Source organism: Odocoileus virginianus, unplaced genomic scaffold, assembly GCF_023699985.2.
Source record: "Odocoileus virginianus isolate 20LAN1187 ecotype Illinois unplaced genomic scaffold, Ovbor_1.2 Unplaced_Scaffold_9, whole genome shotgun sequence".
Classification (NCBI taxonomy): domain Eukaryota; kingdom Metazoa; phylum Chordata; class Mammalia; order Artiodactyla; family Cervidae; genus Odocoileus; species Odocoileus virginianus.
The window spans coordinates 1,040,250-1,112,338 of NW_027224271.1; positions in this window are offsets into that span (position 1 = coordinate 1,040,250).

Sequence of the window (72,089 nt, forward strand, 5' to 3'; positions counted from 1 at the left end):
ACCATTCCAAGAGTGCATTCATAAGTCCAATTTGTTCTTAAGTCCAACAAAGTTAGCCTAGGTACCAAGCTAACATTTTGTCCTATACTTTAATAGGTTTATAATACTTTTCACAAATACATAAAAAACAAACACAAAAAATAAACATTTTTAATCTTACAGTACAGTACCTTGAAAAGTAAAATAGTACAGTAGTATAATAAAACATCTGGCATCAAGTGAACAGAGAGGAAGAGTTACTGACTAGAGGCGGGGGGGGGGGGGGGCGGGGAAGAGGCAGGAGATGGCAGAACCAAAATTGTTATTCAGTCGCTAAGTCATTTCCGACTGGTTTCAATCCCAGGGACTGCAGCACACCAGGCTTCCCTGTCCTTCACCATCTCCCTGAGTTTGCTCAAGCTCATGTCCATTAAGTTGGTGATGCCATCCAACCATCTCATCCTCTGTCCACCCTTTCTCCTCCTGCCCTCAATCTTTCTCAGCATCAGGGTCTTTTCAAATGACTCTACTCTTCATATCAGGTGGCCAAAGTATTGGAGCTTCAGCATCAGTCCTTGCAATGAATATTCAGGGTTGATTTCCTTTAGGATTGACTGGTTTGATCTCCTTGCTATCCAAGAGACTCTCAAGAGTCTTCTCCAACACCACAGTTCAAAAGCATCAATTCTTCAGCGCTCAGCCTTTTTTATGGTCCAATTCTCACATCCATACATGACTACTGGGAAAACCATTAGCTTTGACTAGACGGACTTTGTTGGCAAATTGATGTCTCTGCCTTTTAATATGCTGTCTAATATTGTCACAGCTTTTCCTTCAAGGAGCAGGCATCTTTTAATTTCATGGTTCATTGAAACTCAACGTTAAAAAAACTAAGATCATGGCATCCAGTCCCATCATTTCATGGCAAATAGATGGGGCAAAAGAACTGAAGGATTATCAACAATAGGAGCTAGAGGGCAAGCTGCAATTTCACTCATGCCTGAGTTAATGACACAGATTCCCGTTTCTTGCTGTGTTCAGTTCTATCTTCCAGTAATCATGCATGGATGTGAGAGTTGGACTATAAAGAAAGCTGAGCACAGAAGAATCGATGCTTTTGTACTGTGGTGTTGGAGAAGACTCTTGAGAGTCCCTTGGACAGCAAAGTGATCCAACCAGTCCTAAAGGAAATCCTAAAGGAAATCAGTCCTGAATATTCATTGGAAGGACAGATGCTAAAGCTAAAACTCTAATATGTTGACCATCTGATACAAAGAATGGACTCATTGGAAAAGACTCTGATGCTGGGAAAGACTGAGGGTGGGAAGAGAAGGGGATGACAGAGGATGTAGATGGTTGGATGGCATCACCTACTTGATGGACAGGAGTTTGAGCAAGCTCCGGGAGTTGGTGATGGACAGGGAAGCCTGGGGTGCTGCAGTCTATGGGATCACAAAGAGTCGGACATGACTGAGGGACTGAACTGAATTGATCCCCTTTAAAAAAAATGATCCAGTGATGTCTGGGTAGTAGCTTCCCCCCCCCCCCCCATCATAGATAAGACGGTAACATTGTATTGCATTCTGAACAGTTGCTGCAAGCTTTATATCCTGTTCTATGTTCAGGTCCTGTGCATCAAAAACTAACAGTGCCTTTCCAAATAGACCTAAGCTATATTACTGTACAAGTGAATTCACGTTCACCTCTTTAAAAGTTCATCACTTGAAGACTCGTGTGTAGGGGACTTGCTGTACAATGGATATTATCCAGCCATCAAAAGTATTGACATATGCTCTAATGTAGATGAACCTTGAAAACATGCTAAGTGAAAGAAGCCAAATGCAAAAGATCACGTGTTTTGTGATTTCACTTACATGAAATATTCAAAATAGATAAATCCATAGAAAGAGAATCCAGACTGGTGGTTGCCAGGGACTAGGAGAAATTGAGAGAAACTGCTGAATATTAAGGGGCTTTACTTTGGAGTAACAGAATTGTTTTTGAACTAGACAGAGATGGTGGTTATCCACTGTGAATACACTAAATGTCACTGCATTGTTTATTTCCAGTGGTTAATTTTACATTATGTGAAATACACCTCAGTAAAATATTTAAGTTTCAAAAGAAATATTTAAGGTCTAACCGCTGGTGCCTGGTAATGTGATTTACTTGGAAATAGGGTCCGTAGAGACCTAACTAAGTAAAAAGAGGTCATGGCAGCTTGTGTGAGCTATAACCCATGGCTAGTGTCCTTATAAAAGGAGAGAAATTTGGATACAGACCCAAGAATAAGGCCATGTTACAACTGGGGCAGAAATCAGAGTAGCTGAAGCAGCAAGCCAAGAATGCCAAGAATTTCTGGGTAACCACCAGAAGCTGGGAAGAGGATAAAAAAGAATTCTTCCCTAGAGCCTTCAGAGGACGGGCAGTGACGCAAACACCTGTATTTCAGGTTTCTAGCCTCTGGAACTGTGAAAAGATAAATTTCCATTGTGTAAGCCACCTAGTAGTCCTAAGAGATGAATATACATATGGAGCAGTGATCATGACCCACAAGGTATAAGCCTCATGATGAGAACTGCAGAATAATAAGCTGTAGGGAGCCTGGGCATAAGCATTTTCTATGCAAATAAAGCAAATCTGTGGCCAAAATATATAACTTAAGATGTCTTCAGAAAACAAACCATTGTAACACATAAGACTGGTGTACAGAAAAGATGCGTGATGGAAGACTTAGTAAACTGGAAAAAGGGACTGCAACTTTTTTTTTTAAAATGCAACTGAAATAAGTAACACCACTGTGAAAGGCTGTTAAGTGAAAAAATAAAATCACAGGCATCAAAATATACAGATGGCAAGTTTACAAAGGAGTGCCTATCAAGCATAGCAGAAATTATGTGTCTTCAACAAAAATAAGCTGTTGCAAATTTCAGTTTCACCAGTAACACTGCTGCTCAGTGTGTTAAATAAAATGACTGAGAGCTTATAGGAAAGGTATATGAAATATTAAATGATGTGTGAAGTTTTCCAGTTTAATACATAAATGTGGATGTGAAGACAAATGCTTTTAATTCTTTAATTTCAAACTCCATGAAACTAAATTTATATTACTCAGTTTTATATTTTCAGTTCATATTAATAATATGAATCATGTACACATAGGTTGTTGAAATACATTATAATACTATCCTATAAATTAAAAAGATTCCCTGGTGGCTCAGATGGTAAAGAGTCTTCCTGCAATGCAGGAGACCCAGGTTCCATCCCTGGGTCAGGAAGATCCCCTGGAGGAAGTCATGGCAACCCACTCCAGTATTCTTGCCTGGAGAATCCCATGGACAGAGGAGTCTGATGGGCTATAGTCCATGGGGTCACAAAGAGTTGAACATGACTGAGTGACTAACATTTCACAAGTTAAAAAGATAATTAGAATACAAAGTCTACAAATATCTCACCTAGTAACCCTAAGTATAAAAAATACTATTCTATTTTATAGAATCAAATGCAGATTCTATCCACATTTGGAAGAACTTATACATTTGTAAATGGATGAGCTCAACATCATCAAGCAGAGTCTGTGACTTCCTCTGAGGTAAAACACCACAGTCTCTAGGCCACTGTCAGTGGGCTCCAAAATTTGCCTTCTTTCCAGTTCTTCTTTTATATCACCTCAATGCAAGGACTTCTGCTAGAGCAGAATTTCTTTACCTGCTACTTATGACTTTAGATAGGAACCATTTCATAATTCCTTTCATTAAACTATAACTGAAATTCCACCTTCTCTTACATTATGAATGGAGACCAACAGTATTAGGAGGAGCTGTGACTCTGTCACTAATAGGAACCACAGATATTTAAGATCACATTACTGTTGTTGAAAATTGCTTCAAATGTTTCCCAGATTTAGACAAGCTGCTAGACCTTGTTATATACTTCACAGGGGAGAAAATACATTTATAGTACTCTATCAAGCATTTGTTTTCTCTTAGATAGTTCAGGGCTGAGGACTCCACAGATTTCCTCAGTAGCTATTTCACTCACCATGAGAGTGGAGAAAAAAAAGTCTCTTTATATCCAAATAGCATCTTTACGTATGTCTCATAAAATTTGACGTTACCCTGAATATAGTAGAACAATATCAATAATATGGTCGTCATTGAGAGATAATACAGAATAAAAAAAAAGTCTACAGTGAAAAATGACACTGCTTGAACAAATTTTCCTTCAGAGCTACACAGTCAGTAACACTGGGATGTCTTACAGGCTAGCTGCGATAATTAAATGGGATAACATACACCCAGGATGTTATTTGGCATACAGGACAATTCAGCACCTATTATTAAGAGGATTGTTACATCATAAATGTGGTGCAAATTAACAGTAGTTCCTATTTTTTTCTCTTTAAATATACCTATTTTTTTATCAGTCCAAAATGAATTTCTAAAACATGAAAGGCCACATCTCTTCTATTTCAATTATTTCATAATTAAACTACCAATATTTTGAAAGCCAAAGTACAAAAAGATTTGATAAGGACAATATTCAACACTCAGATAACTATGATGATGTGATCACTCACCTAAGCCAGACATCCTGGAAGTGGGCCTTCAGCAGCATCACTGTGAACAGAGCTAGTGGATGTGACGGAATTCCAGCTGAGCTATTTCAAATCCTGAAAGATGATGCTCTGAAAGTGCTGCACTCAATATGCCAGCAAATTTGGAAAATTCAGCAGTGGTCACAGGACTGGAAAAGGTGTTTTCATTCCAATATCAAAGAAAGGCAATGCCAAAGAATGCTCAAACTACCACACAATTGCACTCATCTCACACACTAGTAAAGTAATGCTCAAAATTCTCCAAGTACAGGCTTCAACAGTATGTGAACTGTGAACTTCCAGATGTTCAAGCTGGATTTAGAAAAGGCAGAGAAACAAGAGATCAAATTGCCAACATCCTTTGGATCATCAAAAAAGCAAAGAATTCCAGAAAAATATCTACTTCTGCTTTATTGACCACGCCAAAGCCTTTGGCTGTGTGGATCACAACAGACTGTGGAAAATTCCTAAAGAGATGGCAGTACCAGGCCACCTTACCTGCCTCCTCAGAAAGCTAAATGCAAGTCAGGAAGGTTAGAACTGGACATGGAACAACAGACTGGTTCCAAATCAGGAAAGGAGTACGTCAAGGCTGTATATTGTCACCCTGCTTATTTAACTTATATGCAGAGTACATCATGAGAAATGCTGGGCTGGAGGAAGCACAAGCTGGAATCAAGATTGCCAGGAGAAATATCAATAACCTCAGATATGCAGATGACACCACCCTTATAGCAGAAAGTGAAGAGGAACTAAAGAGCCTCTTGATGAAAGTGAAAGAGGAAAGTGAAAAAGATGGCTTAAAACTCAACATTCAGAAAACTAAGATCATGGCATCTGGTCCCATCACTTCATGGCAAATAGATGGGGAAACAATGGAAACAGTGAGAGACTTTATTTTGGGGGGCTCCAAAATCACTTCAGATGGTGACTGCAGCCATGAAATTAAAAGACACTTGCTCCTTGGAAGAAAAGCTATGACCAACCTAGACAGCATATTAAAAAGCAGAAACATTACTTTGCCAAAAAATATCCTTCTAGTCAAAGCTATGGTTTTTTCAGTAGTCATGTACGGATGTGAGAGTTGGACCATAAAGAAGGCTGAGTGCTGAAGAATTAATGCTTTCGAACTGTGGTGCTGGAGACTCTTGAGAGTCCCCTGGACTACAAAGAGATCAAACCTGTCAATGCTAAAGGAAATCAGTCCTAAGTATTCACTGGAAGGACTGATCCTAAAGCTGAAACTCCAATACTTTGGTCACCTGATGTAAATAGTACTGACTCCTTGGAAAAGACCCTGATGCTGGAAAAGATTGAAGGCAGGAGGGGGAGGGGATGACAAAGGATGAGATTATTGGATGGCATCACTGACTTGATGGACATGAGTTTGAGCAAACTTTGGGTGTTGGTGATGGACGGAAGCCTGGCGTTCTGCAGTCCATGGGGCTGCAGAAAGTTGGACACGACTGAGTGACTGAACTGAACTGATACTGGGATAGAGACACATTTTGGTTTATAATAAATTCTGGGCCTCTAAACTTGTATTACTCTCCAGTTGAAAACACGCCTACAATCTTTTTGAGAAAGAAAAATTGTTCTGAAACTTTCAAGTACATTTTCAGGATTTTCATGGCTGTATACGATTTTGTTGAGTAAGAACTTTTAAGTGAATCTGGAAAAGTAAGGTTTTGGTGATGTCAATTGTGAAAAATAAATTCTGGCTTCCACAGACAATATTGGAAAGGAATTTTTTTTTAACTTTCACAAGACCCTGTCCCCATTGGCAGGGCTCCAATTTATTCATCTTTTTATTCTCAGCACCTACAGTGATATATGGCCCAGGATGCTTAATACATGCGCAGTGAACAAACACTGCTGATTGCTAGAGAACAGGGAAGATTATTGTGAATTCCTTCACAAAAATAATATTTAAAATACACAGATACAACTAAATGGGTAATTTGAGAAAAGTCTGGACATGGAAAGAGTTTACCAAAGGAAAATGTATTTCAGTTCAGATATATTATACCCTCATTGCATTCTCTTACCACATCAGCCTGGAAATGAAGAGGTAGGGAACAAGAAGGGGCACCGAGGCACTGCTAGATGGCCAGTGAAGGGAGGGAGAGTGGTGAAAAGAAAGAAAATCAGTCATTTCTAGTTCTTTCTTTGCAAAAGTCACTACACTTTGGATACTTTTATAATTTGCAAAGCACTTTAATATTACATATCCCAATTTTATCATTCTCATTATCTTTTTTTTTTTTTTTTTTAAGAGAGACCACATAGATTCTGTCTTATGGACTCTTCAAGTAACTTAGTTGACACAGAAAAAGAAAAAAGGTGGTGCGGGGAGGGAGAGGAGAAGCAACATCTGGACCTGACGGAGTAGCACATTATGTGTATCCTTTGTTGTGGAATTTGCCAGCCCCACCTGGGCAGCTCTTAAGTCTCTGCAAAACCAAGGAGAGCCTTCTCCTTCCTGATACATTAAACTATGAAACAGCTATTCTTATGACAAGCGCAGAAGGGTGAACTACAGACTATATTTTGAGTTCCCAAGTTATGAGAAGAAGCACCAATAAAGGCTTTGATCAAGAGCTGTGACTGCTATTATCTATACAACTCAATCTCTGTGGTTTAATTATTTGGATTCTGCTGAACCTTCTGAGTTCTTAGGTAACCTGATAGCTACATTTCTGTTTCTTTTCAGGTTTCACCTCACATATACTGCAATTTCTTGGGAACCACAAGGGGCCCCTTTAGCAGTTATTGCTATCCTACTTTTACCTATTGTGTTGAAGTGAAGTGAAGTTGCTCAGTCGTGTCCGACTCTTTGCGACCCCGTGGACTATAGCCCACCAGGCTCCTCCGTCCATGGGATTCTCCAGGCAAGAATACTGGAGTGGATTGCCATTTCCTTCTCCAGGGGATCTTCCCGACCCAGGAATCGAACCCAGGTCTCCCGCATTGCAGGCAGACGCTTTAACCTCTGAGCCACCAGGGAAGCCCTAACTATTGTGTTAATTTCATGCATTAACTTCAATGGGCCATAGAATACTCAGATTTTTGGTTAAATATTATTTCTGCTTGTGTCTATGAGGGTGTTTTTCGGACAAAATTAGCATTTAAGTTGATAAACTGAGTAAAGGAGATTGGCTTCCCTAATGTGAGTGGGCATGAATATAGAACAAAAAGGCTGATTTTCCCCCAAGTAAGTGAGAATTCTTCCTATGTGACTTCCATTGAACTGGGACATCTACTTTTTCCTGCTTCAGATTCAAAATTAAATACTGGTGCATTTTGGTTCTCAAGCCTGCCAACCTTCTGATTGGAACTACACCCCTGTCTTTTCTGGTCCTCAGGCATTTAGACTCGGAATGGATCTATATCATTGGTTTCTAGGGTCTCCAGGTTGCTAACTCACTGCAGATATCAGGACTTCTAAGCCTCCATAATCGTGTGAGCCATGATAAATATATATTCATAATACACACACACACACACACACAATATATATCTCATTTCGCTTCTTTTTCTCTGGAAAACTGGCTAATATACCTGTCTTCACACTTTGTCAGTATGTTGGTCTACAAATAACTTGGCCTTCTCCTTAGGTTTCCTCAGACTATACTCTCCTCCATCCCTGGGGGCTTTCAATGTCAGCAATATGACATAAATTATCTGAATAAAATAGTAGCATTTCAATGTAAAGAAATCTTGCATGTCCTTCCTTCCTTCAACAAAGTTGGGTTTTTCAGCTTCAGCTTCTGTGTCGCTATCTTTTTCCTACACATGCCCTGAAACAGTAGGGGTCACATTATTGTGAAAAAGAAAATTAGAATTCAATGTTAAAGCAGTGAATGAGCAAATCTGTTAATCAAAAGATAAAAATCATGAATCTTTACACAGTTGAATTTGATTGCACTGAAATATATAAAATTATGTCAAAAACATGAAAAATTGGCAAAAACTTAACTATGGTATAAGACTTTAACATATTTATCTCATTTTATGACCAATTAGGCAAAAAATAAAATTACAGAAGATGCAAGCCATAAAGTTAATAAAGTTAATTTAATAGCTGCATAGAATACTACATGCCAAGTAAATGGAAAATACAGCTTCTTTCCCAAACCCTCATGGATCATTCACAAAAATAGATCAGTATTAAGCTAGAAAAATATCTCACTTCAATAAACACATAAATTCAGAAACTGTATACAACATATAATTTCACAATATAATACAAATAGAAATTAATATAAAGATTTAAGCAAATAAACAACACAATAAAACTTCCTGAGTTTTAAAGCTACTATTGAAAATATATTATGTCAGAGTCAATGGAAGCTACAATTATTGAGAAATACATGAAAATATATTAAAATTGGTGAAATGTAATGCTTTACTTAATAACAGAGACTGAATGAAATTAAATAAGCATGCAACTAAGGTGAGAAAAAAGGAGTCTACATCTAAGATGAGAGTGAATAAATAAGAGAAAAAAGCCAAAATTATAAGCTATGAAAATAGAAAATTGAATAATAAGTGAAAGAGCTATTGAAAACCACAACAATAGAACAGAAAAAGTTCAGCTTAGTCTTAAATGTTATCTTCATGAACTATTTATGTTGCTCTGCTTCAGTTTTAATATGTTATGTTTTTCTATACACACCCACATATAAATATAGATAATACATACAATGCCTTATAAAAAGGTTACATCCTTGAGAAAGAAATGTAATCTAAAAACATGTATGTCAAAGCTATTTTCCCTTATGAAATAACTGCCAAAGGTATTATCACATCCTTCCCAGAAAGCTAGCAGTTGTGGGCTATTATGAATTGCTTGCTCTGGCATTCCCATAGGGAGCTGCTGAGCTCTGTCTTGTTCTGCCACACTGATGAAGAGTAAGAGTAACTGCTATTTAAATCGTGGGGAAGAAACCAAATGTCGTTATTTGTCACCTTTCTCTGGCTTATGCAAAAGTCAATAAAAAAAATCATTCACATTATAATCCAAAAATAGAGTGGCCAAAGGAGGTTTAAGAATAGTAATGCTTAAACACGCCTTGTTAGGTTGTTTGCTTTGTTATAATATAAACATTTTGTGACATTCCCCAGATATTCAGGAAAATCTACTAAACACACAAATGGTTTGGGTGGCAATTATAGGACTAAATTCCACATCTGGGATGTCCCAATGCAGATCAAAGATATAACAAGGGGTGTGGTAAGATGGCCTTGAAGCAGAACCAAGTCGGTAAGGAGGGATACAAAGTCCAGGGGGAACCGTGTAAAAGGAAGCCACAGACATCGTCAGGAAACCATGGGTCCTTTCGCTAGGTATAGATTGTGGTTCAAGCCTAGCCTGAGATGCCTGTAAGTGTCAGTGATAACCAACTAATCCTTGGGCTATTGATAAAAGTAACTGAGATTATTTTTCATTCTATATCCCACACTGTTTATCATGGATGGAAGTACTTCATGGAAATTAATCTCTTTAGTATTCTATTTACTCACCAGATTTATATTCTATAGACAATATCCCAGCTATCTATCCTGAAAGTTATTGATATTGGATACAGTTCTACTACAAATTAAGTCAAGGGTGCCCAAACTGTTCATATCTATGTATTAAAACCTAATAGCTCAGATGATAAAGAATCTGCCTGCAATGCTTGAGACCTGGGATTGATCCCTGGGTTGGGAAGTTCCCCTGGAGAAGGGAACGGCTACCCACTTCAGTATTCTTGCCTGGAGAATTCCCATGGACAGAGGAGTCTGGCGGGCTATGGTCCATGGGGTTGCAAAGAGTGGGATACGACTGAGCAACTTTCACTCATTCATGTATTAAAACCTAAGCCTACAGCTTCATTTAACTAAAACTGAGAATATATATTTCCCCTCTCTGCCACGTGGCTCATCACACAGAGGATATTTTACAACTATTTTGAACAATGTTGGGGGTTTCTTAAAAAACCGAAAATATAGCTACAATTTGATACATCAAACCCACTCCTGGACATATATCTGGAGAAAACCAAGATTTGAAAGGATACATGTGCCCCAATGTTCAATGCAGTGCTGTTTAAATACAACAGCCAAGATATGGAAGCAACCTAAATGTCCATCAATAGATGAATGGATAAAGAAGATGTGGTACATATATATTAATACAAGGAACATTACTCATCAATAAAAAGAATGCCATTTGCAGCAACATGGATGGACCTAGAGATTATCATACTATGTAAGTCAAAGACAAATATCATATCCTATCACTTATAGGTAGGGCCTTAAAAAATGATACAAATGAACTTATTTACAAAATGGAAACAGACTCACAGACTTAGAGAAAAACCTTATGGTTACCAAAGGGGAAAGGGGAGAGGCAGGGATATACTAGGAGGTTGGGATTAACAGATAAACACTACTATAATAAAATAATCAACTGTATAGCACAAGGAACTGTATTTAAAATTCTGTAATAACATATATAGGAAAATAATCTGAAAAAATAGGCATATGCATAACTGAATTAGTTGGCTGTATACCTGAAACTAACATTATAAATCAACTCTGTGCATGTACTTCGTCACTCCAGTTGTGTCCAACTCTTTATGACCCCATCAACTACAGCCCGCCAGGTTCCTACTACAATATAAAATTAAAATTATAAAAAAAAGATTGATCATACATCTGCCATTTGCCACAAGTTTCTCCATCCGTTTTCTTTCTGTTAAGGAGTTTCCATAACATTCAAAGTGCCAGAAATTACTTATTTATGTTAGAATTTTATTTAAAAATTCCAATCATAACTACCTTAACGTTTTTCAGAAAATGAAATGACCTACCTTCTTATGCAGCACTTTCAAGGTAACATTGATTTTTCCCATTAAATTTATCCACTCAAAAATGGACAATGCAAGACTCCTGTAAGCATAATCTTTCCTAAATTGTCCCCATTATCTTAGAGCCTAGGATATGGACATCACTATAGTGAGAGTGGTTGTTTGCTAGTGGCTGAAATTCTAAATGATACTTAATTGCTTGACATAACTTTGATTATCTAGGCACTATGGGCCTAAATAGTCTCTAAATTATTTTGCTTCTTAAAATGAAGAAAATTAGGCAGTCTTCTACACTCTGTCTCACATGGTTTTCTTTGACAGTAATGCATCACATGGAGACAAGTTGCAAAAGATGAAAACACAATTGTTCTTTGGTTAGAGCTAATTCAAAATTCATATCAGCATTAGCATACTTGATATATTTCAGTGAATTATTCATGCTTAAACATATTCAGCATCCAATATTTCCATGACATAGGTTAGAATGATTTATCAAAATCTGTCGGATGATCAGTTTGTAACAACTGAAGATGCTATCTTTGTTTGCCTACTGCAGTGGTACTAAATCACTTCACACATGAAGTAGGAAGGCCATGTGAGATAAAGCTCAAAGAACCTTTTCCTTCCACACAAATGTGAATTACTTCTTTTTTTTTTTCATTTATTTTTATTAGTTGGAGGCTAATTACTTTACATCATTACAGTAGTTTTTGTCATACATTGAAATGAATTAGCCATGGATTTACATGTATTCCCGGGGTCATAAGTAAAGAAAGTGGATTCCTCTTTGGATTTGCTTCTCAAAGTCCCTTTCCTTGTTGCTGACTTTAGACAACCAAAGCTGTGGACTTGATTCTAGCAGCACCACTTATCCTTGTTTCTTACAGGTATTTACACTCATCAGTATCTACTGTAGCACAAAGTAGCTTGCTCCAAGGGAAATGCATCACATTTGCCATTTTCTAGGGGAAATTATAAATATATTGAATGGGAAAATAAAATATATTTTCCAGGATAATAAGGATAAAGGTAAAATTTCACTTAAAAAAAAAAAAAAACAAAACTAGTGAACACTTAGTATGCACTTTTATTGTCATTTGGGAGATAGTCATTTAAAGTCACAATAGTTGATTGAATGCCAATTCTGGCTGCGTCAAAGGTCTGGTTTTCAAACATACAGATGTGTCTGGCTTGACTGTTGTCCTCTATTAGGTCCCAAATGCTATCAAAGTACATAGCCCTCACAGATTTGACTGAGAACCTTGGGATAAATGCTCCAAGAGGTATTTATACAAATTAAAATAGAAAGGAAATTAATTTTGATAGGGAGAGCTGCGAGGATTATTAGAGCAAGTATGATCAAAGTTCATGTGGAAAGGATGGATAGATTTCAATAAGTGGAATTGAGGAGGGTGGTAGTAACCAAGGATCACAGAGTAAAGGACACATTCTGGAAAGTAAGGAAAACTAAGAATGGAGGTGACAGAGTATCATGCATATGTGTATTTTGGAAGGAAGTATATTGTACAGATATAGGAAAGAAAAATGCAAATGGCCAGGTTTTTGAGAATGATAAGGGCAAACCAGAGCAAACCAAGAACTATTTCTACCTGAGTCACATCATCCTAGGCCTATGGATAGATGCTCTCTCTAACCAAGTTTTAGCTCTCTCCTCCATAGTCATTACTGGATGGAAAAGAATCAAATATCCATGATCTCTAAAGCACATACCTCTCCAGTGCCCCACATGGTTGATAGAGACTACTAAAACTTGGTATACCATAGTCAGATGATAATCCTCTGGGGATTACAGCAAACAAGGATCAGTGATTGGCTATCTGTGAGCCGTGAGGAAAAGGCAGAGATCAAAGAAAACTAACAGAGAGAACAGGAAGTGATAATACAAATATGTTGTAGCCAATTCCTACTACTGTGATTCTCACCTTATTAAATTCACTAACATCAATCTAGTTCCCAAGCCAGAATCTAATAGCTATATTTGATTTCCCACTTTCCTTCTCCTTTACTTCTAAGTCACCAACAAATCTCATCCATTTTGCCTTTAAAGTATTTCTCATTCCATCCATTTTGCTCAATCTCAATTGCCACTACTCTAGTCCCAACCACCACTGACTCTTGCTTTGGGCTACTTCAACAGGTTCCCCTGTTCACCACTACCCCATTCCAAGCTACCCTCTGCACTACAGAGGTCAGATGGTAATGATAACCCTGTATGCGAGACAGCAAGAGAGACACAGATGTATTGAACAGTCTTTTGGACTCTGGGAGAGGGTGAGGGCGGGATGATATGGGAGAATGGCATTGAAACATGTAAATTATCATATGTGAAATGAATCGCCAGTCCAGGTTCAATGCATGATACAGGATGCTCAGGGCTGGTGCACTGGGATGACCCAGAGGGATGGGATGGGGAGGGAGTTGGGAGGGGGGTTCAGGATGGGGAACACAGGTACACGCATGGTGGATTCATGTCAGTGTATGGCAAAACCAATACAATGTTGTAAAGTAAAATAAATAAATTAATTAAAAAGAGGTATTTTTCTAAAATGAAAATCTTTATCAAGTTACTTCCCTGCTTAAAAACTAAATTTCATTTTCCATTTCCCCTAAAGATGAAAGCAAAACTCCTCAACATGGTTTTTAAAGCCCTCTTGAACTAGTACCTACCTTTCAAACTTTGCACCTTTCCTTCAATGTGCATTCTGCAGTTTAACTACAACCCGCCATTTGCTGTTTTATGGACAGGCCTTGAGCTTTGTTGCTGCAGCCTTTTTGCCCCTGTGTCTGGATTCCCTTCCTACCATATGTTGCCATGAGGATCTTATAAGATGAAACTGATGCCTCTGCCTCTGTTTCTGTTACTGTGTCTTCCATCTGTGGAGGACACTATTATCCAAATTTTGAAAACTCAGAAGTCAATAATGATTCATCTTAACATGTTCCTTATTCCTCACCTCACATTTTCCAAAGATTTCCACATCCTGTGGGTTTTTAACACTGTAGAATCTAACATATCCCCCCCCCCCTTATTTTCATGCTCATTTCCCTACCCTAGTTCAACCTCTCATCAAACGTCACACCTGGATTCTAGAAACAGCCACTTAACTGGTCCCGTGAAATCCCCATATCCTATCAACACAGAATTGTAGATTTCTTTACATCAAAGCAGCCTGGCAGGATCAACTACAGAGCAGCTGGGATCAAAGCAGTTGGACTTCAAAGGTCTTAAGCCTCATCAGCTGCAACTGCAACCAAGGAACCAAACAAGACTTTTCAGACCTTCATTATGATGAGTTCTGCACTCCTCGCTGCAGGTAGGTTGCAAGGCTACACATCTTGCAATTGCTCTGATTCCATTCCTTAGCAATTCGGATTGACATGAAAGAATGAGAGATCAGCAAAGTATAATCCATTATTAGGACACTAGAGAAAGGCTTCCTGATGTATGGGAGACTAAAGGGAAGTGGATGACAAGAGGAGATAGTAAAAGACAGTGGATCAGCAAAAATTCAATCTGTTAAGTGTACGAGGCTCAGAATGGAGCTGCTACTTTTGCTTTGTTTTTTCCTGCTGTCTCTGTCACTGAAGAGCTGTATGTCCTTAGGAAAGTAATACAACCTCTCTGAGCCTATTTCCTTACTCATGAAGTTGGGATAATTCTAAAACCTACCTTACAGGGTTTCTCTGAGTCTAAAATGAGGTAACATGAGTGATACACTTAATTTGACACATAGTCAGCATTCAGTAACCATTTCCTTGGCATTCATAAGCCCCTTGCCACCACTCTTCCCAGGTTTATTTCTTGTTTTGTTCCTTCTTCTTGGGCAACGAGAATCAATAGTGAGAGATGACCAGGCCTTCAGACACAATATGCTTCTAATTTGTGTTTTGCTTAAACAGTGGCAATGCATCAATCCATCAGCTGAAAAACTAGTTTAATTAATTGGCTTCCCTGAGCTGTCCTGCTGAAGTAGATGAAGATTTCTTAGGACACCAATATCCATGGGTAAGCAATCAAGCACTTTGTCCAGAACAGGCAAACAGCAGCTTTTGCAGTAACGAAGGGACTGGCATGTTTTAGTCAGGCCCAAGGGATTCCAGGAGCCCTCCACAGAATCCTTTAAAGCTCCACACATGCCTGCAAATTCTTAACAAAACCCTTGTTCCCGAAAAATTGTTCAGATGATAGAAGATCTGTGGTGGAAATAATATGTGGTGCAAAGAGCTTGGTGTAAAGCTCTTATTCTGGCTTTCCTTGAGCTGTACCTCATGGCCGTGAGGTTCCTCCCAGCCTGATTTGCAAAATGATTTCCATGATTAATGAGTGGTCATGACAAGATAGCCACAAGGAGACATGGGAAAGAAAAGAGAGCGTTAGTGGAGTGGAAACTCCCAGGAGGTGTGTGGAAATGAGTGGTAAATTTGAAGTGAAAGGCTGTAGGGAATACTCAATTGACTGGAAAAGGAGAATGAAGGGCTAGCTTCCAAAAAGAAAACAAAAACACAAGCAAGTCAGCCAGTTGTCCTCAAGAGCTGCTCATCTCCATTTAGTCAGAAGAAATGTCAAAAGTCAAGAGGAGATTCTCAACAGAATTTCTAAAATAACCAAAGGAGATCTAATTTTTTCTAGGATCCCATTTTGTATTAAAAAAACAAGGTCTATCAGTAAGGATACTCTAGAGAAAGAGAATCAAACTGAGACACTACACAGTTGACCCCAGAACAGCAGAGGGATTAGAGGCATCAATCTTACACCCAGTCAAGCATCAGAAATCCCCACATAACTAACAGTTGGCCCTCCACATCCACAGATTAAGCCAACCACAGATTTTGTAGAATTTACTATTGAAAAAAATGTGCACATAAATGGACCCGTGTAGCTGAAACTGGTGGTGTTCAAGGGTCAAATCTGTTGATGTTATTTAGTCGCTCAATCATGTCCAACTCTTTGCAACCCCATGGACTATAGCCCGCCAGGCTCCTCTGTCCATGGGATTTCCCAGGCAAGAATACTGGAGTGGGTTGCCATTTCCTTCTCCAGAGAATCTTCCTGACCCAGGGATCAAACCCACATCTCCTGCATTGGCAGGTGGATTCTTTTACCACTGAGCCACCACCCGAGCCCAAAAAGGTCACCTTATATTATATTATATTATATATATTTACAGATTTTTATTAAGGAATTGACTCATGCATTTGTGGGGTGGGGGCTGGACAGTCCAAAATCTCTAGAGCAGGCTGGTAGATTGTAAACTCATGCAAGACTTGACATTGCAGTCTTAAGTTTGAATCCCATAGGGTAGGCAAGCAGGCTGCAAACTTAGGCAGAATTTGTATGTTACAGTCTTAAGGAAGAATTCCCTCTATCTTCAAGAAGCCTCAGTTTTTGCTCTTAAGGCCTTCAGCCAATTGGGCAAGGTCTACCTACAATGTTGATGAACTCTCCTTTAAGTGATTAACATTTGCAATCAATCATACATTAACAAAACAGTCCGAAATGCAGTACTTGTGTTCAATCTCAAAAATGTTTTAATGATCTTGGTTTGTTTCTAAGGCAAACCATTCAACATCACAGTAATCCAAGTCTACGCCTCAACCACTAATGCTGAAGAAGTTGAAGTTGAATGGTTCTATGAAGACCCACGCGACCTCCTAGAACTAATACACAAAAAGATGGCCTTTTCATCATGGGGGATTGGAAAGTAAAAGTAGGAAGTCAAGAGATACTGGGAGTAACAGGCAAGTTTGGTCTTAAGAGTACAAAATGAAGCAGGGCAAAGGCTAACAGAGTTTTGTCAAGAGAACACACTGGTCATAGCAAACACCCTCTTCCCAACAACACAAGAGACAACTTTACACATGGACATCACCAATGGTCAATACTGAAATCAGATTGATTACATTCTTTGCAGCTGAAGATGGAGAAACTATACAGTCAGCAAAAACAAGACCTGGAGCTGACTGTAGCTCAGAAGATGAGCTCCTTATTGCAAAATTCAGGCTTAAATGAAAGAAAGTAGGGGAAACCATTAGACCATTCAGGTATGACTTAAAATTCCTCATAATTATACAGTGGAGGTGATGAATAGATTCAAAGAATTAGATCTGGTAGACAGAGTGTCTGAAGAACTATGGACAGAGATTCATAACACTGTACAGGAGGCAGTGACCAAAACCATCCCCAAGAAAAAGAAATGCAAGAAGATAAAGTGGTTATCTGAGGAGGCCTTACAAGTAGCAAGAAAGGTCTAAGGCAAAGGAGAAATGGAAGATATACCCAACTGAATGCAGAGTCCCAGGCTCCTCTGTCCATAGAATTCTCCAGGCAAGAATATTGGAGTGGATTGCCATTTCCTTCTCTGATCTTCCTGACCCAGGGATCAAACCCAGGTCTCCTGAGCTTTGCAGGCAGATTCTTTACCACCTGAGCTACAGGGAATCCTATATATATATATATATATGTATATATATATATATATATATAAAAACATTAAATATAGCAATATAATATTATATATGTATAACATTGACCTGTTAGATCCTATTAATAGTTCTATGACATAGGCACTGACATTATATCTGCTTTGCACATCAAGATTCAGGCTTAACCTTGTCTATACAGCAAGCAACAAGAACGTTCAGAAGAGAATGACAAACTGTGAAAATATTTCTTTTGTTACCCAAGCTCTCACGTCTGCCCCTCTTGCCTAGTACTTTTGCGGAGAGCATTAGCCTATGGAAAACCCCAGCCTGGTCTGTCCTATGTGACCCTAATGGTAAGAGGATGAGACTGAACATCAAAAATCCTCCATGCGAGCCTCTGCTCCACCACTAAATAACCCCTCTCTAAGCCCCAATTTCCCAGTCCTTAAATCATAGATGCTGACTGCTTATTATCCTGGGTTCCAAGCACTTTGTCCCTGAGGAGCTGACAGCTGAGACCAAGGACAGGGTGGTAACTATTACAAATAAACAAGATGAAAGACAGTATGAGCAGGGTTTTGTCTCTATAGATCTCACCAGAAAATATGTGCTAAATATTTCCTTGGATAGTTTGATGTGCATATGATTAAGATTTGCAATCTGGTTGTACTCTGCTTTTTAACTTATTAATTTTAAGTAAATTTTAGAGAATACACAGTGAAAAAAAAAAGAAAATATGTGCTAAATAAGTTTCTGGAGGTTTAAATCTTAATGTATCAGTTAGAATTGGGTTCATTGTGTATAACAGAAACCAAAGTACAATGACTTAAATAAACAGTGATTTTCTTTAATTCAACCAAGTCTGGAAATTCATCCTCCACAGTTGGCACTGCTTCTCACAAGGTTCATTCCAGCTTTCACCTCTGACTTCTACCATATTTAGCATGTGTGTGTTATTTTGCTTTCTAGTATCAAGATGGTTGCAAAGATGGCTATTCAACTTTTAGGCAGTATTTCTACAGCTAAGTCTAAAGAAGGGTGTATTTCAGCAGAGACTGGCCCTTTTTTATCAGGTTAACAGCTTTATTGGAAACCCTATCCAGTATATTTATGATTGTATTAAATTGCACAGAACTGTGTCACATACATAACCAAAGCTCCAGGAAATTCAAGAAGCTGAATTTTTCAGCCAGCCACATTTCTGGACTCAGTCATGTCTGACTCTTTGCGGCCCCATGGACTGTAGCCCACCAGGCTCCTCTGTCCATGGGATTTCCCAGGCAAAAATACTGAAGTGGGTTGCCATTTCCTCCTCCAGGGGATCTTCCTGATCCAGGGATTGAACCCACATCTCTGGTGTCTCTTGCATTGGCAGGTGAATTCTTTACCACTGTGCCACCCAGAAAGACCCCATAATACATTTGAGCTTAGCCAAAATGCCAAGAACACAGTTGTACTCTGGGGGAAGAAAATCATTCTTTGGTAAGGAAGTCAAGGAGAACATATCTTAAGTAGCTGAGGGGCAGCATCTGCCACAGCCAATTTCATTGCCAAATAAGCTTGCAATCTCAGCTCACTTGTGTGAACACAGGCATGAAGTCGGCCAGCCCTGTCTCAATCATATCTAGTTTGGTGGTGGTTTCGTCTCTAAGTCGTGTCCATTCTTGTGACCCCATGGACTATAGCCTGCCAGGCTCCTCTGTTCATGGGATTCTCCAGGCAAGAATACTGGAGTGGGTAGCCATTTCCTCCTCCAGGGGATCTTCCCAACCCAGGAATCAAACCCAGGTCTCCTGCAATGCAGGCAGATTCTTTACCAACTGAGCTACAATGTAAGCCCCTGTCTAGTTTTGTAAACCTAGACAAATGGCTAATCTTCTCATGTATAATTACAGGTGCAGAACCTATCAATATCCTCATTTTACAGTAGAGGAAACTGAGCCTCAGAGGGCTTAGCAAATTTGCTCAGGGCTGTGCAATTCATTAATGGTGCAACTAGAACTCAAACCAAGTTCTATGTTACTTCAAAGCCTTTGATTGAAAGCACCACCTATATTGCACCAATCTCAGATCAAATCACAAAGGGTGCTGAGGGAGTATATTGCTATCTTTTCCCTATTAACCATATCCTTTGCTCTCAATTGCACAGACATGACCAGTCAGTGGGAAAGAGACAGGTCTCAGGTAACGCTGAAGTTCTCATAGGCAGCTATGTAATAACTTTCTTGTATTTTTTCCTTTATCTTTGAACTGCAGGTAGGTTCCCAGGCAGTTAGTTCTATATTCAGGACAGTCCCACAAAACCAAATTAGGCTTATAAAGACTCGCCATAAGATTAACACTGTGGGTTGTGGCTGGGCATCCTAAAGTCACCTTTTTGGGAGTCCACTGCTGTCCTTACTGACTGATCACCCTCATGTTAGTTGGCTTTCTTCCAAGGGCATGCTGCAAACCATATTTTGCTTTCTGTGATCAAAACTATGCAAATGACCAGATGTTTGTTTTTCCTTATAGCTTATAGACACCAGTGGGGATTAAATTGACTTACCTTTTCATGGCCACTGTATTTGTGATTTTGCTTTTTGCTACAAGCCTGTATTTTCTCGGATTTTATTTCAAATGCACTATGTGACCTTGTGCACAATGTATTTTATCATTTTTTTCCTATCATTTTTCTCTCCAACACAGGCAAGTAAAGTGACTCACTCAAGCTTATACAGCTTATTAGTGGCATTGTGGGAACTGGAAAGCATTCCTCATATTCCCAGGGTTCTTCTCACTGTTTTACACAGTATTCTTAGTGTAAAAGCCAATTAATCCTTACAATTTATTGATCATTTACAGATGTCTCATACCAATTCCTTAAGAATTATGCAATGCCCTCTGTGTTTTAATGCTACTCTATTAGAAAATTAGTGAGGGGCCACAAATATATTTAGTATTGTTGATATCACTCATATTTGAAATCTTCCATAAACAACATAGTTTTCTGGGTACTTTGACCACAAAGAAACACAGCCTTTGACTGTGCAACACAAAATAAGTCATCAAATAAGAAAAGCGAATGAAGTCATATGCACTAAGGCTTCTATAAGTGCCATAAAGTGGACTGAACCTGATGAAATGACCACTTTCAGTGTGTTTACATAAAATGATACAGAGAGGATGGAGAACTTGGCCTTCTTGGTTTGGTCTCATGACTCTCACTTAGTAATTTGTTTTCATTAGCAGAAGAGGCTAATGAAAGAGCTTTTTTTTTTTCCTTTAGCAATAGACCCAAAAGACTAGAGAAATCACATAAGATTTCAGTGGAGCATCCAGATGGATGCAATGTTGACAATTTTTAATGCAATCACCTTTTTTTGTCAAAGTATCCCCATGTATATTTAATACATAGTGAATAAATGTCAGTGCTAAGACTTGTTTGTGCTATTACTATACTCTAATTTACCTGTTGAGGATATCTTCAGTAATGTATGACTGAATTGAAAATGAAAATGAGATACTTATCAGTGATGATAAGTGGAATTCACTCAAATTCAGGTCCAGAAGAAAAATGGCACTGCACCACAGACAGAAACCTTCAGAGAAAGACAATTTCCAACAATATGACTTACGTTCATAACGTCCTAGAACTCTGTCTTTTCCAACAAAGCTTTGCAATCATTTGAGGGTGGCAAACCTGGAAAGCACATTATTCTCTAAACATGGCATTGCCCACTTGCATGTCACTGTAAATAAAGCAGCCTTTGCAGTCTGACATGTGGGGCACCAGAGGGCAAGTTACCTCAAAATTAACTTCTGTCTAATATGATTAGCAGTCAGCCGCTGCAGGTGACTCAATGCCTCTGACACTCCAGGAAGACCTAATTGCTTCTCTTCAAGAATAATATGCAGAGACTTTGAGCATGAAGTTATTTTTTAGACTCTTCTCAAGATTTGACTCTCGCAGTTCTTTTAAAGGACAATAATTTAACAAAAATAACCTCATTACAGTAAGTTGGCCATAGGGGAACAGATATATCCTACAATGTTGAGTGGGGAAAAGAAGCATGATATTAAATTGCATGTACAATATGATCTCAAATAGCTAAGATATACACACATACTTAAAGCATAGAGGATAATAAATCAAGATGCTAGCCATAGCTTGTCTTCAGGCAGTGAAATTATAGGAAATTGTCATTTTATTCTTTGCAACTTTTTAGGTTTTTACCTTTTTTATAGTTTTAGCATGTGCTACATTTTTTAGCAAAAAGAAAAAAGGTCACCATATTAGAATGATCAGTTGGGAACATTTCTCCATAACTGTTGCCTGGTATGTCCAGTCATAAGTTAAAGATCAATTTCTTTAACCTAACTAAATAAAAAGAGAAAAATTCTTTCTTTTTACTTTTCTGGCTTGAAGATGACACACACATTCCTGCGAAATTCTTTTTTTCTTTCTTTGCTAGGTGCAGGATAGCCCACAGAACCACCTGGCTCCTACCTCTGATCTGCTGAATCAGAATCTCTAGAGGCTATACCCAAGAATACACAACTAAGCAAGTGTCCTAGGTTATTTTAAGATATCCCAAAGCTGAAGTGCTATCACAATAGTTGTCAGAGAAATTGTAGCTACTTTTATCACTGTAGCTACTATGGGTGAGGTGTCCCTTCAGAATCACATACAAAACTAAGAAGATAAAAAGGCTCACTTGGGAGCTATCACTTACTGTTCCCTTTTCCCTATATTTATGGTCACGGCTCATTGGGTCAAGAAATATAGTTTACGGTAGAGGATGAGGAGAGAGCCTTTTCCTTCCCCATACCCTAGTTTACTGACGCTTTCTTCTTAACATTCAGATCATGAAGTGATGTTCTATAATTTTCATTTTTCCATGTAAACAATTTCTTAGTACCTGTTATGAGCATGCTTTATTATCTAGGGTGAAACAGATCACCAGCCCAGGTTGGGTGCATGAGACAAGTGCTCGGGCCTGGTGCACTGGGAAGACCCAGAGGGATGGGGTGGAGAGGGAGGTGGGAGGGGGGACCGGGATGGGGAATACATGTAAATCCATGGCTAATTCATTTCAATGTATGACAAAAACTACTGTAATGATGTAAAGTAATTAGCCTCCAACTAATAAAAATAAATGGAAAAAAAAAGAAAAAAAAAAAAAGAAACAACAGTGACTGAGATGGTAGCTACCTCTTAGTTTGTGATTACTTCTGTTAACAGATTATACAATAAGCTTAGTAACTTTAAACAACACACATTTCTTAAGTTGTGGAAATGAATAGTCTAAAGTGAGTCTCGCTAGGCTAAACTCAAGGCACCATGCTGAGAGAGCTGTGTTTCCTTCTAGTGGCTGTAGGGGGAAAAAAAAATCTGTGTCCATACTTTTTCCAGCTTCTTAAAGGCACACACTTCTTTTTTTTTAATTTTTCCGTTTATTTTTATTAGTTGGAGGCTAATTACATCATTGCAGTGGTTTTTGTCATACATTGAAATGAATCAGCCATGGATTTACATGTATTCCCCATCCCAGTCCCCCCTCCCACCTCCCTCTCCACCCCATCCCTCTGGGTCTTCCCAGTGCACCAGGCCCGAGCACTTGTCTCATGCACCCAACCTGGGCTGGTGATCTGTTTCACCCTAGATAATATACATATTTCGATGCTGTTCTCTTGAAACATCCCACCCTCGCCTTCTCCCAGAGTCCACAAGTCTGTTCTATACATCTGAGTCTCTTTTTCTGTTTTGCATATAGGGTTACCGTTACCATCTTTCTAAAGTCCATATGTATGTGTTAGTATACTGTAACGGTCTTTATCTTTCTGGCTTCCTTCGCTCTGTACACTTCTTGGCTCATAGTCCACTTTATCCATATTCAAGGCCCACAAAGTTCCACCTCTCTGACCCTTCTTCCTTCACCCTCACTGGTCTCTAACCACAGCCATGAAGGATTCTTTGATTTTAAGGGTGCATGTGAATAGACTGGGCCCATCAGGATAACAGAAGCATTTTTTTATCGTAAGGTCTTTATCCTTAATCACATCTACAAAGTCCCTTCAGCCATGTGAGGTAACATATTCAAAGTTTCCAGTGATTAGGATATAAACATCTTTTATGGGGGCATTATTCTGCCTACCACACTACTCAAAGAGATTCAGTTCTGGCAAAGAAATTATATTTAAAAAAAATCACAGAGCAATGTGCTGCATCCCATAATAATGACATGTGCAAACACCCACGGCAGCATTAAAAAAATAAAAATAAGAAAAGGAACAACAAATTCACCTTTGGGAAAAGTCTGTGTAGGTTTACCCAAGGTGTTGCTTGAGTTGGTTTTGGATGATGATCAGGGAGAGAGAACAAGACAAGGAGTGATACACACTTAGATTTCAATCCAGCTGTACCACTCATGAGCTCTATGATCACGGGCAAATTTTTTACCTCTTCTGAGCCCAGTGTCCTCAGTTACGAAGTGAATAATTTATTTCTCATAAGTTTGCTGCATGTATTAGCTAAGTTAAAGGTGGTTTAAGTGCTATGCAAGCTGCAATGTTCAGTAAATGGAATGGGTTGCATTCATTAATATGGTTTCTAAAGAAATAGAGTTTCTAGACATTACAAATGAAATACAGGCAGCCAGTAAAATTTGAATTTCAAATAAACAAATAAATTTTTGGTATAAGTATGCTCCATGCAATATTTGGGACGTACTTATAACTAAAACGATATTTGCTGTTTATCTGAAATTCAAATTGAACTAGACATTTCATATTTTATCTGGCAACTCTTTAAATGGGGTTGTAATCACGTTCTGCTACTAAGAGAGCAATTGCTACGTGCTCTTGGTCTTTTGTGAAAAAAAAATCTAGGAATGTCGTTTTGTTCTACAAAAGAAGCTATTGAAATTGATGCTGTATAAGATTCAGGGGCACGGGCTTTAGAGTCAAAAGGTCATGAATGTATCCCACAGCTCCCTAAAATGCCAGCATAGCAATTCTTCTACTTCTGAGCAGGAGACAGTGGAGTGGAGAATGGATCATAGACTCTGGAGTAAGACACACCTGGATTTCAAACATGGCTTATCTATTTAGAAGCTTTGTGACCTTGGAAAACAAATTCACCTCTGAGCCTTAATGTCCCCACTTATAAAACTGAGATAATCATAAAATAGCTCTATGAAGTAGATTCTAAGGATTCAATGAAGTCATTCTCTTAGAGACTTCCCTTAACACACTGCCATGCACAGACATTGTGCAATCAATATAACAGAAATACTATAGGCTTTATATTCTTAGGACAGAATCTGCACTGTAACTAACTTTATAAACAATAATGCCCCTAGTAGATCTAACAGCCTCATTATTGTGTGAGATATAATGGCCTCATTACTCTTTCACTACATCAGGATTCATTGGGCCAGACACTTGGATAGGTCTTCGGGGTAAATAAGACAGAAACACATAGAACTTACTCTCACAGTGCTCAGTTTTGCTAGGGTATCAGGTAAAAAAGAAAATGGTCACAGTGAATATCGGAAATTGGTACAATTTTCAACCCATTATTTATCCCGAATTACTCCTTTGAATTGTGGGGACTGAAAGACTGGGAACTACATTTCCCAGGTTTCCTTGCCAGAAGGCTAAGTTTTGACAGTCTGAACCATAACTTGACATTTATAAGGCAGAAGAGAAGCAGAAGCCAAGCTACCCTTTCTCTGAAGCCACAGGCAGACACCTGGGCTTCAAACATATTCAAGACTGGATAGCAGCCTGTAGGCATTTCCACAGGGGCTGGAGGAAGCACAAGCTGGAATCAAGATTGCTGGGAGAAATATCAATAATCTCGGATATGCAGATGACACTACCCTTTTATCAATAATCTCGGATATGCAGATGACACTACCCTTTTGGCAGAAAGCAAAGAAGAACTAAAGAGCTTTTTGATGAAAGCAAAAGAGGAGAGTGAAAAAGTTGGCTTAAAACTCAACATTCAGAAAACTAAGATCATGGCATCTGGTCCCATCACTTCATGGCAAATAGATGGGGAAACAGTGGAAACAGTGGCTGACTTTATTTTGGGGGGCTCCAAAATCACTGCAGATGGTGACTGCAGCCATGAAATTAAAAGACACTTGCTCCTTGGAAGGAAAATTATGACCAACCTAGACAGCATATTAAAAAGCAGAGACATTACTTTGCCAACAAAGGTCCATCTAGTCAAGGCTATGGTTTTTCCAGTGGTCATGTATGGATGTGAGAGTTGGACTATAAAGAAAGCTGAGCACCAAAGAATTGATGCTTTTGAACTGTGGTGTTGGAGAAGACTCTTGAGAGTCCCTTGGACTGCAAGGAGATCCAACCAGTCCATCCTAAAGGAGATCAGTCCTGGGTGTTCATTGGAAGGACTGATGTTGAAAGTGAAACTCCAATAATTTGGCCACCTGATGTGGACAGCTGACTCATTTGAAAAGACCCTGATGCTAGGAAAGATTGAGGGCAGGAGGAGAAGGGGATGACAGAGGAGGAGATGGTTGGATGGCATCACCAACACAATGGACATGGGTTTGGGTGGACTCCGGGAGTTGGTGATGAACAGGGAGGCCTGGCGTGCTGCGGTTCATGGGGTCACAAAGAGTCGGACACAACTGAGTGACTGAACTGAACTGAACCTCCCTCGATGCCACACAGCAGTTGTGGCCATATACACCAGTGCCTTGCTATTTCCTGATCTGGAAGAAGTGTTTGAAGGGACCAGAGGGAACAAGCAGCAACTTCTAGACTCCTGAGAGCTAGACCTGAACCTGAAATCTAGTAGTGGCTTCCTTGACATTCTTTCACCCAGTTCTTCCAATTGTTTTTTGAGCACTTCGTTTTCCATGTTTAATCTCTTTCTTGAAATGTCTGTAAAGGTGTCCATTTTCCTGACCAACCCTGACTAATAACAAGCAACTGCAGTACCATACCACAAGAACAAAGTGATCTGGATATACGTAATATGGACACCTAATAGGACCTTTAATGGAAATGGGGAAGTTTCTTTCAAATCAAAATGTAGCTCATAAGAGGAACATTACCTCTTACTGCATGGCTGAATTCACAGACAAAGGAGAAAAGTGGTGAACCCTATGGCTACAGAAGTAAGGGAGGAAGGTGGTGGTCAGATTGCAAATGGCCTTGTAAAATTACGATACTGGATGATGGTAGGGCAAGTGGGATTGAAGGAATTTATGCAGAGGAATGATACAATGGGGTTTGAGGGTACATGAGACAAGTGCTCGGGCCTGGTGCACTGGGAAGACCCAGAGGGATCGGGTGGAGAGGGAGGTGGGAGGGGGGACTGGGATGGGGAATACATGTAAATCCATGGCTAATTCATTTCAGTGTATAACAAAAACTACTGTAATGATGTAAAGTAATTAGCCTCCAACTAATAAAAATAAATGGAAAAAAAAATTCTTCTACTTCTACTGTATGGAGATTGGTCTGCATAGTCTAAAAACAGAAACAGGGCACTGGTTAAGATAGCATTGTGACAAACCAGATGACAGAACACGGGGCCTTGGACCACAGACACAGAAATACAGATGTGGGAAGTGGTTAATTTCAAGATTTCATTTTCCTTTAGATTTGACAATATTTGCTGATGGATTAAAATGTGGTTGGCGAGGGAGATAAAAGAAGTCTAGGATATGACCAGTTTCTAGCTTTGGGAACCAGATAGAGGTGTCATATACTGAAATGCACAAGTTTAATGAAGTACTCAGTTTGGGGAGAAAAACAGACTTTTGACTATTAAGCATGATGAAGAGAAACACTTTTTAAGTGTCCAATTAGAGATAGCCAGCCAGCAGTTGGATAGAGGCTTAGAATTCTAACAGAGGCATTTAGGAGGTATTTTCAGTATTTTCACTGTAAATGAGATGCACTGGCATATATGAGAGTTTAACCTAAAGAAGATGTGTAAAGTAAGAATAAAAAGATGACTTAGTACAGATGTCTAAGGAACTTCAAATTTAGAGATTTCAAAAAAGTATGGTAAGCTGAACTTAAAAGCTCTATAGGTATTCAGGAGTTCTCAAAAGAGATCCACTGGATTTATCCACATACATGTCAGTCATCATCTTAACAGAAACCTTTCCTGGTAATGTGATGAAGGTAGAAGACAGACTATAGCAAACTGAAGAAAACATCAGAAGGAAGGGAAAAGAGCCAGCAAGTGCAGAAAATTCTGAAAAAAATCTGAGAAGAGTCACAAATCAAAAGGTCCATAAACTGGTGAATGAAGTGATAATGCAGTGAAGGGTGATTTTTACAAATTGAGCTTTGATGCTATTGTGTTGGGGCCAATAGTGAGGTTGCAGATAGAGGAGAGATAGAGGATGCTTGAATAATGATCCCAAGAAATGAGGAGGGAGTGGAATCTAGAACTGTGGTGCAAAATCAACCTCAGACTGGGTAAGAACTTTAAGAAGGATACATGACAATGTAGATATCTCTTGGCTAGGTGACAGAATATTGGGAAAACTACCTCTGAGGAGCATCTATCTTTACTGAGAAGTAGCAGGCCACTGAGGGAGAAGGCAGTGGCACCCCACTCCAGTACTCTTGCCTGGAAAATCCCATGGATGGAGGAGCCTGGTGGGCTGCAGTCCATGGGGTCGCTAAGAGTCGGGCACGACTGAGCAACTTTGCTTTCACTTTTCACTTTCATGAGATGGAAATGGCAACCCACTCTAGTGTTCTTGCCTAGAGAATCCCAGGGACAGGAGAGCCTGGTGGGCTAATGTCTATGGGGTCGCACAGAGTCGGACACGACTGCAGTGACTTAGCAGCAGCAGCGGGCCGTTAAATCTGTTGAGAGTGAGAGAGATGGCAGCATTTTGAGAAGATTAGAATCAGTTTGAATTAGCCACACTTTAAAATTCATCTAAAAGGATAAATACCTTATCAGAAAAGAAAAGGACTAATAGGAAGTGTTGCAGGCCCAACATCCATAGCATCTGAGAGTCCAGAAGCTAAATCCCAGCAATTGTTCTTATGATCGTATGACTGCTAGCATTCAAGCTAACTTGTATGAGTCAGTTTCCTTGTCTGCAAAGTTAATAAAAAATACCCACCACACACAGCTGTCATACATATTAGATTGATAACTGATGTAATGGATATCTGCACTTGTGCCCTCCCAATATCCCCCTTTCCCCTTCTTATATCAGAACACTTCTTTGCCACTGGGTATACATTTCATGAAATTTGAGAGGGACTTAACCTGTCCCCCCTGTGGATATGTGATCCACACAGGGCCAATAAGAATGCTGATACCCCACCAACCCCAAGACCACCGTGATCAATTCAGACATCTATGTCTATCTTTAATCCAAGCAGAGACAACCATTTTTCTTTGAGATTCCTGTTTAAAAGGAAGCATATTGCAATATACACCCAGTTTCTAGAGGCCACCTTTGCCACCATATTTGCCAAGAAAGGGGCTTCCCTCATTGCTCAGACAGTAAAGAATTTACCTGCAATGCAGGAAACATGAGTTTGATCTCTGGGCTGGGAAGATCCCAAGGGGAAGGAAATGGCAACCCACTACACTATTCTTGCCTAGAGAATCCCATGGACAGAGTAACCTGGCAGGGCTACGCTCCATTGGGTCACAAAGAGGCAGACACAATTGGGCAATTAACAGTTGCCAAGAAAAGGCTCAACCTTCCCTGATACTAAAAGTAATAGAGTAGAAGACTTAACTGTGAAATGGAAAGAGGAGCAAAGCTATTTTTTTTTTTCATTTGAACATGCAGATGAAGTCATATTTGTAGAAAAAAATCAACTTCTGGGCTTTAACTTCATGATCCAAGTAAACTTTTTTCTTACTGTAGTTAAGGTTATTTTTCTGTCACAAACTAAAGAACTCCAAATACATGACAATATAAAGTGCTTAGATGTTGTGTCTGGAACAAGGGTTTGATTAACAATAGGTATTATTATTACTGGAGTAGTCATGCTTCCCCCCTCGGTATCCATAATTTGCTCTCTTTTTCTGCTTTGCAAATAAGCCCATCTGGATCTTTTAAAAAAACCATTGCTGCCACTTTGTTTTTTTAAATGTTGCCACAGAGAAAAGGGACAAAGTTGCTAGAAGCTAGTGGGACAGTGCAACGAAGGTACCGAGAAGGGGTTGCAGATGTGTCCCTGATGTCCTGTGTAGATTTCAATCACCACTGGAAGACATGACCCTTTCTGCTGGTGGCAAGGATATAAAGTTATATGGTTTATGGAAATAGAAATCCATCTCAGCCTATAGTGACTCATAAATGAACCAATATAATGAGCATGAAGTAAATCAAGAGTACATTTGATATGATCAGACAAATTTCAAGGTTAAAAAAGGGTAACTGAAACAGACAGCATCCTAAGAGTAAACAGGAAACTCAACGAGTGCTGGTAAAGGCTGATTGGCACAATATAAATTATCCCAGAGAGAGGTTAAATACAATAGTAAAACGGCACAGCAGGAGTGCCAAGAGCTCTGGATAGGAAGAAAACAGGTACATCAGAAAGACAGTATCAAAGAGAAATGACTGACGGAGCAGTGGGTCTATGTGTGCTCACTATTTATCAGCACTGGTCTTGGCAGGATCTAGATACAAGCGGAGTCAGATAATAAAAGTCTAATAGTTGTCTGAAGCTCTCTCAAAACATTATAGAGCTCACACTGTTAGCTTCTTTCCATTGAATGGTTGTCATTACAATGATTTTTATATAGTCTGTCCGTTCCCAATTCACCTAAGGAGCCCATGAAGAATGAGAACACTTCTTCACTATTACAGCAACTAAATAGAGTCACCATGAATGCTGATTAATAGGATACTGGAATTTTTTCTCTACATTCACTACATTATTTTTTCCAATCAAATCTTCCTCTTTTGCATGCTGGGCTCCTATTGATTCCATTTCAGCAATGTGTAATCCTCAAGAAACTTATTTTGTCTTTACTTGGTAAGTTTTTAGATTGTTCTAAATCTGTTTTGAGCTAAAAATCAAGAGAGGTTGAACCACAAATTTCTAAGAACATCCAGAAACAACTGTGTGCATGTTCCAATGCAGGACAGAAACCAGGAACTCAGTGCTAAAGAGTCACTTCATTTTATCTCAATTAACAGGAGATCCTGAGTTTTACAGCAATACTGTAAAAGCACTACTGGGTCAACCAGCATCCCTCCACCTCAACTTTGCCTTTTGTGATGCTGATCCCTTCTGAACACTGTTGATGACTTGTCAAAAATTCATCTGTGTTTCAATATGAGATGCAAGGAACATACAGATTGACTTATGTTTTTGAAAAACAGTAATAAAGAGAAAAACAAGTACATCTTCCAAATCTCTAAAGAAAAATCTCAAAGACACACAGTTCTTACAAGAAAAGCCAGGGAATCAAGATTAAGGTAAGCATACAAACATGAATACAAGCAGAATACCTAAAATCACAGAATTCAAGTGGCAGCGATGACAGAGAGATGGTTTGCAGTGGGCAGTTTTACCAAAATTATATTCCCTCTGTTCTTCAAAGCCACCCCAAACTCATAACAACTGCAACAATAAGCCATATTTATTTGATTTCAACTACTTCACATCAAGTGTCAAAAATCTTTAGGAAACTTTGACTTTTATTGACTTCTAAATTAAGTGAAAGCCCTGTCTTACATGGCTTCCCAGGTAGCACAATGAGTAAAGATCCTGCTGGCAATGCATGAGACATAAGAGATGTGGGTTCAATTCCTGCTTCGGGAAGATCCCCTAGATAGGAAACGGTAACCAATTCCAGTATTCTTGCCTGGAGAACTCCATGGACAGAGGAGCCTGGTGGGCTATGGTCCACAGGGTCTCAAAGAGTCAGGCATGACTGAAGCAACTTAGCACGCATGCACATGTCTTACTACACAGACACAACTTCCCGACCTTTCTTACAACCAGATACTGCCTTTGGGGCTTAGAACCTACTCATATTGAAATTATAGAACAGAAAAAATATTGTCAATTATTAAAATTCAAAGACTCATATTTAGGTAAAATATAGAATTAGATATCATATCATTAAAAAATACAAACCTAATGTCACTTGCCATACAACTTTTATTGGAAAAGGAAAGTGGAGCTAACAATATTTACTTCTCATAATTATTGTGATACTGATATAAGGAAGTTTATGTAAAAATAATGCTTCCTTGCATAGTAGTTGACCAACAAATGGAAGGTGCTTTCCTTTATGTCTTAAAGCCTTGGTTTCAATAGCTGTTTTCTCCTGAGGTATCTTTTTTTTTCTGACAGATCTGGGAAGCTCTTGAGTGGTTATAGAGCACTACGGGGCAAACACAGCAAAAGGTACCCTATTTTACTATAAATAGAAGTTCACGCTTGATCTACACCTTGCTCAAGGTTGGTCTCAAGGAATTAATAATGACAATTGGAGAACTTGATTCCCACTGATGTTTAATCTTATTCATCTTGCCTGGGGAGGCCTTCAGACATATATAGGCTTCTTTTAGAGCCATATCTATTGAGAGTTCAGTTCAAACCAATATAAAAGTATTTTTTGGCAACTGTCACTTGATTTCACCCATATTCTTTATTGTTTAACAATTATTTTATATTTTTTTTCTGTGCTACTCTTTCAACAGGCTGGCAAGACAAGCAAGGGATCTATTATTGTATTATTCAAATATATACTAGACAGCATGGGCTAGGTTCTGCAGCAGTAGCAAAGAATCTATAATCCTCAGAGTTTAAAAGAATAAAGGCCTATTCATGGTTTGTACTCCATGCTCTCCTTGGATTAGCCAGGGGCAGGATGCAGGGGCAATCTGCTCTACATTATGTTCACACAGCAACACAGACTGAAAAAGGCTCCATTTCTTTGCTTCTGCCATGAAAAAAGCAAATGTAATGAAACCTGAATTAACTTATGGGGATTCTGCAAAGAAGCTCTTATTTCCTGAACTAAAACCAGTAATTTGACTATGTGCTTAGTCACTCTGTCACATACAACATTTTGCAATCCCATGGACTGTAGCCCACCAGGCTCCTCTGTCCATGGGGATTCTCCAGGCAAGAATACTGGAGTGGGTTGCCATGCCCTCCTCCAGGGGATCTTCCCAACCCAGGGATTGAACCCAGGTCTCCCGCATTGCAGGCAGATTCTTTACTGTCTGAGCCACCAGGAAAGCCCAAGTTTTGGCTGGAATGCCATTTCCTACTCCAAGGGATCTTTCTGACCCAGGAATCAAACCTGAGTCTCCCGTATTGACAGGCAGATTCTTTTAACCACTGAGCCACCTGGGAAGCTCCATTTGACAATGCCTATCTTCAAAAGTGATGGTGAAGTATAGACTGATCATGAACCTAGAAGGAAGAGAAATGAAATCTTTATGGAATAGCTTTAATGACTATTAGGGCTTTCCTGGTGGCTCAGATGGTAAAGAATCTGCCTGAAATGTAGGAGAGCCAGGTTTGATCCCTGGGTCAGGAGGTTTCCCTGGAGAAGGAAATGGCAACCCACTCCAGGATTCTTGTCTGGAGAATTCCATGGACACAGGAGCCTGGTGGGCTACAGTCCGTGGGTCACGAAGAGTCAGACACAACTGAGTGACTAACACTTTAATGAATATTAGAGAGACACATTTTGTTCTGTATGACTTATATGTATATTAGTTTCTAACTTACCTAATTATTTTTTAAGATCAAACATGCATAACTGCCACGACATTGGAGATCTCCCCTGACAGTTAAGTAAGCATTCAATATTTCTCTCATGGTTTAAGATAGTATTGGAATCAACAAGACAAAACCTGTCAGGTCAGGTGGGTCATATAATGCAAAAACTACAGCCAAACCACTGGTGAATTTTAGATCTCATATTTCCCTGTAGGCAAAGAAAACTATGTCTAATTAAAGCTCTGAGAAATTTATCAAATTCTTACTAAGTGTCATAGTAAGATTCATACTGAAAATAAAATAGCTGACAGTTCTGACTGGTATACTCTTTAACACTCTTAGCCAATGTTATGCAGCAATGTATTCATTAAACATTTGCAAATTTCAAGATAAAAATGTCTTCCTCTAATTTACAAATGAGGGCTTTAAATCTGATTCAGAATGAGTTTGAAATTTAACATAGAAAAAATGACTCCGTTGTAATTACATGTCAATCTCTACCTTTTTATTTAACCTGCAGAATAATTTTACACATGTACACATATGTTTTCCCACTAGGTAAATGATACAGACTCTTGAAAGTGGAATCATGGATCAATACAATGCCATGTAGAATCAGAAGTATTTGGACCATTTATCAACTGTGCTATTTTACATTTTCATATTTGTGTGACTAATTGTTTTTGCATTCTAAAGTATAGCAAAGTAGAAATTTCACAGGATGAAAGCCAGCCATCTCTACTTATATGACATAGCCATGTGATATTCCTTTGTGAGCTATTGTGGCTTAAAAAACATCAAGAATTCAAACATAAGGAGCTGCTAGAATGATAATAAAAATAAGAACCAAGAATGCCACTAAATATCAAGGATGAACTTAAGGAAATAACTGAATATTTGCAGAATAAGTTTTGGAAGAGAATTTAAAGGTTTTATACCTTTAGAGAATATATCACAGAATGCTATACTTATCAGATTTTTTAAAAAACAGATGTTTTACTTACAAACATTTCTACAGCAACAGCTGCGTACCAGCTACTTGCAAGAAGTTAGGAATATCATAGACCTCCACCTCAATGGACAGGGAAGCCTGATGTGCTGCAGTCCATGGGGTCGCAAAGAGTCAGACACAACTGAGCGACTGAACTGAACTGAACCACCTCAAAAACTTCATCTTTTTTATCAGAAAGGAACAAAAGAAAAAAGTAAGATGTTTATAAATTATATTCTAATTAAAGTGTTTATAAATATGTTTGGGGAAAACATAACTGATTGGTGGTCTGCAGGTATGGGAGATGCTGGATAACATCTTCTTGAAGAACATGAAGGAGTTTGTTCAGGGGAGAAGAGGGGACAGGGAACAGAGAAGCAAACTCAAATTATGGAATCCCCAAACAGTATGGTATGAAAAGAAAATGGCAAGAAGCTTGGTGTAACTGCAACACAGTAAGGGGGATAGGAGGGGCAGAAAGAACAGTTCAAATAAAAACTGGAGCCAGTTCTTAGATGGGATTACATTTGAGACTATGATGTTTCAATGGTAGCTCATAGATGATATGATCTTATTTATATTTTGGAAAGCACCCTACTACATAGGAAGCCCTTGTATTTACCATATTGCCAAAGAGAAATCACCATCCTCCTGACTTTTTTCTGAAGTTGAATTTTTTTCCTGATTAATCCAAATAAATAGATCACCCTCAGTAATGCAGATGCATCATATCAGCTGAAGGTAAGAACAAAAACTGGGGTTCTCAAAGAAGAAATTCTGCCTCGATACTGCACCATTAGCTCCTACAGAAATTTCTAGCCCACTGCCTGCCCTGTGGATTTCAGAACTGCCAAAACTGTCAAAATCATGTGAAATAATTACTTAAATACACATGCACACACATACTTCACATGCTTGACTTGTTCTGGTTAGCTAATATTTTTCTTCAAATTACATAAGTTTTCAACTTTTCTAATCATGTTAGGTATAATGCAATCAAAACCAAAATCGATATTTTTTACACATAAGCCCCTTTTCTATTATCCTATTACAACTGGAATTGCTCTCTATCTGTAGGAGACAGGAAAATTCATAGACTTCCAGATTCAGAGCGATTGCTTGGAGCTTGGTAAAAGACTTGATTGATTCATGTCAATGTATGGCAAAAACCACTACAATATTGTAAAGTAATTAGCCTCCAATTACAATAAATTATTTTTTTTTCTTTTTAAAAAGACTCTCTTTGCTAAATGGAAGGACTGGTCAGATGGTCCAAATTTCCAGGAGGAAAATCATTCTTCTATTATTGAGAATGTCTTGGAATAAAGATAATTTTCCGTAATCATGGGCTAGGATATGACACAACAGCAAATATTTCAAAGTCTTTTTGGCTTAATAGAAAATGTGCACAAACACACAATTTCTTCTTCTTATTATCTGACCATTGCAGGTTGGCAGGGGGCTCTCTTCATTATAGTCATTTATGGAGCCATTCTGATGGAGCAGCCAGCACCTAAAAAGTTATAGATACTTGGCCATAGGGAGGAAAGATCTGAAGGGACAACTTCCCCTGGCTGCAGCAGTTGAACTCACCAAGTTTCATTTATCTACCCAACCACGTGAGGGCCAGGAAGTACAATCCCAGCATGCCCACAGAAGATGGATAATTGGTGAACAGTACTAATAACAATCACACTTGCTAAAACATTCTTCCTTCCTCCAACTACCTCACCCAGGAACCAGAGCAATCCAGAGACCCTGAAACTGGAGCATGGCAACAGTTTTGTATCACTGATGGTTGAACATGTAGAGGTAAAAGCTGGTAAAACTGGTTTCTGGTCTGGGTCATTATTCTTCTTCCAACTTTTGTGTATAATAACAAAAAGATCATCTACCTACATTTCACAACACCTTCTAAAGTTCCAAGAGTGTTACTGGATTGAGACAATTTATCTCCATTATAAACAAGTTGTCCATTACCTATGTTTGTCAAACTGGATTCACAGTATTAGATTGTTGGTTTGATTTTTTTTTTTTTTTGCCCATTTTTGGTTATTGTTCTTTTTTTTTTTTTTTTTTCAAATCCCACTGCCATGATCTTAAAAAAACCCCAGAGGTAAACCCATGCACGTATGGACATCTTATCTTTGACGAAGGAGGCAAGACTATACAATGGAGAGAAGACAGTCTTAACAAATGGTGCTGGGAAAACTGGTCAACCACCTGTAAAAGAATGAAACTAGAACATTTTCTAACACCATACGCAAAAGTAAACTCAAAATGGATTAAAGATCTAAATGTAAGACCAGTAGAAAGATGGTAACGATAACCCTATATGCAAAACAGAAAAAGAGACACAGATGTATAGAACAGACTTGTGGACTCTGTGGGAGAAGGCGAGGGTGGGATGTTTCAAGAGAACAGCATCGAAACATGTATATTATCTAGGGTGAAACAGATCACCAGCCCAGGTTGGATGCACGAGACAAGTGCTCGGGCCTGGTGCACTGTTAAGACCCAGAGGGATCGGGTGGAGAGGGAGGTGGGAGGGGGGGCCGGGATGGGGAATACATGTAAATCCATGGCTAATTCATTTCAATGTATGACAAAAACCACTGCAATGATGTAAAGTAATTAGCCTCCAACTAATAAAAATAAATGGAAAAAAAAAAAACAACTCCTAGAGGAAAACAGGAAAAACACTCTCTGACATAAATCACAGCAGGATCCTCTATGACCCACCTCCCAGAGGAATGGAAAAAAAGCAAAAATAAAAATATGGGACCTAATTAAACTTAAAAGCTTTTGGACAACAAAGGAGACTATAAGCGATGTGAAAAGTCAGCCTTCAGAGTGGGAGGAAATAATAGCAAATGAAGCAACTGACAAAGAATTCATCTCAAAAATATACAAGTAGCTCCTGCAGCTAAATTCCAGAAAAATAAATGACCCAATCAAAAAATGCCCAAAGAATTAAACAGACATTTCTCCAAAGACATATAGATGACTAACAAACACATGAAAAGATGCTCAACCTCTCTCATTATCAGAGAAAGACAAATCAAAACCACAATGATGTACCATTTCACACCAGTCAGAATGGCTGCTATCCAAAAGTCTACAAACAGTAAGTGCTGAAGAGGATGTGGAGAAAAGGGAACCCTCTTACACTGTTGGTGGGAATGCAAACTAGTACAGCCACTATGGAGAACAGTGTGGAGATTCCTTAAAAAAAAAACTGAAAATAGAACTGCCATACGACCCAGCAATCCCACTGCTGAGCATACACACCAAGGAAACCAGAATTGAAAGAGACACGTGTACCCCAGTGTTCATCGCAGCACTATTTACAATAGCCAGGACATGGAAGCAACCTAGATGTCCATCGGCAGACGAATGGATAAGAAAGCTGTGGTACATATACACAGTGGAATATTCAGTTCAGTTCAATCCAGTTCAGTCGTTCAGTCATGTCTAGCTCTTTGCGACCCCATGAATCGCAGCATGCCAGGCTTCCCTGTCCATTACCAACTACCAGAGTTTACTCAAACCCATGTCCACTGAGTCGGTGATACCATCCAGCCATCTCATCCTCTGTCGCCCCCTTCTCCTCCTGCCCCCCAATCCCTCCCAGCATCAGGGTCTTTTCCAATGAGTCAACTCTTCGCATGAGGTGGCCAAAGTATTGGAGTTTCAGCTTCAGCATCAGTCCTTACAATGAACACCCAGGACTGATTTCCTTTAGGATGGACTGGTTGGATCTCCTTGCAGTCCAAGGGATTCTCAAAAGTCTTCTCCAACACCACAGTTCAAAAGCATCAATTCTTCAGCACTCAGCTTTCTTCATAGTCCACCTCTCACATCTGTGCATGACCACTGGAAAAACCATAGCCTTGACTAGTAGGACCTTTGTTGGCAAAGTAATGCCTCTGCTTTTTAATATGCTGTCTAGGTTGGTCATAACTTTCCTTCCAAGGAGTAAGTGTCTTCTAATTTCATGGCTGCAATCACCATCTGCAGTGATTTTGGAGCCCCCCAAAAATAAAGTCTGACATTGTTTCCACTGTTTCCCCATCTATTTCCCATGAAGTGATGGGACCAGATGCCATGATCTTAGTTTTCTGAATGTTGAGCTTTAAGCCAACTTTTTCACTTTCCTCTTTCACTTTCATCAAGAGGCTTTTTAGTTTCTCTTCACTTTCTGCCATAAGGGTGGTGTCATCTGCATATCTGAGGTTATTGATATTTCTCCCGGCAATCTTAATTCCAGCTTGTGCTTCTTCCAGCCCAGCATTTCTCATGATGTACTCTGCATATAAGTTAAATAAGCAGGGTGACAATATACAGCCTTGACGTACTCCTTTTCCTATTTGGAACCAGTCAATTGTTCCATGTCCAATGGAATATTACTCAGCTATTAAAAAGAATGAATTTGAATCTGTTTGAATGAAGTGGATGAAACTGGAGCCTATTATACAGAGTGAAGTAAGTCAGAAAGAAAAACACCAATAGAGTATATTGACACATATACATGTTATTTACAAAGATGGTAACGACGCCCCTTTATGTGAGGCAGCAAAAAAGACACAGATGTAAATAACAGACTTGGGCTCTGTGGGAGAAGGCGAGGGTGGGTTGATTTGAGAGAATAGTATTGAAGCATGAATATTATCATATGTGAAATAGATTGCCAGTCCAGGTTCAATGCATGAGACAGTGTTCTCAGGGCTGGTGCACTGGGATGACCTAGAGGGATGGGATGGGGAGGGAGATGGGGAGGGGTATTCAGGATGGGGAACACATGTTCACCCATGGCTGATTCATGCCAATGCATGGCAAAAACCACTACATATTGTAAAGTAATTAGCCTCCAGTTAAAATAAATACATTAATTAAAAAAAATGTTTTTATTGTGCCGAGTTACCAGGTTAACTGTATTCTAATGTGTGAAAGGCTTGATGCTGCACCCTTGTGATAGAGTATTGATTTCCCAAAACAGATCAGACATGGCTGTAGGGATGTGTGGTATTGAATTTCACAATTTAATTCATTTGTTCATTTTGAGCCATTTAGTTTGTGAGGTTGCATAATCATGAATGCCAGGGAATACCTATCCATCTAGGTTCTTATATGGTTTTGGGGTTGGACTTGAGATTGCCCATGACACCATGCAAAATGTTTACCTCTGCAGTCTACTTTTCCAAAGGCATTCTTCCCAACCATAGAGAAGCAGCAGAGAGGAGCCAATGGCAACACTGCTGAACTTATAAAGCAGTTGGAGACAGAATAAGTCCCCAACATGGAAGCAGACAGATTTTCTCTAAGCGTGGTATCTGCTTAGTGTCAGAGCTCTCTATTTCAGTGCTTCTCAAACTCTAGTATGTATATGAATATCTTGGGGATCTAGTTACTTAAATAGATTCAGACTCATTAATCTGGGTTGGAATCTGACAGCCTGCATTACTGCCAGCTCCCAGGTGATGCTGGTGTTACTGGTCAATGCATCACACCTAGGATTGTAAAGATTTCACTCCCCTAATATCTTCTAGTTTACAATCTATTCCTGAACTCTGTATGGGCCTCCAAATTTCTGTGGCAGATCAAGTTTTCATTATCAACACCTTTCCTCCTGAGTATGGGCTGCAGGATGCCTAACAGCCACCTTTAAGTGTTTTATAAATGACCACTTTAAAAAAAACAGTTACTTTTATTGAGCACTTATGTTGTGCCAGGGGTAAATGTGTTGATACAATTTCTTATTTAGTGTTCCAGTATGTACTACTCTGAGATAAACAGTCTTATTTTCCACATTTTATAGAAAAAAAGAGGAAGGTTCTGGGAGATAAAATGACTTGCCTAGGGTTTAACAATTACCTGTGCCACTGGGCTTAAAACTTTACCCTGAAATAATCCAGAGTCTAGGTTATGACCCCTGCATCACACTGTTGCTAAGTGGAGATTTCATTTTTCTTTCCACAGAAAGCCCCCAACAAACCCTCCTTTCAAGTCTGCAAATGTACTGTGGGAAAAAAGCAAGGATGCCATTAGCTTATTAGAAAATGTTACTCTTTCCTCAAGCAAAATATTCATTTTTTTTTCTTATTTATTGCTTTAATGTCTCATTTTTAATAGAAATGGTCACTACGGTGATTTATGTTTCTTATAATGTTATAATACTTAAATCAGTTTTAGGAAATTTAAGTTTTGAGAGACTATCTTCTCTTCTGTCTACTAATATTGGCTTAGTTAAATATACCCACAGTGATAAGTGTTTGGAAATATACCTGGTAAATTATTGCCACAAAAAATGTTGTGATAAATTAATAGGAGCAACACTGAATTTTAGGAAAGTTTTCATTTACACATACATCAATGCCCAATCAATATTCTATTATTACTATGCACAGTCTATTTTAATTGTAAACTTTTATATAGTTGCAGAAGTTTGGTTATTATGGCTTTTCAAATTATATATGTCATTTAGAGCACTAAAAAGGCTATGTTAAAATTTTGTCATAAGCTTCATTTAAAGATTACATTGCTATATCTTCAATAATCTATAAGGGAAAATAATCTGGAAAAGATGATATGTGTGTGTATATTTGTATAATGCATAACTGACTCACTTTGCTGTACACCTGAAACTAATACAATGTTGTAAATCAACTATATTTCAATTAAAGAATTTTAGTCATAAAAAACAAAGATTATCTTGCTATACCCAATATGAAAAAATAAATATCAAAATCAGCTTAAGAACATATAGGAGCCAATTGTGATGTTTAGAATCAAATTGATTTCCCTCATTTTCTAGAATTTTCTACAATGGAAAAGTTAGGGTCAATTATCAAGAGATTCTAAATTCTTAGCATCAATAATGTATTTTCATGAATACCATAAACTATCTTTTCCTCAAATAACTTTAAAAACCCTTTGGTGCATTTCAGAAAATCATGTATGTAGATTTTTCCTTGTATTTGTCCTTATGACATTAATTTTTAAAAAGAATGTAACAAATTAGTACTGAATAAATAAATTTAAATTAGATATTTTTCTTTTTTTTCAATTTCTTTTTCATTTATTTTTATTAGTTGGAGGCTAATTACTTTATAATATTGTAGTGGTTTTTGCCATACATTGACATGAATCAGCCATGGATTTACATGTGTTCCCCATCCCAATCCCCCCTCCCACCTCCCTCCCCATCCCATCCCTCTGGGTCTTCCCAGTGCACCAGCCCTGAGCACTTGTCTCATGCATCCAACCTGGGCTGGTGATCTGTTTCACCCTTGATAGTATACTTGTTTCAATGCTATTCTCTCAGAACATCCCACCCTTGCCTTCTCCTGCCCATCAGCAGATGAATGGATAAGGAAGCTATGGTACATATACACAATGGAGTATTACTCAGCCATTAAAAAGAATTCATTTGAATCACTTCTAATGAGATGGATAGAACTGGAGCCCATTATACAGAGTAAAGTAAACCAGAAAGATAAACACCAATACAGTATACTAACGCATATATATGGAATTTAGAAAGATGGTAACGATAACCCTATATGCAAAACAGAAAAGGAGACACAAATTAGATACTTTTAAAAGGATATTTTTTGTTTGCAATCTGCAATGTATATCACTATTAATAGAGTCAAAAGTGTCTAAAAAACCACTACATATAGCCTCTAGTTGAAAATTTAGTGACATGAATATCCGTCCATTGAGTATTTGACAAAAGCTTCAGATTTGAGATTAAATGTTTTTCAATACACTCCCAAATCTCATTGAAACTAAGAAGATATCATTTGGCTTTTGTTCTACATTCTAAAAATCAGTGGTGTCAGAAGGTATTTTATGTATTATTTACTCTAAATAGAAAATACATAACAGGGAATATAGAAAGCTTTAAAATCTAAATTTTGTCCAGAGTATAGTATATTGCAACCCCTTGCTTCCTATACACAGTTGAAAAATTATTGAATGCTACCTCCCCACAATAGAGTTTATCTCGATTTAGTCTTTGTAAGTAGTCCTAAAACATATGCATTATCTTTCTACAGATGTGTCATTCCGTGGGCCAAAAAAAATTCCAAATATCTACAGATATAGAAATATGTGCTGTTGGGAAATTCACAAATTTAACAAAAATGTTATCTGCTCAATATGAATTGCAGTAATGCATTACATACAAAAATAATGAAATAATATCTAAAATTTATTATATTATTCAAAGTTATTTCATTAATCTACTCTTACTTTACTGCTTACTATTTCATTTTTACCTAAGCTTCTAAATAAAACATATTATATGTCATTTATTTTTGTGCTATGTATTTTGCCATACTGTTATAAAATAAGTCTATGGTTTCTTCCAATATAGAAGAAAACTTCATATGACATGTGAGCATTCTCTGAATGTTAGACTTTTTATAAAAGTTGAACCATCAACCAAGAACAAAAGCAAACCCCTGAGTGTAAAGAATCACTTTCCAGAATTGCTATATTACTTAAGGTGTCCAGGTTTTAAAAACTCAAAGACCTGGTAAGAAATGGAAAAGTATAACTCCCACACAGAAAGACAAAACAAGGCAACAGAAAGTACCCTTTGGGAAGGTCCTGAAGTCAAATTTAACAAAGACTAAAAAGCAGCTATTATAATTACATTTAAAGAACCAAAGTAAAACATGTTTAAAGAAGGAAAAAGAGCAACATCAGCACTATGGTTGTGTACAATATTCATTCTTTTATCCCTCATTTTTAACAACAAATTAGACATCCATTCACAAGCAAGAGTACCTTTGTTGGAGTTGGGGCTTTGAGCGCCATATGCCAAAGGGCTCAGGCAATGGAGAGACCTAGGCATGGGCTGCGGAATCAGCACAGCCAGTTAACTTGCCACAACCTCTTTTGCATGGTTAGGAAAAATCATGCAGTGTGCTGACCTGGGAAGATACCACAAAAGAGAGGATTTTCAGAATCCCAGCCTTCTCAAGGGGAAAGTCTGTTGGAGTCCATGTCACTGAAGCAAAATATATGTTACAATTGGAATGATTTTGGATGTAAAACATACATAGAAAGAACTTTGCCAAAACCACCCTCCACAACTCAACTCTGCATGGGACTTAACTATCCAGAATGGCACCTCTGCCACCGGGCAAGAGAGCAAGGAGTGAGTGTCAGGCTATCTCAGCTGTGTGGGACATGCCAGGAGAAAACCATTTCTCTCCAGCAGTATTAACTCCACAGTATTAATACCAGCAGTATTAACTCCACCCACAGTATTAACGTGGGGACCTCCATGACTGGGGGCTTCCCTTGTGGCTCAGCTGGTAAAGAATCTGCCTGCAATGCAGGAGACCTGGGTTCGATCCCTAGGTTGGGAAGATCCCCTGAAGAAGGGAAAAGCTACCCACTCCAGTATTCTGACCTGGAGAATTCCATGGACTGTATAGTCCATGGGGTCACAAAGAGTTGGACATGACTGAGTGACTTTCACTTTCACTTTCCATGACTGGGAAAAGGGCCATCAGGAAAGAGGTTAAAAAAATATCAAAGGGGATTAAAAGAACATCACTCCTGCTAACTGTGCTCATGACTTCAGCAAGAAGCCTGCTCATAAGCCTCTGCAAGGACCTCACTGCAAGCTTTCTAGAACAAGGTCCACAGGAAACCCCCTAGAACAAGGTCTATGGGATGCCCCAATGCCACCAGTACTAAATTCATATCTCTTCCCACTCTGCAGCTTATTTATAATAACCAAGATACAGAAACATGAGTGTTGTCAATAGACGAATGTATTAAAAAGTTGTGGGGAACACACACACACACACACACATATTAGATTATCATTCAGCCATGAGAAAGAAGGAAATCCTGCCATTTGTGAGAACAAAGATCGATGTGGAGGGCATTATGCTAATGGAGATAAGTCATACAGAGAAAGACAAACACAGTATGATGTCACTTAATACATGGAAACTAAAAAAGCTTAACTTATATACACAGAGAATAGAATGATGGTTATCAGGGGCTGAGGGATAGAAGAAAGGGGAACTGCTGGCCAAAGGGTACAGACTTCTAACTAGAAGATGATCAAGTTCTTAGGATCTAGTGCACAGCATGGTGATCAGAGTTAACAGTATATTGCATACTTGAAAGTCACTAAGAGAATAGATCCTAATTGTTCCCCCCTAAAAAAAAACAGATGATAATTATGTGATAGAAGTGTTAGCTAATACTGTGGTGGAAATCATACTGCAATATATTAATATATGTGTTAAATCAACACATAAATCATAAACATACACAGTGTTATTATATGTCAATTGTAACTCAATAAGATTTTAAGACCTCTTTAGCTTTTTAAATAATACAGCAGTATTTTCATGTATAATAATTTCTTAGATGCTATTGAAGAGTGGAGTATTTTTTTGTATGCCATTAAGTCGGCCATTACTATTTCCGAGGTTTAATTTTTAAAGACTGTTCATTGCTTCCTCAAGATCTACTTTCACTTTTTGATCCTATTTTAATTTCTTGCCTCAGATTTTCTTCTTTACATTAGACACAGCTGGCTATAGTAGGTCCACTAATGTTTGATAGTCTTTGTGACACTTACATTCTTCTGGATTCATTATAGTTGTATATATTCTGAGAATGTCAAAATCCATACTCTGTATTTCTAATGTGATATAGATATGCATTTATCTATTCTCAAGCTATTTCTTTAACTATTCATCTTTTAAAATGTATTTGTTTAACTGTAGTTACATTTTATTGATTGCCTTGTTTTTAATATCTTTTCAATTAGATTAAACATGTTTTTGAGTAAAACTGAGTAAAAAATATTTGTAAAAAAGTAAAGGGAGTTATGGTGAGAAGGACTTATTCAATAGAGAATAAATTGGCAAATTATGAAAAAGAGCCAAATGAATTTCTGGACTTTAATTAAAACAACTAAAATAAAAAAATCAGTGGAGAGTTTAACAGATTTCAGCTGGCAGAAGAAAGACTCAAAGCTGTAGACTGATCAAAAGAAGGTATATAATTTGAACATGACACGCACAAAAATAAAGACAATATAATAGAGTCTGCGAGAAATGTGCAACACCATTAAGTGGAAACTGTGGCAGATTTTACTTTCTTGGGCTCCAAAACCACTGCGGATGGTGACTGCAGCCATGAAATTAAAAGACACTTGCTCCTGAGGAGAAAAGCTATGACAAACCTAGATAGCGTATTGAAAAGCAGAGACATCACTTTGCTGATAAAGGTCTCTATAGTCAAAGCTATGGTAGTCATGTAGTCATGTACAGAAATGAGAGTTGGACCATAAAGAAGGCCAAGTGCCTAAGAATTGATGCTTTCAAATTGTGGTGTTGGAGACTCTTGAGAGTCCCTTGGACTGCAAGGAGATCAAACCAGTCAATCCTAAAGGAAATCAACTCTGAATATTCATTGGAAGGACTGATGCTGAAACTCCAATACTTTGGCCACCTGATGTGAAGAGCTGACTCACCGGGAAAAGATCCTGATGCTGGGAAAGACTGGAAGAAGAGGGAGACAGGATGAGATGGCTGGATGGCATCACCGACTCAATGGACATGAGTTTGAGCAAACTCTGGGAGATAGTGAAGGACGGGGAAGCCTGGTGTGCTGCACTCCATGGGGTTGCAAAGAGCTGGACATGACTTAGCGACTGAACAACATTAATCTGCACAACATACATGGAGTGGCAGTACCATGATGAAAAGAGAAAATATGAAGCAGAAGCTAGCATTTGAAAAAATAGTGGAAAACAAATTCACAAATTTGACTTTAAAAGATTAATATATCTACAATACAAAAAGCTCAACAAACTCCAACTAGAACAAATATAAAATAAAGAAATTCACACAGATACATCACAGTAAAAAAAAAAAAATCTAAAAACTTAGAAAGAATAGCCTCTTGAAAGCAGCAAGAAAATTACTTAACATGTAAAAAGGAACACCAATCAGATTAACAGCTAGCTTCTTATCAGAAATAGTGTAGGTTCGAAGACAGTGAGATGGTGTTTAAAATGATAAAAGAAATAAAACAGACACAGAATCTTACATCCAGAAAAACTATCTTTCAAAAATGAAGGTGAAATAAACACATTCCCATATTAAGAAAAAAAAAAGTGTGTTATTAGCTAATCCACCTTACAAAAGAAGAGCTTACTGAATGAAGTTCTTCAGGCTTTACGTGATCCCAGATTATAAACCAAATCTATAGGAAAAACAAAAGATATCAGTAAATATAATTATAAAACACAGGATAAATGTATCTTTTTTCTCTCTCCTCTCTTAATTGGTTTTTAAAAATAGATACAAGCATACATATGTGCACATATATTCACATGTATATGATTGCATATGTACATGTTTGCATTCTTAGACTAATAACATAGAGACATAATATACTTCACAAAAGCATAAAAGAAGCCTTTGGGAGCAAAGCAAGGAAGTGATGCCAAGATAACATGAATTCACAAAAACAAATGGAGAATCAACAATGGTAGAAGATTACTATAAAAGAGGATTACTATAAAAATTCTATAAATGTAGATGTTCTTTCTTTGTACAACTTTATGCCAAAGCTGAGAAAATAATTATAACAAAGTATTCTCTGTAATATATATAGATATAATAGGTATAATAGCAAAAAAGAGGACAAGTGAATACAACTATAGAGAAATAATGTTTATATACATCACTGGAATTAGTTAATATAAATCTGAAATAGAATCTGAAACATTTTATAGTAAGAACTAGAATGACAAGAATAAGGACTAAAAATACATAGTAAAAAAGATTTAAAAGAATTATTACACTAGAAAATATTCGCCTAATACAAAAGAAAGTAGTAAACAGGAATAGAGGGGGAAATGCATGAGACAAAGCACAAAAGTAAAATGGTAGACATATAGCTAACCATCAAAGACATACAGCCACAGAGTATATCAATAATAATATAGTATTAAAGTGAATAAATAATCCAATCAAAAGGCAGAGATTATCAGATAGGACCCCCCCCCAAAAAAAACACACACACACAACAACCAGATGCAACTATGTGCTATCCACAAGAGACACCTTTTTGTTTCAAAGACAGACAGGTTGAAATGAAAAGAATGTAAAAATTAATATCATGTAAACAGTAACATTAGGAAGACCGAAGCAAGTATACTAATATCAGATGAAATAGGCTTTAATAATTTGTTACAGAGGTAAGAAGAGTGTTTTACAGTAATAAATGTATAAATCCATCATTAAGATAAAGTAATTAAAAATAGATGTTTATCTAACAGCAGAGGACAAGAATATCAAGTAAACCTGACAGAACAAAATGAGAAATAAACATTTCACCAATAACATTTGAAGTCTTCAACATTTGAAATTCAGTAATGGATAGAATAACTAGGCAGAAAATCAATCAGGAAATGCAAGTCTTAAACAACATCATAAACCAACTAGACTTAGCAGGCATTTAAAGAACATTCCATTCCCAAAACAGCAGAATACACACTTTTGTAGTGCACATGGATCATTCGCCAGGCTAAATGATACATTAGCCCATAAAAGAAGCCTTAGTAAATTTAAAAGGATTCAAATTGTACAAAGTATTTTCCCCAGTCACAATGGATTTGAATTAGAGGTTAACAACAGAAAAAATGTCTGGTTAATTTGCAAGTATGTAGAAATTGAAGGACAGTTTTTAAAAGTCAATGAGTCAAATAAGAAATCAAAAATTAGTCAATATATTGAGAAAAATGAAACTAAAGACACAAAATAACAAAACTTACAGGATGCAGCTAGATTAGTGCTTAAAGGAATCTTAGAGCTGTATATGTCCACATTATAGAAGATCAAGTAAACAGTCCAACATTTACCTTAACACAGTGAAAAAAAACATTAAACCTAAAAGCAAGGAAAAGGAAGAAAGTAAGAATTGGTGTAAAAATAAATGAAATAGAAAAAGCACAGTGTTAAAGAAAAAACTGCAACAAGAATTCAAAAATATTTTGAGATGAATAAAAATGAAGATGCAAACTCATGAAATGCAACTAAGCCAGTGCTTAGAGAAATTTATAGTTACAAATGCTTACATTACCTAAATCTAAAGCAAGCACAAGGAAAAAAAATAATAATTAGATCAAAACTAATAAAATGGATGATAGAAAAAACAGAAAAATTAAAAATGGTTCTTTGAAAGATTGGTAAAACTGACAAACTTTAGGGAAACTGAGTAAGTAAAAAAAATATTCTAATTACTAAATCAGAAATAAAGGAGGACATTACAATATGATTTACAGAAATAAAAGGATTGAGTGAACATTAACAATACATAGAAACAAATTAGAAACATTTGATGAAAACAACAAATTTCTAGAAAGACACAAAGTACTGAAACTGATCCAAGGAGGAATATAAAACTAAATAGGCATATGAACTGTAGAGATTGAATTAGTAATTTAAAGATTATCCACAACAAAAGCTCTGACCCAGATAGCTTCATAGGTGAACGTTATCAAATATTTAAAGAAGTAGTACCTATTTTCACAACAATTCCACAAAGAAAGTATATATGTAGTGGATGTTGACCAGTTACTATATAAACATGAATCATTTAATCCTGACAACAGTCTAGGATTGGGAAGATCTTATTCCAATTTTTTAAATAAATGGCAAAAATAATTAGAGCTAACAGTGGTCTGAATGTACTAAACATTGATCTATGTTTTATTCATATTGTCTCATCTAACCTTCATCATAATGGTCTAAAGTAGGTATTACTATCATCTCATTCCCATTTTAGAGAGGGGCAATTGAGGCACACAGCAGTCTCACAGCTTAACATAGTAGTAATTTATTAAGCCAGCATGTGAACTTTAAGCTGTCAGTTCCAGATCCTTCTCTTAGTCATCACACTACTGTACCCATTGTTTCAGAGCAAGTCAGTATAGGGATTATAGATTTAATCCAAAACTTCTAATTCCATATCCAGTGCATTTTCTACTGTGAATACCTAGTGCCTTACACATAGCAGACAGTTTAAGTATTTGTCTCTACTAAAACCCCCTCCCTAGTTCCTGGCACCTACAGCTAGGTTTCCTGGTTTCAGAGGCCAGCCATTCTTCCTCTTCCCTGGCCCACTGTTAACCACTCTAAATTCACCCAGTCAATGAGCTAGAAAATCAAATAACTCTGAATAAAATAAAATGTCTGGTATCTGCACCCCTGAAACTGAGAACTTCATAGGCTACCCAAATTTTAATTTTAATTTGTAAATTCCTAAAGCTCTAGAGCAGAAAGGATGATTTAGCATCACCAACCTTGTTGAATGGTAGGTGACCCTGGCTACATATCACAGTGGCCTGCAAAGTGTGTTAAATACAAATTCCTGGACTTAAACTCCAGGAGTTGGTGATGGACAGGGAGGCCTGGCGTGCTGCAGTCCATAGGGTCGCAGAGAGTCAGACACAACTGAGTGACTGAACTGAACTGAACTGACTGAATCAGATTTTTACTTATATTCCACTTCCTATCACTGCCCAATTACTTACTGCACCAGATAATCCCATGCTTTCAATTTAAATTAAAAAGTAAATTCATTATGATATACATTCTGGCTTACAATTTTGTATATACAATCTGGCGGGCATCATACAAGACACAGTATTGCTCTATAAAGATAATGCAGAAACACCCTCAAGAAGCATACAATCTGGTATGGTATATGAGTATACAAAATAAATGAAAACTGTATGTAGAAAGTGACCATGTTCTAAAACAGGTACAGATGACATACCTCAAGAGGTCGGGGAAAGAAATGATCACTTCCCACTAGAGCCATGAATAGGAGGTGGATAGATGCACTAACATTTACTTCAGGGCCTAAAGGGAAACTAGGACTTGAAGGTGAAAGATCTAGAGGAAATACAAAGCCATTCCTGATGAGCAGGCAGTGTGAGATGAAGAATTTAAGACTAGCCGTGTACATAAAACCATCATCAACAGCAAAGTGTTCATCACCGCATTTTAAGTCTTGAATCTCTTGGCTCTCACAGAAAGACATTCATATACATGACTGCTTTCTAAGACAAATAGTGAGCCAGGGACTCTTGCACAATGATTTTTGCAAGACATCTTACACTTGTTCATGAAGCATACTCAAATAGAAACAGTATGCCGTCAACCCAGACCTAACCCGGTTTGCCTTTGTTAACTGGGCCAATTCCCACAGTACAGGATGGGGTGAGAATCTGCTGATCTGCGTGCTAGCTGTCACCCACTCTGGCACATGAAAGGACGGGCATTTGTTTTCAGTATTCCTAGCTAAGCTGCAGCTCACGTTAAAGATGAGAGGAAAACTGCAGCCACTGTATTTCTTGGCAAACTGCTTGAATAAAAATAGAGATCTGCTGACTAAGTATTCGCTAAATCTGCAGACATTCCCCAGCTGGGAAAATAGGCTTTTTCCCCTAATTTTTTCCCTTTTGAATGTTTACTTAAATTAGCCCTCCCACCATACCCCCTCCATAAAAAAGATAAATTATTTTTCTGAACTAGTAGTTTAAAAATACATTCTAGTTATATTTTTAAAAGTTGGGATCTGTTTCAACCATTCTTTTATGTTTTCATTTTTATTGGAGTATAGTTGCTTTACAATGTTGTGTTTCTGCGGTACAGCAAAGTGAGTCAGCTGAGTGTATACATAGATCCTCCCTTTTTTCAGAATTTATTTTTGTTATTTATTTTTGGCTGTGCTGGGTCTTCGTTGCTTTTCTCTAGTAGTGGTGAGAGGGGGCTACTCTCTAGCTCTGGGTCAGGGCTTCTCATTGCAGTGGCTTCTCTTGCTGTGAAGCATGGGCTTTAGGCGCACAGGCTTCAGTAGCTGCAGATCACAGGCTCTAGAGCTCAGGCTCAGCAGTTGTAACACACAAGCTTTAGTTGCTTCCAGGCATGCAGAATGGGGGCTTCCCTTGTAGCTCAGTCAGTAGAGTCTGCCTGCAATGCAGGAGATTGTGCAAGGGGTCAGGAAGATCCCCCGGAGAAGGAAACAGCAACCCACTCCAGTATTCTTGCCTGGAGAATGCCACAGACAGAGGAGCCTGATAGGATACACATGAATGCTGCATACTCCCAAACCAAGGATCAAGCCTCAGCACCAGCAGGAGGACTCTCATCTACTTTCCCACCAAGGAAGTCCCTAGGATTCACTCTTTGGGGGATTTCCTTCCCATTTAGGTCATCACAGAACACTGAGTTCCCTGTGCTATACAGTAGGTTCTCATTAATCTATTTATACAACATAGTGTATATATGTCAATACCAATTTCCCAATTCATCCCACCGTCCCTTCCTCCCTACACAGACCTAGAGACTATGATACAGATTTAAGTGAGTCAGAAAGAAAAACAAATGTTGTATAATATCGCTTGTATGTGGAATCTAGAAAATTTATACAGGTGAACTTGTTTCAGCTGTTCTTAACTGTTAATTCTAAATCATGTTTTCCTTTTGGAGATAATAGGCCTTCATGTGTGAGTCTTTGAATCTACATATCAAATTAGCTTCTTTTTTATTTTTGTAAGAAAACAAATCTGAGCCCATGATGTTATTATTTAATAAATTTATGCTGGAACCATTGAATTTATAACTATCTAGGGATATTTTAGAAAGTATATTTTATTCGTTCAAACACTGTTAGGCCCTGTTCTAAACACTGTGCATGTATTAAATTCCTTAATCCTTAAAGCGACCCTGTGAGATTAGTACTATTATCATGAATGATTTTCCATTAAGGGGAATTGAAGCACAGTGAGATTTCACAATTTGCCCAAGGTCAGCCACTCGGCCAGACTGGAAAGTCAATGTAGAAGTCATACCCAGGCAGGCAGTCTGTGTGCAGGGCCATCTTCTCCAACATCATAGTATACTACTTCTCTGTGTGATAGTGATTTCCAGAACTGATATATTTTCACATCTAAAAACAAAAAACCCAATTCCAAATGGAACTATAATTTTAGGCTTTCTAAATTTTTTCTCTTGTCCTAATTAATGACAAGACCATTCATCTTTCTGTTTAGTGATAATATCAGGCCCCATAAGAGAGACGTGAAATGGTCTTGCCTCCATGTGTAGCTGCCATTAAACACACTCTAGGGCAATACCCAAGTGGGGGCAATGGAATTCCAGCTCACCTATTTAAAATCCTAAAAGGCAATGTCGTTAAAGTACTACATTCGATATGCCAGCAAATTTGGGAAACTCAGCAGTGGCCACAGGACTGGAAAAGGTCAGTTTTCATTCCAATCCCAAAGAAAGGCAATGCCAAAGAATGTTCAAACTACTGTACAGTTGTGCTCATTTCACATGCTAGCAAGGTTATGCTCAAAATCCTTCAAGCTAGGCTTCAGCAGTATGTGAACCAAGAACTTCCAGATGTACAAGCTGGATTTAGAAAAGGCAGAAGAACCAGAGATCAAATTGCCAACATCCACTGGATCACAGAAAAAGCAAGGGAATTCCAGAAAACATCTTCTTATGCTTCACTGACTACATTAAAGCCTTTGACTGTGTGGATTACAACAAATTGTGAAAAATTCTTAAAGAGTTGGGAATACCAGACCACCTTACCTGCCTCCTGAGAAACCTGTATGCAGAACAAGAAGCAATAGTTAGAACTGGACATGGAACAATAGACTGGTTCCAAATAGGAAAAGGAGTACGTCAAGGCTGTATATTATTGTCACCTTGCTTATTTAACTTATATGCAGAGTACATCATGTGAAATGCTGGACTGGATGACTCACAAGCTGGAATCAAGATTGCCAGGGGAAATATCAACAACCTCAGATATGCAGATGATACCACCCTAATGACAGAAAGTGAAGAGGAACTAAAGAGCCTCTTGATGAAGGTGAAAGAGGATAGTGAAAAAGCTGGCTTAAAACTCAACATGTAACTCCATGGCTGATTCATGTCAATGTATGACAAAACCCACTACAATATTGTAAATTAATTAGCCTCCAACTAATAAAAATAAATGAAAAAAAAAACAGAAAAAAAAACTCAACATTCAAAAACTAAGATCATGGCATCTGATCCCATCACTTCATGGCAAATAGATGGGAAAAAAAGCATAAACAAGGACAGATTTTCTTTTCATGGCCTCCAAAACCACTGGGGATGGTGACAAGATTAAAAGACACCTGCTTCTTGAAAGAAAATCTATGACCAACCTAGACAACATATTAAAAAGCAGGGGCATCACTTCACTTTGCCAACAAAGGTCTGTATAGTCAAAGCTATGGTTTTTCCAGTAGTCATGTATGAATGTGAGAGTTGGACCACGAATAAGGCGAGTGTCAAAGATTTGATGCTTTCCAATTGTGGTGCTGGAGAAGACTCTTGAGAGTCCCTTGGACAGCAAAGGCATCAAACCAATCAATCTTAAAGGAAATCAACCCTGAATATTCATTGGAAGGACTGATGCTGAAGCTGAAGCTCCAATACTGTGGCCACCTGATGTGAAGAGCTGACTCATTGGAAAGATCCTGATGCTGGGGAAGATGGAGGGCAGGAGGAGAAGGGGGTGACCAAGGATGAGGTGGTTGACTCAATGGACATGATTTTGAGCAAACTCCAAGAGAGAGTGAAGGACAGGGAAGCGTGGTTTGTTGCAGTTCATGGGGTCATAAATAGCTGTACACAACTTAGCGACTGAACAACAATACCAAGGGTAATTGTAACCCCTAAATTGATAACAACACTGTAGCTCAGAATAGAGTTGTTGCACAGATTCAATGAGATAAAACATGGGGACATTCTTGCTATATAGAAGGCAATTCATTCACATTAACTGAATCAAAAGGGACAGTAGGAGCTTCTTTGGTGTTTCAGTGGTTGGGAGTTTGCCTTGCAATGCAGGAGATGTGGACTAGACCCCTGGTTGGGAAACTGGGATCCTCCATGCTGCTGACCAGCTAAGCCTGTATATTGCAATTGCTGAGCGTGCGTGACACATCTGGAAAGCCCTTGGACCACAATGAAAGTTCTCACATGATGCCATGAGGATCCTACATGCCACAACCAAGACTCAACACAGCCAAAATAAATACTTTAAAACCAGGAGGGGGGTAGTAATGCATGGTTTTCTTAGTCTCTTCCATCATAAATATCTTTTATATGTATTTATTTATTTGGCTGCAACAGGTCTTAGTTGCAACACGTGGGATCTTCTTAGTGGCAGCATGTGGGATCTAGTTCCCTGACCAGGGATAGCAAAGTCTTAGCCACTGGACCACCAGGGAAGTCCGCCCAAATATTCTTGTCTCCAAACAAACCTTCATTTACACAAACATTTATATTTAGATGCAATATATTTAAAGTATCTTTTAATCAGAATGAAGGATCCTGGACATATTAACCTCATAAAATTAGAAATATTTAATTTTGTTGATTAGTGAACATGCTTATGACTATGGTATTAAAGAAAACTTAATCTAGTTCTTAAGAGTATGGACTCCAAAACTCAATGGCCTGGATTCAAATCCAAGCCATATATACTGAGCAGTTTAACCCAAGTTACCTGACTGCCTCAGTTGCCTTGTCTATAAAATGCAGCTGATAACAGGACCACATCCATGGGTTTATCATGAAAATTAAATGTGGTGATTCATGTGGAATGTTTGGACCATTGCCTGGTTAATACTAACAGCTATAAATGTTTTCTATTACTCTAAATAAGCACACAGTGTATGGATCTATAAACCATCTGAACATATACCACCTATTCAAAGAAGAAAACTTGGTGATGAGCTGTGTGCCCGGCATGGTGCTAAGTACACACACTTAAGGAACAATGCAATAAAAGTTCTGTTCTTTGCTAGTACACAACCTTTGAGGGAGGGCCTTGAGCATGTACAACGGAGGAGCAGACAAGCTACAATTACTTTTAAGGAGGCATCTCCTCTTAAAATGAAGGCCCTTCTATTGAAGGTTATTAATGGGATATACGATGGTGGGCTGGTAGAGTACAGAGCTGAGAATGTAAAAAAAAACATAATTATGCTGTGTTCTAGAGTGAAAAGAACATGTGAATCCAAGGAATATAAAAAGAGAGAAGACAGAACAAGTTGCAGAAATGGTCGTTTTCATAAGAGCATGGATAACTTGACCTGCACCTCCTACAACATTTGGTAAAGCCTGCTACACACACACAATTGACATTTGTGTATGTGCTTTCTTGGTTCATTTTGAAGAAGTTATGAGAAGGGCTGAATCCCATCATCTAGGATGATTTGTCACAGAATAGGGACAACACATATAGGACAATGACACAATCCCAAGCTTGAATTAATTCAGTGGGAATATGATATCAAAGCCACCGTTGACCAAGAAAGGTCCCATGAGTTTGTAGGACTATCAGGAGAGTATTTTGGACTTCATATAATCAGTGGAAGTATACTGTTTACTCTTCACAACAACCCTTGGAGTTGGTTATATATTAGTTTTATTTTATAGATGAGGACACTGATGAAAAAAAGAAGTTAAACAACTTGCCAAATTTTATCCAAATTATTATTCAACCTTCACATCTTATAGTTGAAGAAAATGACAGTCAGCGAAATTAAAACAGCTAGAGTGTGCTAGTTGAGTTAGTAAACCAACTAGAATTTTGTCTGACCTTCAGTTCCAAACACTTGCCACTGTACTATGCTTCATCCTCTTGAAGAAAAGACTTGTAATTTACTGACTCCCCAAAACAAAAGTTGGGGGAGTTAATACTGAACACTATGAAATGCATGAGATGGTAGCAGATGGTTTAAACAATTCAAGAGAAAAAGGGAGAACAGGGAAACAATCTTCATTTCTAGCCCAGACGACTTTCCCAAATGCATAGCTGGCTAAACTCAAAGCTCAAAAGCATGTATAACAATGTTTCTTTACTTTGTTTGCCAAGAACGAAAATCCAGACAACCAGAAGTGTCCAAGATAACCAGCCAGTCAGACAATCCCCACTTTTATTTATTGTTGGCCAGACATACATGCATGTGAGCATGCACAAAGCCATCTCTTAAAATTCAAGTAGGTGATCTTTATCTTTATTAAGACCATTACAGTATACTAACACATATATATGGAATTTAGAAAGATGGTAACGATAACCCTATATGCAAAACAGAAAAAGAGACTCAGATGTATGGAACAGACTTGTGGACTCTGGGAGAAGGAGAGGGTGGGATGTTTCAGGAGAACAGCATTGAAACATGTATATTATCTAGGGTGAAACGGATAACCAGCTCAGGTTGGGTACATGAGACAAGTGCTCGGGCCTGGTGCACTGGGAAGACCCAGAGGGATCGGGTGGAGAGGGAGGTGGGAGGGGGGACTGGGATGGGGAATACATGTAAATCCATGGCTAATTCATATCAATGTATAACAAAAACTACTGTAATGATGTAAAGTAATTAGCCAAGAGAAAAAAAAAAAAAAAGAAAAAAAAGGAAAAAAAATAAAAAGTAAAAAAAAAAAAATTCAAGTAGGTGATATACTATTGGTTATAACAAAACCTAAAATTGCCTTCTGGGTTTGTATATGAGAAACTGTGCCTCATTAGTTCACTTCAGAAAGTCCTTCATGAATTATGAGAACCACGTCCTCCTTATAGTATTAGAGCAATAAAGCCATTGCTTCCAGATGAACAATACAGTATACAGTGTGGACTGGTCAATTTCCCATCTCATGACATTCTTTAATATAAGTATTCGGTCAGAAAGAATGAGCATCTTGATCATCAAAGTAGGCCCTGAGCATATTTTTATTGCTTAACTCAATGAATGAGTCAATGAATCATATACCTTTTGCATATAGATTCTTAAAGAAAATATTGTCTATTATTTAGAAACATATATATTTAGAGCCCTTGACTCATAAATATGACATAAGAACTGACGTGCATGTGAACTCTGCAAGAGTTTCAAGAAACAAAAACATCTCTTCAGTTTCTATTTTAGTAATTAGAAATGTTTCCAAGTAGTTTATAGAGTCCAACAGTCCGTTAGGACCTGATACAAAACAAAACAATGAAGGCAAATCATATTTTATACAGTCATCATTTTGGGGTTATCTATCCTTGAATCATTCATTCCAAACTGGCAGATAACAGTGAATTACTTAGGTCAGGCCCCACAGTCAAAATTTAGCAGGAGGCTAAAATGGGAGTTTGGGACTTTTGACTAGTATAAACAACCAATTTGGATAAGGTTACAGCTGAATGTGGCTTTTGCTCCGAATTTATGAAAGTAGGCTAGGTCAATACAAATTCCAAACTGGTAAATTAATTGAATAGTAAATCAGGCAAACAGGATGTTTTATTGATCTACTAAAATCTGTAAAAATATGAGTTCTATGGAGACACAGGCCACTGTAACTGAAGTAGTCAAATCAGAGCTAAGGTCCTGGTTTTGCAATCTACTTGCTGCAGGACCTCAGATGCAGCTGAACCACTTTCATCTCATTATTCTCATGGGGAAAACTAAGACTATTTCACAAATACATCCCAGGTTTGTCATCATCCTTCTATCATGCTCGGCTTTACCATTTGACAGTATGAAGAAAAGACTAAGAAGTACTGTGTTTAGAATCTTTCAGAAACTGGGTTTGTAACCCTGGTTCAAAGCATGATGACTATAACTGCAAAAAAAAAAAAGGTATATACAACATGCAAATGTTGTTTGAGAATGAGGTCAGTGGACTACTGTAGGAAACAAACCTTTAATATCTGTTTGTTTGGGGGTTTTATTTTATTTTTTGGCTGCACTGTGTGGCATGTGGGATCTTAGTTCCCCAACCAGGGATTGAACCCATGCCCCCTGCAGTGGAAGCACAGACCACCACTGGACCACCACGGAGGTCCTGACCCTTTAATATGTGTATGAATTTTTTTTAATCTGTATTAATTATCTACTACACAGAAGTAGTAAAACAATTTTGATTCTGGGCCCACATGACTTAATATATGAGGCATCCAACATACTGTCAATTGATCCCACTAACAACTAATGAAAGACAGACATTAGCCAAAGTTTACTTTTAGCCACCTAATGCAAACTGTGATTTGTTCATCTCTTTCCCAAGCTTTATTTTTTGTTTTCCCAATAACTTCCTACATGCTACAGTCAGAAATAATTATAAATCCATCCCTGGGAACTGTATGAAAATTCATATATTCGTTTCTTATATATTCATTGTTGTCATTCAGTATAAATGTTTGGGATCACTATGCAAAATGCATACCCCACTCCAGTACTCTTGCCTGGAAAATCCCATGGATGGAGGAGCCTGGTAGGCTGTGGTCCATGGGGTTGCTAAGAGTTGGACATGACTGAGCGACTTCACTTTCACTTTTCACTTTCACACACTGGAGAAGGAAATGGCAACCCACTCCAGTGTTCTTGCCTGGAGAATCCCAGGGATGGGGGAGCCTGGTGGGCTGCCGTCTATGGGATCACACAGAGTCGGACACGACTGAAGTGACTTAGCAGCATGCAAAATGCTTTTATTTTGGATGCTTTTCTATTCATATTCAAATTAATCAAATACCATAATACAAAACAATACAATAATTATATAATTAGGTAGCAGATAAGTTGTAGAACTTATGTGTGGATGTATCTAACTTGAGGTCTCTGATTTGTTATAAGGACACCAGATGCTTTAACTCTCTTGACCATCTGGCTTTATAAGAAAATCATCCATTTTCCTACTTCTTCCCTCAGAATGCAACTCATAACTAAAACCATTCTCATTATACGTATGTGTGTGTGTGTGTGTGTGCGTGTGCACGTGCGCACGCGCACGTGCTCAGTTGTGTCTGACTCTTTGCCACCCCATGGACTATAGTCTGCCAGGTTCTGTCCATGGGTTTCTCCAGGCAAGAATACTAGAGTGGGTTGCCATGCTCTCCTCCTCCAGGGGATCTTCCTGACCAAAGGATCAAACCCATATCTCTTGCGGCTCCTGCATGGGCGGACAGATCCTTTACCACCCTGGGAGGCCCCCAGGAACTATGAAGACTGACACATCATAGCTTTGGTAATTAATACCAGATACCACCATGGAAAGTTATAAAGTAAAAATGCTAATGTAATATTTTACATATACTTAAGCATAGTATACAGAATATATCAAGATACCTTGTTTTATTATAATTCACAGTGAAAGCTTGTCCATACTCAAATATTCCATTACAATGGTCATAGAGAAGGATAGAACCGGAGAGATCTATTTCAAGCCCTTCATTTTACTGGTCAATAAACTATGACCTGAAGCTACAACTGGCCTTCTATTTTTCAGTGCACCTTCCATTGCTCCTTGCCACAATGATTTATAGAGAAAATGCTCAAAGATTTGACACAGTTAGAGTTTTCCAATGAAACACTGAACTTTCAAATATGAGGAAAAAGGAATGCTCACTAAAATGAGAAGTTCCCTGCATTTTTAAAAGTTAGTCTTTGAGAGCCTTCTTCTCCTGTTCTACCAAGAACGTTGGTTCAGAAGAGCAAGCAGAAAGATCTGGGAACAAATTAGTTCTTCCAATGAAATGCAAAAGACATGAAAGGTAGATTTTACAGCATGCAAGTATTTTACAAGTGTGATATCCAAAAGTCAAAGCCACGCTTTTCTGAAAAGAGTATTCAAGCAATTCCTCCACATTTTCCTGTCTCAGCCAACCTCAGCTGTAGTTACACTCCACACTAGCATTCAATAGCCCCATTCCTAGAGTGAGAGCAAAGCTGTGGCTGACTGTGGCTCAGGGTAAATAAGCAAAAGACGAAATTGACCTAGAATATTCTATAGATGAGAAATTTAGAGGTTGACACCTTATTATCCAGCAGGAAGAAGGAAACTTCTCTCCACTCTGACTGCCCTCCAATCTGAGCCTGCAGCAGCAGCTCAACCAGCAAGAAGCCTCCAGCTTCCTTCAGGGCATTCTGGTGATGACAGCCCCTCCCAGCTCCTTTCTTTTCCCTATAAAAGCCAGCTCCCTTTCTTTGTTCTCTGGATTTGCCTATGGTTTACAATAGTTTGCATATCCCGAATTGTAATTCTTCCAGCTGTTCCCAGATAAATTTGCTTTTGGTGGTAAAAAAAAAAAAAAGAAAGAAAGAAAGAAATTTAGAGGTTGAGAAAAATCCCACTGAAGGAATATCAGATCTAAAACTAATGATTAAATTCTAAATTGTTGGCAGCACTTTTTTTTTTCCTTTTTTTTTGGCCACACTGCATAGCATATGGGATCTTAGTTCAAGTTCCCCAACCAGGGATCAAACCCACACTCCCTGCACTGGAAGCTTGGCATCTTAACCTCTGGACCACCAGGGAAGTCCCAGCAGCTCTTTTTAGTTCTGTTAATTTCACTACATTTTATCTACATTGGCATCACCACTGTTGTTACCCAGTGGATGGTGATAAGCTGCTGTGGGTGATGTTAGCCCATTGCCACCAGCTGCCTGAGTATGCTGTCATCTTATTGAAAACAAATCTCTCATTACAAAGCAAGGAAGGAAACAGATTTTGCTTTTTTCATCTTCTGGTAGTGAAAGACTAACCCTCCCCAGAGTGTTAACAGAACAGCCAACGCGGAGGCCACTGCAGGGCCTCTGTGCAGGAGTATTACCATTCATAGGAAGTTGAGGGAGTGATGATTTACCAAGCTTGGGACATACAGGTAATGGCTGAAGAAAATGTACATCAGTTTTTAATCAAAAGAATTGTTGACCCTATGTAGGAGTTTGAGGTTCACTGATAACAAGTCACTAACAGTGCAAGATATTCCAGATCAGTGCAAGATATTCCACAGTTTATCCATTTGAGGTTTTTTGTTTCTGTGGTTTTTTACCTTCGGGAATGTTGAGATCTAGTAAAATACATACATACAGAAAAGTAATAGAAATGAAGTTTCCAGTGAGGCAAACAAAAGAACAGTTTCAAAAGGTTAGGTTCATCAGGAAAACCCTTCTAGAGGAGCAGCTATCAAGCGTAACTAGCATTTCCAGGAAGCTAAGCCAAACAGGGAAGAAGTCAAGGCAAGAAAAGTAGCATAAAGACAGTGAAGATGAGAGGACCATGAGATACAGTGAATAGACTTGTTATCAGGAGTGGATAATTCCTGCAGGGAAGCAGTGGGAGCCAGGTGGGAGTTCAGCATGAAGCAGTGGGCTTCATGCTGGATTGTGGAAGGCTGGGACTGCCAGGTTGGGTTTGGAATAAGAAATTATCCAGACATATTTTAAGCCTGGGGGCTCTGTAAGCCTGTTTAGGTAAATTTGGTAGTTGCCAAAGGATGGATTAATTTTGAAATGTGATTTCTCCTGATGATGATACTTAGAATTATAAACATATGTGTTTGCATATACATACATATGTGTGTGTGCGTGCTAAGTCGCTTCTGTCATCTCTGACTCTTTGCAACCCACATGAGACTGTAGCCCACCAGGCTCCTCTGTCCATGGGATTTCCCAGGCAAGAACACTGGAGTGAGTTGCCATTCCTTCCTCCAGGGGATCTTCCTGACCCAGGGATCGAACCTGTGTCTCTTATGTCTCCTGCACTGACAGGCGGGTTCTTTACCACTAGCGCCACCTGGGAAGCCCCCATATGAATGTGTACTTGTTATATACAAATATATTTATATAACATACATGTACTTGTTAATTCATCTAAATCATGTGAAATGCTTTCTTCTTCAGATACTTTAATGAAATACCATTTACAGAAACCAGCTGATTTATATGCATTGGTTAGTATTCTAAGTAAAACCATCTTAAATCTTTAAATTTTAAGGCCTATTTAATAACAAGACAATCAGAGAGTGGAAAATTAGTCATTTAAACTATGTTTGGGTAATTATTTGGCAAAAATGAAAATGTTTATGATATAAATTTAAATGAAAATTCAACAGAGCATGACACATATGCACCTGTGTTAAACATTGACATAGACAAGTATTAGCAAGGAATGTGCACATTTACCATTATGGAATTATGGAAGATCATTGTATTTAAATATGTATGTAAATTGTAATTCTTTCTAGAAATTCAAATGATAAATCCAGACAAATATGTTAACAATTTAAATCATGTTGGAAATGGGCAAAACCCTAGACTAGCCTCGAGTCTAGATACTAGCTTAACATAGTTGACATGACAGTCCTCTGGCCTATATACCGCTGTTCCTGAATCTGTTCCCCTAACAGATTCATAACTAATCAAACTTTGCCTTTCCCTATGTATATAGAATCCCCAGGAACCACTATCAATAATTCTGAATCTTCACCAAAGATGAAATCTCCATGCCATCTACAGCCAACAAATAGCTTTCTGTAGCAAATACTCAATGGAGCAAATCTTCCATAAAATAATTAATAGACAGATGAATGAATAAATGCAACAGATAACCAAAACCCCATTTATCTCTGGACCCAGAGCTTTATTTCCTTTAGGCCAAGATGAGTCCCAAACAAATTTGCCAAATTCCTATCTGGGCATAATGAAACTGACCAAGATTTTAGCAAATTCAAGTCTATTTGCCTTTTAAGCATTTTGGAGAAAATTTAAAGAAAATATTAAAACAACATAGTAAGGGCTACTTGATTAATTTTCTGTATTTGCTTTGTGTATATAGCTTCCAATACTTCAGTGAACAGTTCATTCAGATAAAATATGCATTTGCAGGCACCATTGGCAGAATATTTAAGGAACATCTGAAAATTGCTTCCAATGTGGAAACATCTGCTAACACACTTTCCCCCAATGTTAGGCTACAGAAAACTTCTCTTTGTTCTTGTTTTTTTTTTTTTTTTTTTTTTTTTTACTTTAAAAACAGCTGTGGTACATTGAACATTTTCTTTTGAGTCTCTTGAGTTGCTTCAGCTATCCCTGAGCTGAAAACCTCATCTAGAATGACAAGAAGAAAAAGTTTATCATGACCAGGAGACACCTTTGTGAGAAAAACACCTGATCACTGTCACCTCCACCCCCACCTCGCTGCTCCCAAAGTGTCCTCTCTGGCCATGTTCTAGCAACATACGTGGATGTTCTAACAGAAAGGTGAGGTCTACATACAGCTCAGTGAGAAGGGCAATACGCCTTTGCTGCATTAAATCTCTTTTCTCACTGTAGGGAAGAAACACCAATTTGCCTTCAAGGACCAAACACAGCCAGCACTGAAGAACAATAACTGTTTGAAACATATCTGTGGATATGCTGTTTGAAATGCCCATGTTGACTGGTCACTCTGAGTGTCAGATCAATACCTACTCATCTTCCTTGACTCAGCATACTTGCTATCTCCTCTATGCTACATTCCAGGAACTCCAAACACAGTTAATTCCTCTCGTGCAAGCCTCTACCTCTTGGTGTTTGCTCTGATAGAGCACTTATCTCAGTTCATTAATCTCTAGTGTGTGAACACCTTGAAGGTAGGGCATCAGTTTCAGTAACAGTTTCCGTAACCCCAGCAATGTGCATAATGCTAAGCGCTCAGTAGACACTCACATTTTTTGCACACTGACTAAGCAAGTATATGTTTGGGTCATATATAAAGTTAGGGAGGGGGTCCTCTAATGAGATTTACAGGACTCAGGACACACCATGCAGTGTTCATCAAATGTTTGTACTCAGATGAAATCAGAACTGTGAAAGAATATCAAGGGAAACCCCTTGAATAGCACATATAAAAAAAAAAAGAAAAAGAAAAGTGTTCAAATAAATATTTGGCTAGCTGGAGTTGTGGGATAGAGGGTAAAGTGATGACCTCTGTGATGGCCTGAACAGAGGTCATGTCAGAATTACATTAAATGAGCTACCCACTTTTCCACCACATGCTACCTCCCTGATTGCCTGGTTCCTACAGGCACACATGCTTAAGTATGCATGCACAATTGCCTATAAGATTCAGGACAAAGGGGGAAGCTGGATATCAGCCTAAGGAATTTGGACTTAATTACATGGGCAGTGAAGAGACTGAAAATTCCTGAGCTGGAGAAAAATAAACTCAGACCACACTTTAGACCATCGGTTCTTTAAACAGGGATGATTTTTCCTCCCCTCACTCCAAGGACATTTGGTAATGTCTGGAGACATTTTTGGTTGTCAAACATGGGGGTGCTGGTGTTCCTGGGATCTACTAGGTAGAGAGCAACAGGCTGTTAAATATCCAGCAATGCACAGGATAGGCCCCCCTGCCATAAAGAATCATCAGGCCAAATTTCATTAGTGCCGATGCTGAGAAACTCTACTTTAGAGACATGTTTCAGAGAAAATATTTCATAGACATTGTTCCCCTGAGATGTTAGTTGATTAAAATGTTTTTATATTTACATTAAAGTGGAAAATTGTGTTTACGATAGACCCATCTTTCATTCTTTTATTCTTTCAAATTATATTGAGCCATATACTATTTGATGGGCACCACGAGAGTATTCTAGAAGTATATCAATGAAAAAAGCAAATAAATCCTTGTTCTGATGGGATTAAATGTTATATTGAAGATTCATAAAATAAATTAACAAGATAGAGACTCTGAAAAGTCCTGTAACAAACATATTTTACTTTGTTTAGTTCAGCATTTCCAACAACATTTGACAACTCCTTTCTCAAGAAAAGCATACTCCCGATTGATATTCCTCAGAATTATCATTTGAAACACTGTGAGAAAGACAGGTTTAATCTGATGAAGTGAGTACCAGTAAACAGGATTACTGGACAGCTTGAAGTCTGGATTCAGAATGGCCACATAGATTATTGTTATAATCAAAATAATAATGGCAATAGAATGAAACAGAGCATTATTGGTGAAAATGGAGAGGAGAAGATGGTTCAAAAAGATATTTCAGAGGTAGAAGCAATAGAATTGAATGGGGTGGGTGGCAAGTTAGGGGGATGAATACAAGATAATTCTTTTTTTCAGAAGATGAGTTCTGATTTCAACATTTTTATATCAAAAATACACAGGCAGTAAAAAAATAAAATAAATTATGGGCTTGGATGTTAGAACTAGAGATTTTGAGAATATATATAAATCAGCTTTAAATTTGATTTCAAGGGTAACTGTGTAGAGGGCTAGAGAAAAGGAAAGCATGGGCAGAAATTTTAGATGCACACACTGAAGGAGTGAGTCAATAAAAAGAAAAGTTATTGAGGAGGTAAAGAAATGGAAACAAAGGAAGAGGTTCAAGAAATTCTATAGGAGTCAAAGGAGCCTCTCAGTGGATTTCCACCCCTGGCTTCCATAATGATGACATGACCAGAGGAAGGTTGCTATGTCTGATATGGTCTCCACTGTATAAAGCAGATAGCCCTTGGGTCCTGCTGTTGCGTGCTACTGTTTTTAGAGTGTACCCTTCAGTCCTCCACAGTTCCTTACCATGGTGTTTGTCTTAGTCTTTGGACCTTGATATACTCTGTCCCACATCTTTCTTAGGACCAGGATGAATACATACCCAGGAGGTCAGAGCAGTTTTCCCAATTGGGCTACTCTTTTCTTCAACATTCCTGTTTCATGCCTGTTTTCACTTTCTACAATTTTGAATCTTCAGTTTTCCCTGAGTCAATTGAGCTCTAAAAGGACTATCTCAGGCTTATCAACTTGATGTCTATTCTATCTTCACAGGCTAAACCTAAGGGGAAAAAATTAAGCATGACTGGTAGCTTTGGCCTCTGTTGAAAAGGTCATAATTATGTAGGGCTTGCTGGAACTCTCACAGCTATTATTTTTATTATGCTTTTGGCAATTCTCTTCACTGCCTAGGTCCTGAGTCACATCTACTCTTTTAAGTTAGCTTAAAAAAAATAGTAACAAGACGAACCTAACAAGTCTAAATTTGTATTTGATCATCAATGAACTTCAGTGATCTCATCTATAAAGTAATTAGCCTCCAACTAATAAAAATAAATGGAAAAAAAATAAAATAAAATAAAATAAAATAAATAAAATAAAATATAAAACAGAAATTGGGGATTGATGTTAGTACCTACTTCCAAGGTTTGTAGAGAGGATCAAACGAAATGACATTTTAAAATGCTCTACAAAAAAACAAAAAAACATTGTAAAGCATTACTTATTAACATCTCTATCATTATTATCACCATAATTCTCTATCTTGACTGCGGTTATAGTCACATAATCTTCCCAGTGGAAAGAATTTAAACTTCACCCAGTACTTAGTGTAGACCCCAAATGAAGCAAACTCAATTCCTGGGTTCACTCCCACTTTATCTTTTTGTCCCTAAACTTCTCTATATTAAAACAAACAAACAAACAAACAAAAATCACTGTGCTGTAGGTAGAGACTTGGTCCTCTATAGACAGAAACTGCCAGGTCTCTGCAAACTATTCCTGGCTTCCTTGGAAACTTTGAAGGGATGTTTTGTTTCCTCTCCACCCATGAATCTGTGATCTTCTCAGATGCTAAAGGTAGCTTGCTCTTTACTTCTGTCCCACTAAGAAGCACAGGTTTGGGAGACCAGAGATCAGGACTAGAAGTGAAAAAGAAATCAGAATATTCCATAACATACTAGCGGAGTGACCCTAAACAAGTAACTCAACCTTTCTATGTGTCAGTTTCTTCATGTACCATAAGCATGATGACAATACCTACCTCACTGGGTCACTGGGGATGTTCAAAAAACTTTCTTTCAGGTATGTAGCACAATTTCTGCACAATGCAAATGTTTTCTATTTTGGAATAGTGAGGATTATTTTTAAAAAATATTTGACTGCAGAATCTTTCATTACCTGCTCAAACAAAATACTAAAATAGAAGTTTTATATCTGCCACATTACCCTTTCCCTCCTTTTTCTCTCTGCGCACGTGCTCAGTCATGTCTGACTCTTTCCAACCCCATGGACTGTAGCCCGCCAGGCTCCTCTGTCCATGGGCTTTCCCAGGCAAGAATACTGGAGTGGGTTGCCATTTCCTTCTCCATCCCTCCTTCCTACCACTTAGCAATTCCTCCCAGATTGAATATCTATCATACACTAGACCTGACTTTACATATAAATATACCTATATTTAACACATGTCTGGCCCAAAGCATCTCTATCTTGTGAATAAGTAGGACCCAATTCTTGGGTAATGGAGTCTCTAGCCTACTAGCAACTTTCCCAAATAGCTTGCTTCTCTCACACTTAGTTCAATTTCTCTCTCTTCTCTGTACTTTCAGCAATGTATCAGTGACCATCATGGAAAAGGCATATTTTACAAAAGGACATATGTTGAAGGCAACTTCAGTATTGAAAGGAGGATCTATGTATTTGCCCACTAGGTGTGTAAGTATTATCACATGTGACCAGTTAGCAACAATTTTAGTTAGGAACTGTTGCTGTAAGAACTAGAAGCACATTTTAAACCTCCAGAAATATTTGCCCCTAGGAACTGCAGGAGGTGTTTCCAAGAGCAGAATTTCTCTGTGTTTTAAAAGTTCTCTTAAAGCTGAAGAGAAAGATTCCTTTCGGATTTAGTTTTTAAGCAAACAGATATACGCCCAAAGACACTGAATGAACCTTTCAGAAATGTCAAATGTTAAAAAAGTTACAGGGGATAAAATACTGAAGCACATCATTGCAAGACACTCAACCATGAAATTCTGATTTGTTTTTTCCAAAGTAAGAAAAAAGGATTTGGGCTTATAAAATATCATTTCTGTATCCTATGGGCACCTTCTGAATTATCAGTGGTACGCTTAATACTAAAATCAAGTTTATTTTTCTATTTAATGAATCAGCCACCTGTTACATATTGATGTCATTTTATAACTCAGCAATAATGGATTTAAGCTTTGCATACTTGAATGGTTAGACCAGTTATGATATAATGCAATGCCCATTTTAAAGGATATGACAGTGGATAATAGACTATATGGATATTTATATGTGAATTAATGTCCAGTTATGGAAATAAAACATAATGCACAAATACTGCACACACAGACTAAAATATATTCACATTACTAAAGAATGGAAGATGATGCAGGAAAAGTTTTGCATTTGACTCTCATAATTCTTTTTATATAGACCACTGCTTAGCTACACAATTTATAAGTGAAAAACAATTTGTAATTTCTGCATAAAATTGAAAAATCATACAGTTTAAAAGGCAACTTCAAGACCATCTGGTCAAATATCCTCTTATCCACCTGAAAGTGAAGTTGCTTAGTCATGTCTGACTCTTTGCAACCCCATGGACTGTAGCCACCAGGCTCCTCTGTCCATGGAATTTTCCAGGCAAGAACACTGAAGTGGATTGCCATTTCCTTCTCCAGGTGATCTTCCCTACCCTGGGATCGAACCCGGGTCTCCTGCATTGTAGGCAGTTGCTTTTACCGTTCCACGTGAAGTCACTAACAATTTTAATACCTTAAGTGATATAGGCGATACATGCACATGAGCAAAAAATATACCAAATAATAATAATAAATAATAATGTCAGACCCCATGACAGGAGAAAGAAATTTTATGTTCTGCTCTTAGGAAGAAATAGATACAGATACATTTGAGGGGAAATGCAAAAGAAAAAAGAATCCCTAAAACCATGGACATTGAGTGGCTGTAGGAATTAACTTAAGAGAAAAGATCAAAGAAATAATAGGTGCATTTGACTAAATAATGTCTAAGGAGTTGCTGTCTACAGGTATTTGAAAATCTTAATAAGATGGAAATTATAGGGATGATTTGAAGAGTATAATTAAAAATAATGGGATTAAATTGAGAAAAGGAAAATGTACCTAAATGGAAAAGAAGCCCCTAATTTTCAATGGATGGAATGTATTAGAGCAGCGAGTAACCTTCAAAAGAAAGCAGCAACATCTTTCATTATTCAGCACATGGCAGTATCATACAGGTCAAAGCCCCCAAAACAGAAGCATTGCCCAAGTCCAAGGGTGGATAAAATGGCCTAAGGTGTGTGTGATCTCCCTTTTCTCCATTTCTCTTTAGTAACCTTATTTGACGAAAGTGATGATGGCTGTCTTTTCACCTCATCTTTTTGTTTCTCAGCCTATCTGGCAAGGGCTGATATCTGTGAACAAACAAGAGAAAACAGGGGTTCAGTTCAGTTCAGTCATTCAGTTGTGTCCAACTCTTTGCAACCCCATGAACTGCAGCACGCCAGGCCTCCCTGTCCATCACCAACTCCCAGAGTTTAATCAAACTCATGTCCATTGAGTCGGTGATACCATCCAACCATCTCATCCTCTGTCATCCCCTTCTCCTGCCCTCAATCTTTCCCAGCATCAGGGTCTTTTCAAATGAGTCAGCTCTTCACATCAGGTGGCCAAAGTACTGGAGTTTCAGCTTCAACATCAGTCCTTCCAATGAACACCCAGGACTAATCTCCTTTAGGATGGACTGGTTGGATCTCTTTGCAGTCCAAGGGACTCTCAAGAGTCTTCTCCAACACCACAGTTCAAAACCATCAATTCAGTGTGTATGCCTAGAAGTGGTATTGCTGGGTCATATGGCAGATCTATTTCCAGCTTTTTAAGGAATCTCCACACTGTTTTCCATAGTGGCTGTACTAATTTGCATTCCCACCAACAGTGTAAGAGGGTTCCCTTTTCTTCACACCCTCTCCAGCATTTATTGCTGGTAGACTTTTGGATAGCAGCCATCCTGACTGGCGTGTAATGGTACCTCATTGTGGTTTTGATTTGCATTTCTCTGATAATGAGTGATGTTGAGCATCTTTTCATGTGTTTGTTAGCCATCCGTATGTCTTCTTTGGAGAAATGTCTGTTTAGTTCTTTGGCCCATTTTTTGATTGGGTCATTTATTTTTCTGGAATTGAGCTGCAGGAGTTGCTTGTATATTTCTGAGATTAATCCTTTGTCTGTTGCTTCATTTGCTATTATTTTCTCCCAATCTGAGGGCTGTCTTTTCACCTTGCTTATAGTTTCCTTTGTTGTGCAAAAGCTTTTAAGTTTCATTAGGTCCCATTTGTTTATTTTTGCTTTTATTTCTAAAATTCTGGGATGTGGGTCATAGAGGATCCTGCTGTGATTTATGTCGGAGAGTGTTTTGCCTATGTTCTCCTCTAGGAGTTTTATAGTTTCTGGTCTTACATTTAGATCTTTAATCCATTTTGAGTAAAGAGACACGTGCACCCCAATGTTCATCACAGCACTGTTTATAATAGCCAGGACATGGAAGCAACCTAGATGCCCATCAGCAGATGAATGGATGAGGAAGCTGTGGTACATATACACCATGAATATTACTCAGCCATTAAAAATAATTCATTTGAATCAGTTCTAATGAGATGGGTGAAACTGGAGCCCATTATACAGAGCGAAGTAAGCCAGAAAGATAATGACCATTACAGTATACTAACACATATATACGGAATTTAGAAAGATGGTAACGATAACCCTATATGCAAAAAAAGAAAAAGAGACTCAGATGTATAGAACAGACTTGTGGACTCTGTGGGAGAAGGCGAGGGTGGGATGTTTCAAGAGAACAGCATCGAAACATGTATATCTAGGGTGAAACAGATCACCAGCCCAGGTTGGATGCATGAGACAAGTGCTCAGGCCTGGTGCACTGGGAAGACCCAGAGGGATGGGGTGGAGAGGGAGGTGGGAGGGAGGACTGGGATGGGGAATACATGTAAATCCATGGCTAATTCATTTCAATGTATGACAAAAACCACTGCAATGTTGTAAAGTAATTAGCCGCCAACTAATTAAAAATAAATGGAAAAAAAAGAAAAAAAAAAAAAAGCATCAATTCTTTGGCACTCAGCTTTCTTTATAGTCCAACTCTCACATCCATACATGGCTACTGGAAAAACCATAGCCTTGACTAGACGAACTTTTGTTGGCAAAGCAGTAGAGAAACCATAAAAATTAAAAAGTAATTTGAGTTTTTGCTTTTAGTAAGTCTGATTTTCTTTACTCTGCTATAGTGGTCCTTTCTTACTCTGCCATCTAAAAGAAGGATATATATTTGTCATATAAACTACATTAACATATTTTTATTATTGCATCACTATTAAAAGCACATGAAATAATAATCCATCAGGCACAAAATGATACAAAATTAAAAGGTATGGCTTTTATATCTGCTCCACTAAAGCCTTTATTTCCCAGTTTTTCTTGCAGATAGGTGCAGTTATATGACTAGTTCTGTGGCTAAAATGGTGTGAGAAGAAGGGATGTAAGTGTTTCCATGTCATGCCCTTAAAGTAAAGGAATGTGTCTTCCCCTTTGAGTTTTGCTTATTCCATAGCCTGAAATGAAGTTATGATGGTTGAGCTAAAACATTCAGATGGATAGACAGACAGACAGACAGATAGATAGATAGATAGATAGATAGATAGATAAACAGGTGAACATATCACAGCAACATAATCAAAGGAGGCTAGATCTCAGACCCCATCAAACCAAGATATCAGCCAGGACCAACTACTTAAACTA